Source organism: Rutidosis leptorrhynchoides, chromosome 6 (genome assembly GCF_046630445.1).
Source record: "Rutidosis leptorrhynchoides isolate AG116_Rl617_1_P2 chromosome 6, CSIRO_AGI_Rlap_v1, whole genome shotgun sequence".
Classification (NCBI taxonomy): Eukaryota; Viridiplantae; Streptophyta; class Magnoliopsida; order Asterales; family Asteraceae; genus Rutidosis; species Rutidosis leptorrhynchoides.
Window position 1 is genome coordinate 30,468,809 of NC_092338.1, and position 72,089 is coordinate 30,540,897.

Consider the following 72,089-nt stretch of genomic DNA (forward strand, 5'->3'; position numbering starts at 1 on the left):
TGATACATACGGGCTGAAAATTAGAGTTTTATCATCAGCGAATAATTTGGATAAACAATCCATTTATATGAAGAGTACGAATGAAGCTAACATAGAAGAGTGAAATGAGTAAGTGTAGATTCATCTTATCATTTGACGTAGATATGATTGATTCCCAGATTTCAAGGGATTTGAAGAAAATCTTCTTAATAAGATTTGACTCTCCGGTAATCAAGGAAATTAGGATCCGCTTTAAATGCGATCGTCCATTTTAATTATTCTGTCGGAGATTTTCTTATAAATTCACCTCCTTCGTTTCCTTACAACTCACACCTTCTGTTGATGCATTTTATGCAAGTCCCTAGACATCTACCCACGTCCATTGCAGGTACAACAGTTTACAGGCCACCATGATTGCTCATTATTATCCTGTGTTTGTATGTGGTTACAGGAACTGCAGGAACAAGATTTAGATGTTTGACTATGTTAGACTTAGTCAAACGTACGAGTGAAGCCTCACTAGTACGGCTGACAGGCTCATACGCACGGTTGATGCTGAGCTAAGTCACAATTACAACCTAAATGAGAAGACACGAGTGAGTGATCACCCGTACGGCTGATGAAGCCAACTCGTACGTGTGATGAATGAATCGTATGGGTGAGTCAACAGCAGGGGTATATAAAGTCTTATGTTCTTCATTTTAGGTTAAGCCTCTTATTTGTTACACACACTCAGATCTAGTGAGCTCCTCCGATTCTCTCTCAGTCCAAATCACCCATGTGGTGAATAATAGCTCTAGGTGTTGATCTAATCACACTTGATTTAGTTGTGGTTTGACTAAATTAATCAAAAAAAAACTTAACCTATTCACTAGAGGGTTTGATTCACTTATTCTGCCATTGTGTGAGTTAAATCTGTTGATTTCTAAGTTCCTAGTCATGTTTCATCACCTTCTATTCTTTCCCCCTCAACTCATATTTTAAAGTATTCATCAATATGCTCCATCCAGCTCTGATTCTCGATATACTTCTAACTTTCATATCGGTCATTCTTCTTTTTCATCTACCGCCGGAAGAATCTATTTACTTCTACTATACTCTTGGGTTTATAGTGTTTCTAGTTCTCCCGTGTCTTTATATTGCTATATGCATCGATATATGGTTTATAATTTCTGGTTTGTCGTTGAGCTTTATATGTTCCCTTATATTTCAAAGTCTCTGCTTCTGTCTTCTATAATCATTATCATTCACAGTTAATGCTCTCTTTTATTTGCTGCAATTTATACCCCAATTTCTATTTCGGAGTTTTGTCCTTTCGTTTCTTCTTCTTGCGATTAAGCACCGCTTGTAATGGTCCAGAATTCACAGATATGAATTTCGGAATGAATATTGTTAATGTTCTAGGAAGGAAATTGTGATGGCACAATCTTGACTTGTCAAATTACTAGAATACCTTGGAAAAGGCCGAATCATCAAGAAATATTTTCTTGATATTTTAGAGGTTAAATAGAATACAAGAGTCGTATAACATGGCACATGATGATGTTATGATCTGTGAATCATCACGTTCCATTTAGAAACTCAGCATGACTTACTGTAATATAATCACATTGATCAAGTGTCATTATATTATACTAATTCATGCTTCAGTTCTCAACACTACTTCAAAATATTCCTATTTTAAACTTGAATCTTTCAGAATTTAGAAACTAAAATAGTTTCTTTTATGATGTAATACAGATAGCGCGAAGAGGTAAATGATTTCAAATAAGAAAAATTAAGAAAATATCTTCAGAAATATGGAGGATATTTATAATGAAAGATATGATGATATTTTAGAATTTCTAATATCAGAGGATGATGAAGAATATTGTCCGCAGAGGTTTAGAGTCAGGAGCAAGGTATTCGTTAATGACTTCAGCAGGTACTGAATCATTTGGATCCTTTAAAGTCAAGGTTCAGTCTTTGTAATTTGTCCACAGCCTCCTTCCTACTTTGCTCAATCCGTTTTCCAGTTCCAAAACTTCTCTTTTTCTGCGCTTTGCCAGCACACTTCATCATTATCATCCAGCTTTTACCATTTAAAGTCGTTTATAGTTTTTGCTGCTTCATCAGCATTTTTTCCATTTTCGGAGAACCAATTCGTAGTTCGGAGTGTTTTTCAGAAACTTCACATTCAAATTAAGTCCAGAAGATAGGCGTTATATATACACATATAACTGTTGGCGCAGACATGCTGCAAGATTTCAAAATACTGATTGCTAATTCCCAATGATTTGTATGGCAATTCTCATTACAAGATGCGAATGAGTAAATGATGGGGTTTCAATGAATAATTATGATGACTTTTTGGAGAGGCTAAAGTCAAAGGGTAATGAAGTTGTTGGTACATCTGCTAATAATATGGTGGAATGTAAAAGGTTCCCTGGTAACGATGGTGTATATCTCAAGGTTATAATAAGGTTAGTCTGACTGAAAAGTCGAAGTTGACTTGCTGGAGCTGTGACAAAACTGGCTACTTTGAATAGGAGTCGCAAAGTTATTTTTGCTAATAAATGCCAAAGAATCTGACGCGGATACGTTGTTTAAACTTTTACTTTGGTTTCAAGAGTTTTTCGGGTACATAACTGTGGGTAACATGTGGTTGGATCATCATCTCGATTGCTCATCATTCGAAGTGTCTTCAGAAATTTTCGAAGGGTTTGAACACAGATTGTAATCGTTAACATACATTTGATGTTCTAACACAGTTTTGAAGTCAAAATATAGCTTGTGAAAGATGTAAGGATCTAAGAGTGATGATTTTGGTCATATCTCAAGTTAAATTTTGAGATTTCAAAATCAGAATATGTAATTAAATTTTGAATGAGTATGGTTGTTTTGATTTCTATAAAAGAATGTATATTGTTGTGAAAGTAGGGAGTATAATGGATGATTTGCTGAATCAAATTCGAAGAATGTAACATATTAATTGTGAATTTATATATCTCTCGAGTATTACCTACCCGTTAAAAAAAATTTCACAATTAATATTTTGTACAAAAGAATTTTATTACAGTCTTTATGAAAATATATATATGTATATTTTCTTCAGATGTAACATAGATTTAATGAGTTAATGTTAAATTAAACTCATTTAATTTACGGTTGAAACTAGAATTGAATAATCCCTAAAGGCTTTAAAAAGTACATAACTTTTACGCAGTATTTCTTTAATGACATTAAAATTATGAATCAATACTTCGTTATTTGTTGATGTATGGTGTTCGGTTCGTGGAATTCTTGTGAATTTCGCAAAGTACGAATGATGTTATCTGAAAAGTTTCGGGTACATTGATGATGAAAGTGTAAAATCAAATATATACTTGATTTATTATGAATTGGAATTTGTTGAATTGCGACAGAGATTGTAGTTAACGCTGGTTAAGTTGCGGCCGAAGGACGTACATTATTGCATATTTGTAATATGAATTAACCGAGTAGTTAAGATTCACACACAATAGCTTAGCACTGAAAGATTTATTTCAATATATATATATATATATATATATATATATATATATATATATATATATATATATATATATATATATATATATATATATAATATACATATAATTTCTTCAGAGGAAATGAGTTAATTCTTCATAACTCGTTGATACAATATAAACGTTATTGATTCGTAATGATGTCCACAGTGATTCTTGAACTGACGGAGTTTGTGATGTTATCGGTGTTGTTGATTCGGATGTTGACTGTACTGACGATGCTGGTAACACTGATGGTACTATTGATGTTGTTGGTAAAGCAAGTTTAGCTTGTTAATCACACACCATTTTTGTCAGGGTTTCTACTCTTCCTTCCATCATTTTGGTTCGCTTAACTGATTTATGGTTAGGGCTAGATTAGATAATCTCTAAGACTTTAGAGATTACATAATCGCCGCGGAATGTTTCTCCAATGAAGTTATGAATTAATACTTCGTCAGTTATTGTTGTTGGTACTCCTTGGTATCTATGGTGCGTATGACGTTGATGCTCGTGGGACAGATTGTGAAGTTGAGGTTTACGACGCAGTTGTGGTTGGAGGTGGTAATGGTACTGTTGGTGTTGATGATGGTGGTACTGGTTATGCTGCTGATGCTGCTGCTGGTGTTTGTAATCTCTGCACCATATTCTCCAAAGCCACTACCCGAGCGCGAAGCTCGTTGACTTCTTCTATTACACCGGGGTGATTGTCGGTTCGGACGAGCGGATAAATAAAATCTAAAATTTGATGTAATATATAATCGTGACGAGATACTCTGGAAATGAGCGAGAAAATGGTGTTTCGGACAGGTTCGCCGGTAAGTGCTTCAGGTTCTTCATCAAGAGGGCAATGTGGTGGATGGAAGGGATCACCTTCTTCTTGTCTCCAATGATTGAGGAGGCTACGAACCCATCCCCAATTCATCCAGAATAGGTGATGACTGATTGGTTGATCTATTCCGGTCACACTGCTTTCGGAGCTTGAATGGGATTCCATTTCGGAATCTGAGTGACTTGAACTGATGACGAATTCCATTTCGTACGATTGGATAAAGGATTTTTTTTTCGATATGAAATGATTTTGGCTAACGGATGGTATTCTAATTACATAGAATATATATATATATATATATATATATATATATATATATATATATATATATATATATATATATATATATATATATATATATATATATATATATATATATATATATATATATATATATATATATATATATATAGATCAAAAGATTTCGTAGATTACGGAGGACTTTGCGGGATATGTCAAGCAAAGTTTAAAGTAACAGATACGATAAGATATGATTTAGCAGATATGCTAAGATATGAATTTTTGTCTATACACTATTCATGCAATCAATACAGCAAGACGTGTCTTAGACTAAAAATGATAAGCAGGTAATTTTCTGAGGATGATAAGTAGTTAATTTTCGACACAAAATGATAAGCAAAACTTTTGACATGCAGATACGGTCGAAGTCCAGACTCACTAATGCATCCTATCGACTTATCAGTTAGACACACTAATGCAGACCTGGTTCGCTAAGACCACCACTCTGATACCAACTGAAAGGACCCGTTCATATACATTATAAACGATTCACAATAGTTGATTACATTGCGAGGTATTTGACCTCTATATGATACATTTTACAAACATTTCATTCGTTTTTAAAAGACAAACTTTCTTTACATCGAAAATTGACAGGCATGCATACCATTTCATAATATCCACTATCCAACTATAAATTGATTTAATAATAATCTTTGATGAACTCAATGACTCGAATGCAACGTTCTTCAAAATATGCTATGAAAGACTCCAAGTAATATCTTTAAAATGAGCAAATGCACAGCGGAAGATTTCTTTAACACCTGAGAATAAACATGCTTTAAAGTGTCAACCAAAAGGTTGGTGAGTTCATTAGTTTATCATAATCATTTATTTCCATCATTTTAATAGACCACAAGAATTTCATTTTCAGTTCTCATAAATATACGTCCCATGCATAGAGACAAAAATAATCATTCATATGGTGAACACCTGGTAACCGACATTAACTAGATACATATAAGAATATCCCCTATCATTCCGGGATCCTCCTTCGGACATGATATAAATTTCGAAGTACTAAAGCATCCGGTACTTTGGATGGGGTTTGTTAGGCCCAATAGATCTATCTTTAGGATTCGCGTCAATTGGGGTGTCTGTTCCCTAATTCTTAGATTACCAGACTTAATAAAAAGGGGCATATTCGATTTCGATAATTCAACCATAGAATGTAGTTTCACGTACTTGTGTCTATTTCGTAAAACATTTATAAAAGTTGCGCATGTATTCTCAGCCCAAAAATATAAAGGGTAAAAAGGCAAATGAAACTCACCATACTGTATTTCGTAGTAAAAATACATATAACGTCATTGAACAAGTGCAAGGTTGGCCTCGGATTCACGAACCTAAATTAATTATATATATTTATATGTTGGTCAATATTTGTCTAACAAATTAGGTCAAGTCATAGTGTACCACAATCCTAATGCTCGAGACTAATATGCAAAAGTCAACAAAAGTAAATTTGACTCAAAATAATTTCTAAAAATCTATACATGATTAATATATAGTTTAAATATCGTCGTTTTATATTTTTAAATATTTTAAAAGGATTTATTAGAGTAAATAATATAATTTATTTATTAATAAATAAAATTTTATATTAAATTTATATAATCAAATATACTTTTATATATATTAAGTAATAAAATTTATAGGGTTCATTTAATATCATAAAGATAATATGATAGGTATTATTAAAGTAAGTTATTACACGTAGTAAAATATGTTTGTATCACATATTTATTTGATAAAATAATATCTATAATGATAGTAAGTAAAAGTTGTATTATTTTGTAATAATAATTATTATTATAAAAATATCAATATTTATAATTACTAAGATGACATTATGATAAAACGATAATTCTAATTATGATAACTTTAATATTTACGATAATTTTTAATATTATCTTTAAAATAATAATTCTATTTAAAATAATAATAATAATGATATTTTATAGTAACAATGACATTTCTATTAAAATGATAATTTTTGTTAAAATGATAGTTTTAATACTAACGATACTTTTAATAATAATAGTAATGATAAAAATAATAAGAACGATAATTTTATCTAAATTAATATCTTATAATATTTTAATTTCATCATGATACTCTTACTCATTATTTCCTAATCGTTTCGTTTAATAGCTTTTAATCGTCTTTTATATCGTGTTCATAATAATGATAATAATAGTAATCAAAATATTTAGGTGTTACAATTATTTGTTTTAATTACACTAATATTAATAATGATAGTTACTATAATATTATTAACGATAATACTAATAATTATCTTAATGATAATATAGTAATAATAATAATAACAATAACAATAACCATTTTTAAATAATGATATATATATATATATATATATATATATATATATATATATATATTAATAATGATAATAATAATAATAATACTAATAATAATAATAATAATAATAATAATAATAATAATAATAATAATAATAATAATTGGATAATAATAATAATAATACTAATTATAACTTTAACGATAATAACGATAGTAATAAAAAAACAATTTTTAATGATAAATCCCTTTTATTGATAAAGATAATAATAATGATAATAATAAGATAAAACTGGAACGACGATAAAAACGACGATAATAATAATCATTTTTAATAAAAATATCGAAAATTCAATTGATTATAACTTCTAATCCGTTCATCGAAACCATTCGATATCTAAAGGAAAAGTTCTTAATTTTTCGCTAGCTTTCCAAGGACATGCATATCTTATACCTTATCTCAACCGCAAGTGTAACTAATTCAAGATTCAACCTAACCTGTCTAAGGGCAATATCAAAAGTACAAGCATGCATAATCCTAAATACTCGAGCACTAGTCAAGGATACAATATTAGTATGTAAAAGTTAAATTATGAGTACTCACGTATCAATATTGAGATTCAATATTGCAGGAAAGGTACGTAGACGCAACGGAAATGATAAACACTATATTGACCTCACGAGCATACCCATGAACCATACTCAATCACCTCTATAGCTATAACCCATAATTTCCTTAATCCTATCCTACTCGAAAAACAATTTCGAAATCACTCGGACAACACTCCGTCGTAATATTTTATGTATACTAATAATATCTTGAAATAATACGGAGTAAATATATATATGTAAATCGATTGAGAGAGTTTAGAGAAAAATATTTTCAAGTTTCTATGAAATAATGAAACCTATTGAATTCTATTTATAATAGATTTTTGAATTATTAAAATGAATTATTAAAGTATGAATTATTAAAGTGAATTATTAAAGTATGAATTATTAAAGTGAATTATTAAAGTATGAATTATTAAAGTGAATTATTAAAGTATAAATTATTAAAGTATGAATGTAAGACCCAAATATTTATTGTACATAATGTATTTAAGGTGTACTATGTGTGTATGGAGTGTGCACAACATGTAGGTGTTGCTTGCTCGACCGTCGAAGGAAAACTGGACGTTGTTTGAGGTACAAGGTGTGTACGTACCTTTTCAACCCCAAATAAAGTTTGTGTTGATGTTTCAAAGCCTTACCATTGGAAAGAAAATCTTATTACGTTTCCAACGATATTTGATTCATCGAAAACGGAGCTACGGTCAAAAAGTTATGGCCAAAACAAGTTTCTGAAATCTGACCTGCAGAGTGGAGCGGCGCTCCACAATGTGGCGCGGCGCGCCGAATGGGTCAGAAGCAATTTTCAGCCTTTTTAAAGGCTTTAAATGAAGGGTACTTTGGTCTTTTCACTTGGGGTCGGTTTTGGGTCATCAAAACTGATCCTTTGATCAGTTTGGATCATATTTCACTCATCAAACACTCTCATCTTCAAACCCTAGAGTGAGAGTAAGAGTTTAGAGAGAGATTGGAGGTTTTGGTGAGGAAGGAGCTCAAATCGTTCAAAGTCTCGGTTTTTAAAGTTGTTCTCCTCGTTCCTAGCTACGTTGTGGTGGTATTGGTAAGCTCAAACTCCAAATTTCATTTGTTTAATTTGATATTCAATTTAGGGTTTTGAGTTAATTTGTTGTGTAACCCACTTAGGTGATGAAATGGGTTTATGGTGACTAGTTATTCTTGTCACTTGGCGGGTTTTGGGTTGGATGACGGTTTGGCCTTGATTAGGCTTTGTGTATGAGTTTAATCACTTGGATTAGTGATTATGGAAGTATTGGAAACCATTTTAGGGTATTTGGTTGACTAATTGTGACTTTGGGTCAAATTAGGGTTTGGTGGTGATTATGACCCATTTGGTGACTTAATGAGGTTTATGAACTTAAAATGGATTAAGTTGGAATATTAAACCGAGTTAAATGTGTTTTGGTGTCAAATTGGTAGAGAATGAGATTTTGACCATTATGGGTCAAAATTAGGGTTTAAGTGTCTAAATGGGTATGACACGTGTTTGACACTTGAGTTCGGGTTTAATTGGCTTATTAGGACCATTCTCACTTGTGTTAGTGATTATTGGTTAGTTCGGGCACGGTTTGTGCTTGGAAGTGCAATTGGGTCGAAATTGCACTAAGTGTTGAATTGGGTTGGTTTGTAAATCCATCCTAATTGTATTGTTGTAATTGTGATAATGGAATAGGTATTTTCCATTGGCGAGTTGCGGATTACTTGGAAGCTTTCTTCAAGACTTCAAGGTGAGTGTTAATATCCTATATGCATATGTATGTGTAGGATGGGTGCGGGTCGGGTGAAGTGATTCTCGGCTATAGAGCTCACTTCACATATAGGTGGATTTGATGGACTTGTGCATAGGTCCAATTGGCACGGTTGTGCATTTTGGTTGACTACCTTTGGCAAAGTACACATTTTGGGTGTACGTTATCACACGTGGTTGTGAGTGGAATAATTATGCGTATGTGTATATAATGTATTTATTTGTGTCGTATGAATGTGGCATTGTCGCGTTGCTTAAGACACCACATTGTAAAGAAGTGGATGTCGCGTTGTTTAAGACACCACATGGTAAAGAAGTGGATGTCGCGTTGTTTAAGACACCACAATGTAATGGAGGGGATGTCGCGTTGTTTAAGACACCATCCATCGTATTGAATGGCATGTGGAATCGTCGCGTTGTTTAAGACGCCACATTGTAAAGGGTGAGTGAGTCGCGTTGTTTAAGACATCACCCGGGGGATTAGTGACTACGCGTTGATTAAGTAGCACTAACGGATGTTATGAACTCCAACGGACTTTCATGTACCGTTCCCTTGTGTACTTGGTTAACCATGGTTGTATGAGTTATGTATTGGCATATTTAATTATGAACTATATGCTTTTGGTATTGCTAGTTATTGTGGACTTGCGGTTATTGGTATATGCACGATATGTTGCATGATTGTCGAATTGCTAATTCGTGATTAATGTTGTGTTGTCGTGATGTAGTTAACCCTCCGGGGGTAGTTATTGGCGTTGTTCACATTGACGTTGGTGAACTTACCTTATTGATGGTATTATTAGCTTGTTGCTTAGTGATCGTATGGTATACTTAGGTTAGCTTGCCTTTAGGCTTGGACGCTCCGATATGCGGTATTTGTTTATTTATGTGGCGTGTCCATTTTATGCATACATATGTATGTAGTATATTATCATTCACTAAGCGTTAGCTTACCCTCTCGTTGTTGACTCTTTTTATAGATCGCATGTGGATTGGTGGCTCGGGTAAGCGCGAGGACTAGAAGACGTGCATAGTTGCTTTAGTGACTTACTTTTGGATCATTTAGGATTGGGTAGCGTATTCCCAATCGCCATGCTCGGCTTTGTTGTATTAAAAGTCTTTTGGTCAAATATTGTATTTCGGTACTTAAGGTGGTAAAATGGGTCATTGTGGGACCCGCTTCGTAAACTCAATTTTATTAATTAAACGTGCTAGTTTTATATATATGAATTTATGGTTAAAAGCGTTTTGGCTAAAAATGTCGGGAACTAGTCAAACATTTTCGTTAAATTGACTTCCGGGGACAGCGGGCTGTCCAGGTGGTTTGGCGCGCCGCGCACCCACCTGGCGCGCCGCGCAAATGAACTGCACCAAATTTTTTTTTTTTATGTTGTGAAATTTAACGGGAATTGTCGTGGTTTGGTTTGGGTTGTTACAAGTGGTATCAGAGCATGGTCTAAGGGATTTAGGTGACTTGAGATAGGTGCCTAGACTTAGACTTTTGTGTGTGCTTAAATTGTTGCGGGACTTGTAGGATTTCGGGTCGGAATGGGTTTAGTTAGTGCCTTGTTTATAGGTCGACTAACGTATATATTAGTAATGCGGATATTATTAATATGATTTTGTGTTGTGGTAATAATTCTCGCGTGTGTTTGTATCGCGTAGAATTTTGGTTGTGTTTGTTCTTATCATCGAGCGAGGCGGTCGTTGTACTAACGAGTCGATGCGGCGTGTGTGCGTAATAAGAACTTGCAAACCTTATTACGGGTACAAATCGTGTCTAACGAGTGATGTACGACGAGTGTTTAGCAAGATGGGACGGAGTTGTGCGTGCGATTTTATACGTTCGTGATCTAATCGTTTTGCATTTTGAGATTGACGACGCGAAACGAGATCGAGGCGAATAACGTGGAGTTTAACGCTAGAGTTGCGGCCGCCGTTGCGGAGCAAATGAGAGCGTTTCGAGAAGAAATGGATAGGAAGTATTCCAAACTTCAAAGTAGTGGCGAAATGAAGCGTTATCTTAAGAGCTTCATGAGGACTAAACCACCGATGTACGACGGGAAACCGGATCCATTGGTAAGCACAACTTGGATTTCGGATGTCGAAGGGCGTTTTCGCACGATTGATTGCCCTCCCGAGAAGAAGACGAGGCTCGCAACTAGTTTGTTGCGGGGTAGGGCAAGGGATTGGTTGGATGGTAAGATTGATCTTGTTGGTGGTGAAACGTTTATGGTCTTATCGTGGGACGAATTTAAGGAGGAATTCTTCGAGGAATTCCGGACTTCGGCCGATTTGTGGGAATTGCGTAATGAGTTGCGAAATTTGCGACAAGGATCTATGGATTTAAATACTCTCAAGACAACCTTTATGGCGAAGGCTCGTTTTTGTCCGGAGTATTTGGGAAGTGATCGTTTATTAATGGGGGATTTCTATCGGACTTTGAATGACGACTTGAAAGGAAAAAAAAAAAATTAGACGTGGTCAAGCGAAATCGTTTTCGGAATTAATCGACTTGGCTAGGGGATTCGAGTCGCATACACGATCAAAGAAGGGTGAGCCTTCAAGGGATAGAAGGGTTGTTTCTTATGGTGCTCCGAGTAAGAGGACTAAGCGTCCGAGTGTGAACACGGGTGGTACGCGGACGAGTATATCGAATTCTAGCGCGTCTAGATGTTACAATGGTGGCATGAGGGGTCACAAGTCTTGGGAATGTTCGATGCCGTTTGAGTTTGAGTTGTTAATGCCTTGTGTTGTGCATATTGTTGTTATGGGTGACGTTCCTAATGGAAATACCCTATGGTGACGTTTGATTGTCGGGCGAAGGGCGTAAGACTTGGTGCAACCAAGCATTCCTTGATATTTGAGAAATGTTTCTACCAAGCCACGGAAATGGTTTTGGTGTTCGATTGTTAAGCGCGTGTTCGCTTTTATGTTGAAGTGATGAACCATGAGGTTCGTCGGGTGGTTGGAACCCTTGAGATCGAGTGTTTGAAATCTCGATGTATGTTGGTAATGGAGTCATTATGACGCGACATTAGGTGCCTCTTTTATACCTACTAGCGTGGTGTTCGACTCCGACTAGGTTATGGTTGTGGTTGCATTGTACTTAGGGTACCGGAGTAAAACCCTTAGATACATGAGTGACTAGGTGGAATTTGACAAACTAATGAAATTGGATGATTGCGAGGGTATAGTTTGGGTATTTGTGGTACACTTTTCGTTCGAAGTGTTTAAGGATTGGTCAAGTCCTTCGTGTGCTCAAGGTTTGGAGCAAGGTATGGTAACGGGTCGTGTGAACCCAATTGTTTGTAAAGTCTACCTTTGGTAGCATTGTACGGTTGTACGAGTTGTGGATATGGAACGTAGTTCCAAGTGAGGGAGTGGCACTCCCGCACGAGGAGGTTTTAGTGTGAGATTTCGGATGATGCTTTTGTTAGATCCGGAAATTTGGTCGAGACCTAGTTTTGGTCAATTGGTGGTAGAGTACAATTTTTGGCTCATTGGTACTTATGATATTGGATTTGTAAATTACCACCGAGGTGGTAAGTTTGGTGAATCTCGTCGAGAGATAATGGACGTGTTTTGGCGAGCAAGGTGAAATCCCTCGGTTAAGGGATGTGCGTATCGGATTCTCTTCTAGAGAAATATTGTTTTGTGCCTATGTTTGATATAGGTGGTTCTTGCTCGATAGTGTAGACGGTTAGCGGTATCCGTTAGGGTTCACTATAGTGTAGCGGAGCGCGATGTTGCACTACTCGTTGTGTGAGGTATTGTTATAGTGGTGAAGCATGACTTTCGGGGTCCACTGACTTCATCATGAGGTATTGTTATATCGGTGAAGCATGACTTTCGGGTCCGCTGACTTCATCCGGTGTTGAGTGATCTATCAGTTGTTTTATACTCCTATGGTGGGATCGTGAGGACCGTATTGTGTGATTACTGATGCGATAGCCGTATTTCGCTCACATGTCGTTACGGGCGTGACAATGGTCGATTTTGTACGCCTAGGGTTTTAAGTTGTTATAGTCGATTGGACGCTAGCGGTTCTAGTCGTTCGCTTATGATGTTACGGTAGTTGCGTATTGGTTGTATTATGCGCTACAAGGGATGTTTAGTGATTGGTGTTATCCGTAAGGATTCGTTTGGTTCGGTCTTCATCGTTTCGGGTTGTTGACCTTAGGTTGAGACTTGGTTGCTTTAGCACGGTACTTGGTAATGGTACGCTAGAGGAGTGATATCTCGGTTAGAGATGGGATGAGTTTCCCGATGCGAGGGAATGAGTATGGTTTTAGTGCTCGGATTGTGGATTTGAGAAAAATCGTGGATGACGATTTAGTTGTGGAAGGCGATTCGTCGGGAAGAATTGCTTAGGAAAGTCGGATTGGGACTTATGTTGAGGACCGTGGAGTGTGGTCCGTTTGGTTAAGTGACGAGGATCACGAGGACGTGATCGATTCTAAGTGGGGGAGAGTTGTAAGACCCAAATATTTATTGTACATAATGTATTTAAGGTGTACTATGTGTGTATGGAGTGTGCACAACATGTAGGTGTTGCTTGCTCGACCGTCGAAGGAAAACTGGACGTTGTTTGAGGTACAAGGTGTGTACGTACCTTTTCAACCCCAAATAAAGTTTGTGTTGATATTTCAAAGCCTTACCATTGGAAAGAAAATCTTATTACGTTTCCAACGATATTTGATTCATCGAAAACGGAGCTACGGTCAAAAAGTTATGGCCAAAACAAGTTTCTGAAATCTGACCTGCAGAGTGGAGCGGCGCTCCACAATGTGGCGCGGCGCGCCGAATGGGTCAGAAGCAATTTTCAGCCTTTTTAAAGGCTTTAAATGAAGGGTACTTTGGTCTTTTCACTTGGGGTCGGTTTTGGGTCATCAAAACTGATCCTTTGATCAGTTTGGATCATATTTCACTCATCAAACACTCTCATCTTCAAACCCTAGAGTGAGAGTAAGAGTTTAGAGAGAGATTGGAGGTTTTGGTGAGGAAGGAGCTCAAATCGTTCAAAGTCTCGGTTTTTAAAGTTGTTCTCCTCGTTCCTAGCTACGTTGTGGTGGTATTGGTAAGCTCAAACTCCAAATTTCATTTGTTTAATTTGATATTCAATTTAGGGTTTTGAGTTAATTTGTTGTGTAACCCACTTAGGTGATGAAATGGGTTTATGGTGACTAGTTATTCTTGTCACTTGGCGGGTTTTGGGTTGGATGACGGTTTGGCCTTGATTAGGCTTTGTGTATGAGTTTAATCACTTGGATTAGTGATTATGGAAGTATTGGAAACCATTTTAGGGTATTTGGTTGACTAATTGTGACTTTGGGTCAAATTAGGGTTTGGTGGTGATTATGACCCATTTGGTGACTTAATGAGGTTTATGAACTTAAAATGGATTAAGTTGGAATATTAAACCGAGTTAAATGTGTTTTGGTGTCAAATTGGTAGAGAATGAGATTTTGACCATTATGGGTCAAAATTAGGGTTTAAGTGTCTAAATGGGTATGACACGTGTTTGACACTTGAGTTCGGGTTTAATTGGCTTATTAGGACCATTCTCACTTGTGTTAGTGATTATTGGTTAGTTCGGGCACGGTTTGTGCTTGGAAGTGCAATTGGGTCGAAATTGCACTAAGTGTTGAATTGGGTTGGTTTGTAAATCCATCCTAATTGTATTGTTGTAATTGTGATAATGGAATAGGTATTTTCCATTGGCGAGTTGCGGATTACTTGGAAGCTTTCTTCAAGACTTCAAGGTGAGTGTTAATATCCTATATGCATATGTATGTGTAGGATGGGTGCGGGTCGGGTGAAGTGATTCTCGGCTATAGAGCTCACTTCACATATAGGTGGATTTGATGGACTTGTGCATAGGTCCAATTGGCACGGTTGTGCATTTTGGTTGACTACCTTTGGCAAAGTACACATTTTGGGTGTACGTTATCACACGTGGTTGTGAGTGGAATAATTATGCGTATGTGTATATAATGTATTTATTTGTGTCGTATGAATGTGGCATTGTCGCGTTGCTTAAGACACCACATTGTAAAGAAGTGGATGTCGCGTTGTTTAAGACACCACATGGTAAAGAAGTGGATGTCGCGTTGTTTAAGACACCACAATGTAATGGAGGGGATGTCGCGTTGTTTAAGACACCATCCATCGTATTGAATGGCATGTGGAATCGTCGCGTTGTTTAAGACGCCACATTGTAAAGGGTGAGTGAGTCGCGTTGTTTAAGACATCACCCGGGGGATTAGTGACTACGCGTTGATTAAGTAGCACTAACGGATGTTATGAACTCCAACGGACTTTCATGTACCGTTCCCTTGTGTACTTGGTTAACCATGGTTGTATGAGTTATGTATTGGCATATTTAATTATGAACTATATGCTTTTGGTATTGCTAGTTATTGTGGACTTGCGGTTATTGGTATATGCACGATATGTTGCATGATTGTCGAATTGCTAATTCGTGATTAATGTTGTGTTGTCGTGATGTAGTTAACCCTCCGGGGGTAGTTATTGGCGTTGTTCACATTGACGTTGGTGAACTTACCTTATTGATGGTATTATTAGCTTGTTGCTTAGTGATCGTATGGTATACTTAGGTTAGCTTGCCTTTAGGCTTGGACGCTCCGATATGCGGTATTTGTTTATTTATGTGGCGTGTCCATTTTATGCATACATATGTATGTAGTATATTATCATTCACTAAGCGTTAGCTTACCCTCTCGTTGTTGACTCTTTTTATAGATCGCATGTGGATTGGTGGCTCGGGTAAGCGCGAGGACTAGAAGACGTGCATAGTTGCTTTAGTGACTTACTTTTGGATCATTTAGGATTGGGTAGCGTATTCCCAATCGCCATGCTCGGCTTTGTTGTATTAAAAGTCTTTTGGTCAAATATTGTATTTCGGTACTTAAGGTGGTAAAATGGGTCATTGTGGGACCCGCTTCGTAAACTCAATTTTATTAATTAAACGTGCTAGTTTTATATATATGAATTTATGGTTAAAAGCGTTTTGGCTAAAAATGTCGGGAACTAGTCAAACATTTTCGTTAAATTGACTTCCGGGGACAGCGGGCTGTCCAGGTGGTTTGGCGCGCCGCGCACCCACCTGGCGCGCCGCGCAAATGAACTGCACCAAATTTTTTTTTTTTATGTTGTGAAATTTAACGGGAATTGTCGTGGTTTGGTTTGGGTTGTTACAATGAATTATTAAAGTGAATTATTAAAGTTAAAGTAAAGTAAAAATAAAGTAAAGGTAAAGTTTAAGTATAGTAAAAGTATAAAACTATGTACGTATTATACGCGTATAAATATATATAATATTAATTTAAATCGTTATATATATTTAATAAAATAAAATATAAATATCGTTATCTTTATCATACTAGTTAAGTAATGAGTTGTCAAAAGTGGTTCTAGATATTTATAAAAGTTATATACGTTTTAATAATAAAGTTCTTTTTAAACTGAAAACGTTTTTGTACGTTTGAAACTAAATAGATCAATCGAGTCTTTATGAGATTCAATCTTCCACTATCCTTTGTCTAGTTCTCAATGATTGACAATTTGTTCTTATTTATAAATTACTTTACCATTTTCCGAATATTGTTAAAATGTAAAGATTTCTCAAATCAACGTGGGCCTTTCAACAGAGACTTGTAATCATAATTTAATATATCTGATAATTCAATCAGTTGATCTTATCTTCTAATTCCATTGATAAACATTTTGAAACAGATACAATCATATAAAGTATTTAATCTAATATTTCGTTTACGTTTCAAGTTATAATATATATACACATATACATATATAATCATATTCGTTTAATGGTTCGTGAATCGTTGGAACTTGGTCGAAGTTGAATGAATGTATGAACATAGTTTAAAATTCTTGAAATTTAACTTAACAAATATTGCTTATTGTGTCGGAAACATATAAAGATTAAAGTTTAAATTTGGTTGGAAATTTCCGGGTTGTCACAGCAAGCACCAGGTTCTGGGAGGATCCTTGGCTGATACCTATTCCTTTAAAAAATAAATTCAGGAGGCTGCTGTATTTTGAAGCTGATCAAGAAGTGTTGGTTAGGGATAGAGTCGACTGGTCTGTGCAACCGCCTACACTTTCATGGAACTGGAACAGGTTGCTTACTACTCGTGCTGGAGCTGAACTAGAGGAGCTATCTAATTTGTTGAACGCGTTTGTTAAGCCGGACAGGAATAGGGATTCATGGTCGTGGAACCTAGCATCTAACGGGAACTTCACAACGAGGGTACTTTCAAGTTTGATCGAGGAAAAAATCTCAGGTGACATCCCCAGGTCTCATGAAGAAACACTCAAAAATTATTTGGTGCCTAAAAAAGTGGAGCTATTCATATGGAGGGTTTTAAAAAGGCGGATCCCGGTTCGTACCGAACTAGACAAAAGAGGTATCGACCTAGACTCCGTTAGATGCCCTTTATGTGACGATGACGTTGAATCAATTGAACATGCGATGATTTTTTGTAGGAATTCTATGGAAGTTTGGGATAGGGTTTACAAGTGGTGGGGTTTAGGTACGGTTTCAAATCTAAGCTTGAACGAAGCTTTTCGGGGTCATTGCTCTCGGGCTCTCTCTCTCTTTCAGGTTCGTTAATTTGGCAAGCAACTGAATGGACATGTGCGTATCTTTTATGGCGTAACCGAAATCTAAAAGTTTTCTCCAATTCGTGTTGGAACACACCAACGGCATTAATGGATATTCAACTAAAGTCGTTTGAATGGATCTCAACTCGTTTAAAAATCCGTAAGATCAAATGGTTGTCTTGGCTCTCGGATCCGTCCTCCTGTCTGGCCTAACTCCGGGTTCTTCTTCTGCTCGATGGTTGCTCCCTCTGCAACTGTCAATCGCTGTTGCTGTTCTGTCCAGGAAGCTTGCTCCTGTTTCTCTCGTGCATGTTTTGTAACTATTTGGTTTTCCTAGCCTTTTATATTTGTTGATCGAGTATGTCTCTTAGGATTGTTTAGTAGCTGAGCATTGCAGCCTGGTTTATTGTGATCAGACTAGGCTAGTTTTCGTTTTTTGGGCTTGCTCCCTTTCGTGTACTGGGTTGGGCCCCCGTTATGGCCCGGTTCGTGGTTTAATTTAATTGCTTTTCGAAAAAAAAAAAATATAAAGTTATTCTTTTATGTAGCTCTTTTATTTTTAACTTTAACAGTTTTAGCTACCATGTCAAACACTTAAATATATATAGTAAGCTAACAGCTACAAACTATCAGTTATCAGTTAAAAACTAACAGTTAATTTTGCCAAATGTACCTCATGTCGAAAATTGCCGAAATATGCGATTACTTTATCTGTCCCAATTTAATTGTACCCATACAAAAAACATATAGTATTAGAAATAGCACCATTATATTGTATTTTTTATGTAACTTACAGTTTTATTACCTACTTTTTATCTATCTTACTGCCTTATATACATACACCAAAAGTATTGATAAACTTTATCTCTCTTTATTTTTATCTATTTAGTTCGTGTCAACCTGGACACTTAATTTATTACTGCTTAAAAAGTAATATTAAACAATAAATATGAAACTAATGGGATACTTGTTTATACGTAGTATTTTTTACCTCAAACTTCATGAAATATAAAATAATTTTAGTGTTTTTTACTTTTTTTTTACTCGTTTAAAAATTTCTTTATCTTTTTAACGAGGAATTAAAGTTGGTTAGAATGCTGACTGTACACAAGCATCAGAGCATGTATCTGGCTTATATATATTCCGATCTACATTTGCATCTTTCAAGCATCTCAATCCACTATTTTATTTCTATTTAATAATTATAAATTAACAGTTAAACAAATAAAAAATCATGAGCACCGATCTCAAGTCCAAATTCCTGGAAGTTTATCACACTCTCAAATCCGAACTTATTCATGATCCTTCATTCGAGTTCGACGACAACTCTCGTCAGTGGGTTGACCGTGTAAGATTCAAATTTCATTATATATTATTATTATTATTATTATTATTATTTTATATAAACTATTTTTGGCGGAGTAAACGTTAGATAATTGAAAAGAATATATAATATATTGAAATGTCGAACTTTAACATATAACTAGCTACTAGAGTATTATGAAATATGAACTATGAATAGTAAAACAAAGTTAAATGGATTTTATATTAACTCAATCTACTTCAACATTTGTGTATATTATTTAATGTATGTGTTCCTGCAAACATTGTCTGATAGAACATTAATTTTCTTAGTTTGATTTGTTTCTTGTTAAATATCGAATAGTATTTTATGGCTAAACAATGTAACTATGATTTGATTATTTTCTACAGATGCTTGACTACAATGTACCTGGAGGTAGAGCAGTTACTTCATTCCATTTCAAGAAACGCGATTTTCGTTTTAGCGAGTCTTAATTTTGCAAAACATGTGCTTATCAAGTAAAAAGGTTACAACTTGATTGTCTTTTTTTGATACAAAATGTAATGCGATGCGTGCAGGGAAGTTGAACCGAGGCCTTTCTGTTGTGGACAGTTACAAATTGCTTAAAGGAGAAGAACTAACAGATGATGAAGTTTTTCTTGCATGTGCTCTTGGTTGGTGCATTGAATGGGTATATAATTAATAAGTTAACAACATAACTACTAAATCTTCAGTTTGTTTCTAGTTAGTTTTTAGGTTTAAAAAACTGTTGTTGATATTAATGTTTTACAGCTGCAAGCATATTTTCTTGTACTTGATGATATAATGGACGAGTCTCATACGCGCAGAGGCCAACCCTGCTGGTACAAAATTCCCAAGGTTTGACTCTTTTATTAGAAAAGTATATATATTTTTCTGTTATTATGGTAATCAGTAATATGAATACTGAATTTGTTAAAAATAATATAGGTTGGTATGATTGCTGTAAACGATGGAGTTGTTCTTCGCAACCATATTCCTAGAGTTCTAAAGAAACATTTCAGACTAAAGCCATATTATGTCGATTTAGTTGACCTTTTTAATGAGGTGTGTTTTCGACGATTATTCTTATAATTAAATGTAGAGAAGATTTAAATAACTCTGCACCATCTGTTTGAGCAGGTAGAGTTCCAAACAGCTTCTGGACAGATGATAGATTTGATCACTACACTTGTTGGCGAGAAAGATCTCTCGAAATATTCTTTGTCTACGTAAGTTAAGATTACGTTTTTTTTTTCCTTATATAAACTCCACTTGATTTATTTATTTGATGCCTTTTGTTGTTTTGCAGTCATCGTCGAATTGTGCAGTACAAAACTGCTTATTACTCGTTTTATCTTCCAGTGAGTGTATTTCAATTGCTCTCTTTGCTCTGTTTTGTTATTTTAAAGATGCGTATGTTTATGGGGCTATTTACTTTTATTTTGTATTAAGTACTGAATTTGAATTAAGGGTTGTACAAAAACGGATCATTAAGTGAATAGTAAGCAGGCAGACTAACTTGAATGATTATTTAAGGTTGCGTGCGCACTACTTATGTTCGGAGAGAATCTAGATGATCATGTTCAAGTGAAAGATGTACTTGTTGAAATGGGTTCCTATTTCCAGGTCCAGGTAATGTGTTTCGTCTATTGCAAATATATATAAACTTGTTTTATTTCCATTGATTAAAATCTTTAAATCTGACTGTAGGATGATTATCTGGATTGTTTTGGTGCTCCTGAGGTGATTGGAAAGGTTAGTTCAACCAAAATTACTTATATTAGTCAATCTTTTTTGTTAATAAAAACTATAACTCATGCTCGATCGTTGCTGTTATACCAGATTGGAACAGATATTGAAGACTTCAAGTGTTCTTGGTTGGTTGTGAAAGCATTAGAACTTGCCAATGAGGAACAAAAGAAATTTCTACATGTAAGCACGAACTTTAAACGTCATCTTATATTCCCATTTTGATCCACTTATATGCACCGCTAACGCGTTATTATTCAGGAGAACTATGGGAGAAAGGACCCAGTCACTGTAGCAAAAGTGAAGGAACTTTACCACTCTCTCAACCTTCAGGTTCTTTTCTTTACCCAATTCCGAGTGCTGGTGGCAATTTCGACCCATGTACTTATGGAAACGAGTCAAATGGATAAAAAAGTCGTCCAAAATCTAGTTTAATAAAACTTTATAATTATGTTTCAGGCTTTCTGGTAACCTGGCCTGACCTGTTTCAACCTGTTCCAAAAAACTATCATATTCTATTTTGACCCGTGACCTGACATGCACATTTTGCCAGATCAAGTGTTTATATATTTGCGACAACATACAGTTTCTGGACACATGCTTCTTAGTTCTCACTCTGTTTTGTGGATGTTTTTAGGCTGCGTTTGAAGATTACGAGAACACGAGCCATGCGAAATTGATCAAATCAATTGAAGCTCACCCGAGCAAACAAGTACAAGCAGTGTTGAAATCTTTCTTGGGAAAAATATATAAGAGGCAAAAGTAGGCTTTATTGTCCCATAAGAGGACATGTGTGTATCAATTTCGAGTATATTTTTCGTTATTCTACAAGAAATTTATAATCACAATAAGACTTTCGGTCACCAAGTAACATTTCATAAAATATAATCATTGGTAACAAAATTTGGATATTACATCGTGTCAATACCGAGTTGAATAATTACAACTTTATAAGGTAACATTAAAAAAATTAAGGATTTTTTTAACGACAACCCTTAGGAATGACGTTAAGGTGCATTAATGTGTTGTACAGAGTGTTTATTGTTCACCTTTATATGGTGGTTGGTAAATAGTACTAGTCTTTTTGCACCTTAACGACAGCCCAAAGGGTTGTCGTTAGAAAAATCCAAAAATAAATGATAAGGAACAAATTATCATAGAAGTATTATAGTGCAATTTAGTTTTGGTTAGCAAGGTTTGAGAGATGATTGAAAGTGCCTGCATGGTTACCAAGAGAACTGGTTGTTGCTGTTCGATGATAGCGACAACGAAAAGATCCAACGTGTGTAGTTGGGGAACAAAGACAGTTGGGTTTTGAATCCGACGACTGTCCTCTTGGAGTTGCTAAATGTGCGATTTCTGCATAGCAACGTGATGATGCACTACCGCTATGCCCGCTCAGAGGCTTCTTGGTTTCTTCCATTTTTAGTTTTCCTGGCTCCAAACTTATATGTGGCCTTTCTTGTTTTCCCTCCATATTTTTTTTATTCTTCTTCCTGTTTGCAGTTTTGTTTCGAGTCATAAAACAAACAAACAATCAAGAAAAAAAATTAAGGGGTTTCAGGCTGCAGAATCTAGTTTTTGGATGTGGTATATTACGATTATTTAATGATCTCCCTGTAAAATATATCCTAAAGAATCAGATCATTAGTTTCTAAGTTTAATGCGATTTTCATAAGCTATTGGATTATAAATTTCATTGAATATGACGAGTTTGAAAGCGTAATAATCAAATAATCGCATTTAAACGTAAGTTTTAAAATCCTAACGAATCTGGATTATAATGACAATGAATCCATGATTCAAAGATCAATCTATGAAATAAGCAATAATCATATAATGACACAATGCATCAATGTAGCTTGATTATGCAATAAGCAATATTATGAATAGCTACAATTTTAGATGAAATAATCAGTTAAAAACTTCATGAGATGAGATTAGTGGTTAGTTACCTTTATTTAATTGTAATCAAGATAGATAGCCTGCGGTGGTGAACGTGAGAGGCACGTTAAGTATTAAAGATAAAATGACTGAAAAGAAAAAGAAGTAAAAATTGAAAGGTGATGGTCAGAAACTAATATTTACTAAATTTGGATGGTATTTTTGTGACCATTAGTTATCCATCCTGATCACAAACAAATATCATTATCCATTTCTTGATCCAATAATTTGTTTTTACCATGTAAACATGTATTCTAATCTAATTCTGGAGCATTTGGTAACGTTCCTCCTGTCAAAATTCAAAAAGTTTTTGTAAAAATGTGCACTTGTTACATTATTTTGTCCAATAAAACTTCATGTTTAGCTTCAAGAAACTTTACTGATTGGTCATAATTTGGACATTGAGAGTATGATATATATCCTTTTGAGCATTTCATGCCAAAAACAGCTTGGGTATCTATGTTTTTATAATGATTTTGATAACTAACTCAGACGCCCTAAACGTAATTGAATGTACAGCCGAGTTACCAAAAATAAGATGCAAGGTCCTAGCTTTATACTATTGTTAACGCAAAATACCCTTTCGTCAATATATTTCTGCTCATATCTTTGGTAGAAATTATGGTGTGTCATGCTTACTTGCACAAAATACAGAATTAGAAAACTAGCGCATACTTCTTAAGACTTCATTCATGTAACCGCTAACATATCTAGCTTTATCGAGAAGATCCAAATCAGTACGAAAGCATATTCGAACCTATTCAACTCTTAATAAGTTTGTTTCCATTAGCAATAGAATAAAAGAATTTTCTAAGCATACATGTAAATAGTTGTAACTAGTTGAAAACTACCTCACTGTCTTGCTAATAACCACGTTCCTAACCTTTTAGTAATAGGAGTACTATTTATGCACACAATATTTTCTTAAGCACAGCCCCCTTAGAGCTATGTTTAGAAAAATCCTAAAATAAATGGACAAATAGACAGAACAGGTATTATATGATGGAACATCATTAACAATGAAGTAACATATGATGAAACAAATGGAAAAATATATAAGCTAGATTTCAAGGTAACAGAAAGAGAAGTTGAACTGATTTTCATGATGTAATACTTTCTGTGTTCAATGCTAGTGTTAGCTGTCAGAACAGCGTGATGGACTCTATTTAGTTTGCGGGTTTAACCCATGTGGTCTCTGACGTTTTTGAATTCCCGTAATAAACTTGCTTTGATCCTTCATCCCAATATGCCTGCATAAATTAAGTTCATTACATAGTACTCGTGTTAGCAACTTGTACTTGAATACATACAAGGATGTCATACATTGTAACATGGACATGTTTTACTAATTACAACCAACCAACTAGAAAAGATTATATTACCTGCCAACCCGATGGGAGTTGTTTTGTTAGCTCAACGAGATCAGGCGGTTGGTCCGTGTCATTAATGGTCTTTGCTAGAGTTTCTTCAACTTCGGCTGATTTTTTAGCCCTCTTGCGTCTAACCCTCTCTCGCCTAAATGAAAATCCATAATATGTAAGCAAAATTGTCAAAAGTTCATATATAATTTTTGTTTTTACATAAAGTAAATACAAATGGATTTACCAATCACCGCCAAGGGGCTGAAAGTTGGCATTGTCTTTCGCTTCTCCAGATGCAATCTGCTGAGCGTGCCATTGCTGCATCATAATAAATAAGGTATCATAAGCAGCCATTTAAAATGACTAATATTATAATATATGAACACGTGTCAAATGAAACTAAAAGAAATATTGACAAAGAAATGAAAAGGGTTAACCAACCTCAATCTCCCGTTGCCGTTTCTTCTCTAAAACCTCTAGAGGATTTTCAGGTTCATCTTCCTCCTCTTCATGCAACTCCTCTTTAACAGCCTTCCACTGCATAAATCTAACCATCAATATGATCCCCATGGTGAAGAATGAATATTCAAACAATAAAATAAGCAAATTTTACCTTATCCACCAACCCAGAAACCTTCTTGTTGGACCTCAAAGTAGACACCGAGGCAGCAGTTCTTTTCTTATTGCGTGTGACTAAAAAACGAAACGAAAAAAATAAAATAAAAAATTCCGCCATCTATTAATTTAAATACTATGAGAGGGTCAAAGGGTACCTAATATTCAAATACTCCAAATCATTAATCAACAAAGTAAAGTCTACCACGATCTCATTTTTCACATTTTTATGTATAGAAAAACGTCTTACATGTAAATCGTCATCTACTCTTTTCTATGTGATATTGTACTAGAGGTGCCAAAATGAGCACATGTGGTCGGTTAAACACTATACCACAAACATTTAAGTTATGTTGCCCTATTTATATGTGACAATGGATCAGACCCAAGTAGTAAAAATTTTAGATGAGCGAATACATAATCAATCAAAAAAATGGTAGTGATTTCATCATAAATTTACCTTTGGGTTGAACTTTGGGAACTGGTTCTGTTGAAGTAACTGTAGTAGTAACGGCAGGAGCAGACACCACAGATGCATCACGATTTACAATTGAAGTTACAGGAAAAAGAGTAGACGACGAAATCGAAGAAACATCTTTCGATGATTCGCTTTGATTAGAAGCAATTGGTACGGACCCTTGTAAGGAATAATAGTTAACAGACTCAACATGGTTCATTATTGAATTGACATTAGGATATGGGTTTGGCACTGGTGCATAATAAAGAGATGGAACGGGAGCAGCTACTTGACACCCATTAGCATCTACATAATAACCGTTACTTGGGACTTGTGTGTTTGTTTGACCATAGTATTCGTAACCAGATACTGGGTATGTTAAATTATATTGTTCTCCATAAGAGTAAGATTGTGCTGTCTGCAAATCTGATGCGGGCGGTGGGAATGGGGCTTCAGGCGGCTCATCTGGTGGTGGGGGCGGTAAAGGTTCTTCGTCTGGTGGTGGAGGAGGTGGAATCCATTCATCATTAGGCGGCTGTGGATTGTCAATATCTTCTTTTGATCCTCTCGAAACATCTTCTTCATGCGGGAGAAGTTGTATCGACTGATTCGGTTGGGTTTCTGGTTCGTGTTCATCTTCAACTTCCATTTCGACGTCCATGTCAGCATCTTCTGCAGAGTGGGGGCCCACATTTGGAACAGTATCTGCTGGGGTTGCTTTTACATGGGTTTCTACAGTATCTACTTCGGGTGTGCTATCAGCAAGTATATGATGGGACCCATCAGGGGTGGAATTATCGGGGAGAGCATCATGTAAATTAAATTCTGGTTTGTCCATTTTACCAACATTTGTAGTTTGGGAATACTTTAAAACTTGATTGTTGACTGCAGCTTCCAGCTTTTTCATCTGATTTTCAGAATGCAACCAAAAAGGTAGCAACGATGACCCATAAGGTACTAGTGACTTGATATCTGCAAGTCTTATATGAAGTTCAAACTTCAACTTTGATATCTGGTCATCAAATTCTTCAGACCTAGCATTTAAATTAACAAAGAAAAAGGAGAATTAGCAAATAGCCAAATACTATTGTTATAGTAATATAACATATAAGAAATGCAAAAGAAAAATGCAATATAAGAGCAGAGAATAAATACATACCCTTTTATAGAATTTAATCTTTCTAACAGATTTTCACCAAGTTGCAGGAGAGACGAAGAATCAGAGGATGGATATTCATCTTCTCCCTGATACATGTGAACACTCATATCTTGAATACTAGAATCAGTATTGTGAGCTTCTCCATAATCATTTGCCACAACATTTGTAAACTTTTCATCGTGCACTTCAAGTTCGGTCTTCGAATCATTGTTGGCTTCAACAACCGTACCGTTTGTGGATCCATTATTAGGTTGTGTAGCTACATAACCATACATTTCAGCTTTATTTTCAGCTTCTGGAGCAGATTTAAGATCATAGACAGATTCATTTCCTTGGGTAAGAACAGCAGGAACTTCCCAAGAAGTTTCACCGGTCACAATGTTCCAGTAATAATATGAATTACTCTCATCGTGGAGCACCATTTTCCAGCCAGAGTCTACATTTCCTGTTGTCTGTGCACCAGACGACAAAGAAACCGAGGCCTGCTCCACTGCATCTGTTTGTTTGTGATTGTGCAGAGACTCGACTGTGTTATTATCCATGACACCATTTTCCTCCAACTTTGGAAAGACATCCAATGAAGAGAAGGGTTCCATGTTCTCTTGGACAGCTTCATCGGTAGTGATATTTTCCTCATTGCGGGTCCTGGTAGCCTCCTGATTCTCTACCTTTACCTGCTAATAACAAAATCGATTAGAAATAGGTAAATGGATTAATCATTTTTGAACAGGTCAGCTTGGGTTGACCTGAAACAATTTTGGTCTTATAAGTTACAATCTAGTGAGACGAATATGATATAAACTATCTAAGTTCAGTAATAACATAATTATTCAAATAACATGATTTGAGATGCTTTATGGAATAAGACAATAAAGGTACACTCTGGTGACTTCGGAAGACTCAAAAGAAAAATCGACACACAAACGACGAACATATTCGAAGACAATCTTTGATGTAGATTGCATCAACCCATTCCCTTTTATATTATATCTTGTAATTTTACCCAGTAAACCTGTTAAAAAAAACAAAACACGAATTGACCCATTTATATGTAAATGGGTTAAAATAGTCACCTCTAAAGAAGGAAACCCGATAGTTCAAGTTCGTCAAAGTAATCAAATAGCGATGGCCTAATTTTCTTTTACTAATGTCACTAACAATCGTGAAATTTCTAGCAACAATGGCCCTTTTAATTAAAAGGAATTCTTTAGTCTAGGAAGCACACCTGATCATTAAGCTCATCCAAGGAGTTATTTTCAGTATTATGGTTTATTTCTCTATCCGATTCTTTCTCCGCTTCGTCATCACTATATTGTCCAAGCAGCAACAGAGGATTTTCAGGCCTTTCACCTGAAACACAGAATGCTAACATCTCAGACCACATAGATACAAAGCATGCAAAGCCCGAATTACACCTAATTTAGGTCTAAACTAATAACGAGCTGTGAAAAGGTTCGATTAATTTTTACGATACGGAGATTTTGACAGCCACCTGAAACATTAGAAAGAAGTTAGTAACTCAGAATAACACAAAAAGGCAGAAACATACGAACCACTAACGCTGTTGAAATGTTGAAAGTCTGCCTGCAACATAACATGTCACGAATTTCAATCAAAGAAACGGTGTGGCAAAGTTGAACAGGCTCAGATGATTCCCAAAACCACAGCCACCTACCAGTCTGAAAACGATAACTTGGTAGAGCAAACATGACCTTATACAGTTAAACATCAACCAATACAATGACGGCCTCTACAAAGATCAGTCCAAGAAGAAATTTGTAGGAACCCACCTGAAGAAGATGGTGAATTGTGTGACCCAGCATCATTATTTGCTTTCCCTCCACCTCCAACTTCTTTGTTAAGGGAATCACCAAAATCTCCTATATAATTTAGTAACGACAAAATTAAACTCAACATGATCAAGATCCAAGAATCACATAACTACACATCAGCAACACCTATAAGAACTCAATCATCATAATATGCAAGCCAACAACACTAGCAAACATTAAAGGTATGCAACCCAACTACTTTGAATAAATAAGTAACCAGATCTAGATTTCATAATATACTAAACTACTGTTATGCAAATTCCATTTCTGTGTAATGATAACCGCGTTGAAATAAATGATTATCTGATAATAAATGATCTACTGATGACAAAAAACTGCCGTTCAAAAAAAAAAAAAAAAAAAAAAAAAAAAAAAAAAAAACTTGTATATTCTTATGTCCTTAGGCAAACCAAAATTTATATTCAAATCCAATAATATCAACATGTGCTTGCTATTCATCAATCAATAAACCAAACTATATATTCGAAATCTTCAATTGGCACAAACTAATCGGAAAATTAATCAAGTAAAATACAAGATCAAAAGTAAACAACGAATTATACCAGAGGGGGGTTCCGCTAAAATATCGAGTTTAACTCTTCGATTGGAACCAGTTTTGGCAGCTAACCTACGTTCCTTTCTGTTCACCATCATCAATTGAAGAATTCAACTATCCAAATTTGATGAAATTGATGAAATCTCGCTCGTTTAATTCGAGCCCTAGGGCTAATTTATTCGTACAGAGGGCGGTGTATTTTTCACTGTTTTTTTAGCGTTAGCTTTCCGTATCCGTATAATGATAAAATTTCCGTTCCGCCCTTTTATTTGGATTTACGCAATCATTACTGGGCTCTTGAATCCCCATTAGCCCAATATACTTATTGGGCTTTGTATCTTCTTGGCCTATATATATCGAACAAACTTTTTACTTCATTTTATTTGTTTCCATTTTTTCTTCCCAAAAGCTATAATATTATACATCTTTATTATGTATGTTCGCTTCTCACTGGAAGTTCCTTCATATACGAAAAATTCCTTTATTAAAGGTTGATTTGTATATTTATATATAGGTAATGGGTGATAGCCGAGTGATGATTCTGACTTTCCCTCTAAGTAGAAAGGGAAGTTAGAAGTTTGAATCCATTAAGCATCAGAAAACTCATTATGCTCATGAAGGTTCATTATGATTTATGAACGATTTTGGGAATTTTGTAAAGCATATTGTCACCTCGAGAGTAGTCACCTGAGCAGGGGCGAATTTAGAGGGGGGGCGGGAGGGCGCCCGCCCCCAGTCGATTTCGAAATTTTAGTGTAAAAATTTGGATTTTTTTCATTTTGCCCCAAACACAAAAGCCATTTGCCCCAAACCCAAAAGCCATTTGCCCCAAAACCTACATATTTTGCCTCAAAACCTTCAAATTTTGCCCACAATTCTCTAAATTTTGCCCCAAAACCTTTAAATTTTGCCCACAAACCTCAAAATTTTGCCTAAAAACCTCCAATTTTTATCCCAAAAACTCCGTATTTTGCCCAAAAAAGTTGCTACGGTTTTAAAAAAAAAATTCGCCCCGGTGAAGAAAAATCCTGCTTCCGCCTACCTGAAGGGAACCAAAAATATTTATCGCATTATTTCTTAATCAGATCCAAACAGATATATAAGAATAAAATTATGTTATGATGGACTGGGTTTGGATTGTGCGAACGTTCACTATTTGATCATATAACTCTCATACCAAATCTGATATAATTGATTATAAAGGTCAAACATTCGTAACTCAACGAACTACATATTTAATTTTATTGCGATAGGTCATGACCCCGGCCTCCCTGCCCTGCAAAATGATGTCCTTGAAAAGGCAAACTCACATGAAAATTACACGAATATTTTTAATAATATATACATTTTTGTCCACCACATAATTTCAAACGGGTCACCTCGATATCGTCAATTAATATTAATATTAATAATACTACTAAAACATATTTACAAAAACACAAATCATCCTTTTTAGGTATTTTGCTTAATTTATAATCTACCAGCACTGATCGGTCTCCCATCGACGACACCTTTGTCTCGATCCTGCAACTGTATACAATCCTCTCAATTTAAAGTTCCAATTTCGATCGTACATCGCTCTTGACTCAGGATCATATAACGTGACGTAAGCGTTATGAATTTCAACAAAGTCACGTTGATCACCACCATGCTGCTTAAGTTCACAAGTATCCGGATGGTAAACTTTAGCCAAATTCCGGTAAGCCGTTTTAATTTCTATTGGTGTTGCGTTTCTTTTAACTCGAAGAACTTCGTATAGACTCGTGGACGTATTGAGTACAGCGTGGCACGAGATAACCTTGCTTGAATTTAGTTTTGAGGTGGATTTAATTTGAGGTAACTGGAATGTTGTTCCGGTGATAGAAGTGGTTGATGTTCCGATCATATTATATGATGTGAATTTGAAATATGTAATCTCCTTTTTTTTTTTTTTTTTTGGCTATGACTTGCAACTTACAAGGGGTTGGGGACTTGGGGTTACTATATATGGATCGGAATAGGATATTATTTTATTATGGGATATATAATATAGTAAGTACTAATTATTGAGGTGGGGTCCATGAACCAGTGAAACCGAGTTTATTCGTGGGCCCATCATCCACCCATAATTTTGGGCTTATTCTTTCTAGATGGTTAAAAGATTGATTTCTCATTACTTGTTTTATTTTTTTTTGTTGAATGTGACATGAATTTTTCTCATATTCATTCTTTCGTTTTATTGAGAGTTTGTTGAAATGTTGGTAAAAGAAATTCAACCAACCAAAAGGTAATAATCAATTGAGCTCAACTGGTATAGCTATATACATATTTGGTTGAGCACTTATTACAAACACGTTGTAGGGGCAATGTTATGTGAGTTACTCAACTACAACGCATTTCAACGGGATAGATAATGAACAATAGTGATTATTGATTAGTTAATTGTCTGTTAATTTAGTTTTTTTTTTCGCTCTTTTTACTTAATTATCAATTATACTTTATTATATTTCCTACGACATTTCTGAGCCGATCTTCACAACCGTATCTATAAAAACTATCTTTCTCACAACATTACCATGTCACATAATAACTCCATAACTTGCCTCACAATGTTTCTCAAACATCACAATGATGTTAGGCATTATAATTATAAATATTAATGATTAATGATTAATGATGACAAGATTAGTAAGGCCAATTAATGAAGATTTATAGTCTCCGTTTCAATTGGATGTCTTTAGAGAGAAATAGATAGTTAAAAAATATTATTAGTACACTATAACTTTTGTTTGTTTACAATTTTACATTTAATTTTTTTCATTTTTTTTTTTTTTTGTTCGACGTAGATACATAAACAATATAAACAAACTTTACTTTCTTATATAACATTTAGTTTGCAAAATATAAAAAATGTAACCGCTAAATTGGTATTTATGATTATTCCTAGAGTCCTAGTAGACAATTTTAGACATATATCTAGACAAACTCATGAATGTCACACTAACGGGTGGTAGTCACTAGTCAGGGTTCAGCATGACTTTAAAAAGTGGTTCAATCGTGCAATAACCATGCTTAAAGGGTTCTAGAAGAATAACAGTATCTACTTATCTACCATAGTACCATATGACATATCACATCAATATTTTATATACGAGTATATTTTTTTAATATATATAAGGCGGTCCATGACAAAAGTTTTTCCACTACATAATGTCGATATAATATATTCCACGTGATTTAACTTGTTTTTCCACTACGAAATTCTGATTATAATATATAATATATTCCATGTGATTAGCTTTGAGTAATTACAGTTCATATGGTTATGGTCGTACCATTACAAAAATTTTATTTGCAATTAATGAATTATTAATTATATATTCTTTCCACGTGATCATACGGGTAGTAAAGCATAGCATAGATAATAATAATAATAATAGGTTTGCAAACAAATACAGTACTATTTAATAATGTTGATATAATTTATCTTTAGTTTTTTTATAAATAAATAGGCAATTTCTAAAACTCAACGGTGAGGAAGTTTGAACTTGTTTGTTGGAAGACTCATATTATCAGTTTATTTTTGTAGAATCTATATCAAGTTGAAGTTCCTAAATGGATGAGTTGAGTGGGTTGGGTGATTTATGAATGTGTCAAAACATGTGATCGTTTGTATGAGTCGAATCGAGGTTCCCTTGAACGATATTTGACCAATAAGCAGTGTGTCAAATAAGATTACAAGATCTATATTAGTTTACAGTTTTAGTTTCTTGAGTGATGTGTTTAGGAGGTTTTAGGCTTCAACAATTTATTCGCAAACCTACCCAATCATAAGTAAATAGGTTAAATTTGCCACTTCTGTATTTAGAATGCCAAGTTTGTCAAAATCATATTGATGTTTTCATCAGGAGCCTCGATTGGAGTACTCCGAACCAAGAGTACGCCCATACCGTCTTGCTGCCCACCTGGCATCAGCTTTTGCTATTTACTGACCGCTCTTTCTGTTGTCATGCCGGAACCTCCAACTGAATCAGTAGCTTGGGTCAAAGTGGCTGCAAAAGTCGAGAAACAGTGGGGATGGCTGCTCTTCAGGTATTTACATACGGCAGACCTGAGAGATGGCAATTTTGACCCATTCTATTAAAAATGACTCATTTCTGGCTGTATTCATCCGTTAGCGGGTTAAACAGAAACCCGATAGCTTATTATCGTCTTGAAAAGTTCTATTTCATTTCATGCAACAGAAACATATCATTTCATTTTGACGTGAACAGGAATAGTAATGACCCACCTGTTTTGCCATTTCTACTACCTCAGTGAATTATGTGTTAGAGTATGGAGACATTTCAACACTTTTTCAAATGGTATTTGGCGAAAGTCTACTCATCCGAAGTATGTGTTGAGCGTGCGTGTCCCAAATGGTATTTGGCGGTAATCGAAGGTGGTTTAATGTTCTTGGTTAATTCATTGATATGATTGGAGTTTTGTTCAAAGTCTCCAAGTGGGAGATTTGTTAGAATATGGAGACATTTATACAAAACGAGAAAAAAAAAATGTTTCAAACACTTGCACGGATTTTGCAGATTTCGGTAAGCGTGAAACAGAGAAAAACAGATCAAAAACAGAGCAAGTTGATTGTGCGCGGTGATGGTGCGCGGCGCGCTCCCTGCGCGCACTAGAGAAGTTTTGATCAGAAGGCTTGCTCGAAGTATGGGAGTGTGCACGGCGCGCACGTTTGCTGGCAGCAGCTGGCAACCTTTTTCATGTGGGATCCGATTTTGTTTGATTCTCCTTTTGCTTTAGGTGCAAAGTGGATACTTTACACCTTGAATTGAGGCTGTGATCATACTAATTCAAGGGTGTAAAGCTAGTTAGTTGGCAAACATGATAATTACTTGTCATGATGAAGATTCCTTGCTAGTTTCTTAAGTGTTCTTGTTTCTCCTATAAATTGAGCTCATTGTATCTCATTGTAATACACCACTCTCAAATATTCAGTAAATAAACGATCTCTAGTTGGTCCGTGGACTAAAGCAATCACAACGATTGCATATAACCACGTTATATCTTGTGTCGATTTACTTTTTCGCATTTATATTCTTTCGTTCATTAAGTGGGTGAGTGATCTTGAAGAATCACTTGCGTTGTTTGGGTCCTAATATCCTAACAACTGGTATCAGAGCACAAGGTTTCGTTAAGGGAACGATGGCGGAAGATGGGAAGTTTAGAATCGACCGATTTGATGGGAGAGACTTTGGCTTTTGGAAGATGCAAATTGAAGATTACTTGTATCAAAAGAAGCTACACCAACCCTTGTTAGAGACCAAGCCCGAAAGCATGAACGATGCCGATTGGACGCTTTTAGATCGTCAAGCTTTGGGTGCTATTCGTCTTTCACTTGCTAAGAACGTTGCATACAACGTTGTGAATGAGAAGACGACGTTTGCTTGCTTGAAAGCACTCTCTAACATGTATGAGAAACCTACAGCTGCAAATAAGGTATTTCTCATGCGTCAATTGTTTAATACTAAAATGAAGGAAGGTACGAGTGCAACGGATCATATCAATGAATTTAATAATATCGTTTCAAGACTTGAATCGGTAGAGATTAAGTTTGATGATGAACTAAAAGCACTTATCTTGCTTTCATCATTACCGGAAAGTTGGTCGGGTACGGTTACCGCGGTTAGTAGCTCTACGGGAACTACTAAGCTAGCGTTTGAAGGAATAAGGGACTTGATTCTTGGTGAAGATACTCGTAGGAGAAATTCGGGGGAATCGACATCCGGTTCTTTGTTAAGTACCGACAACCGGGGTAGAAAATTTGAACGCGGTGAGAAGAAGGGTAGGAAGAAGTCTAAGAAGAGGTATCCTGAAATGTCCCGTTCTTATTGATTAAAAACGTTCCATATTAATTGATTTCGTTGCGAGGTTTTGACCTCTATATGAGACGTTTTTCAAAGACTGCATTCATTTTTAAACAAACCATAACCTTTATTTCATCAATAAAGGTTTAAAAAGCTTTACGTAGATTATCAAATAATGATAATCTAATATATCCTGTTTACACACGACCATTACATAATGGTTTACAATACAAATATGTTACAACAAAATAAGTTTCTTGAATGCAGTTTTTACACAATATCATACAAGCATGGACTCCAAATCTTGTCCTTATTTAAGTATGCGACAGCGGAAGCTCTTAATAATCACCTGAGAATAAACATGCTTAAAATGTCAACAAAAATGTTGGTGAGTTATAGGTTTAACCTATATATATCAAATCGTAACAATAGACCACAAGATTTCATATTTCAATACACATCCCATACATAGAGATAAAAATCATTCATATGGTGAACACCTGGTAACCGACAATAACAAGATGCATATATAAGAATATCCCCATCATTCCGGGACACCCTTCGGATATGATATAAATTTCGAAGTACTAAAGCATCCGGTACTTTGGATGGGGTTTGTTAGGCCCAATAGATCTATCTTTAGGATTCGCGTCAATTAGGGTGTCTGTTCCCTAATTCTTAGATTACCAGACTTAATAAAAAGGGGCATATTCGATTTCGGTAATTCAACCATAGAATGTAGTTTCACGTACTTGTGTCTATTTTGTAAATCATTTATAAAACCTGCATGTATTCTCATCCCAAAAATATTAGATTTTAAAAGTGGGACTATAACTCACTTTCACAGATTTTTACTTCGTCGGGAAGTAAGACTTGGCCACTGGTTGATTCACGAACCTATAACAATATATACATATATATCAAAGTATGTTCAAAATATATTTACAACACTTTTAATATATTTTGATGTTTTAAGTTTATTAAGTCAGCTGTCCTCGTTAGTAACCTACAACTAGTTGTCCACAGTTAGATGTACAGAAATAAATCGATAAATATTATCTTGAATCAATCCACGACCCAGTGTATACGTATCTCAGTATTGATCACAACTCAAACTATATATATTTTGGAATCAACCTCAACCCTGTATAGCTAACTCCAACATTCACATATAGAGTGTCTATGGTTGTTCCGAAATATATATAGATGTGTCGACATGATAGGTCGAAACATTGTATACGTGTCTATGGTATCTCAAGATTACATAATATATAATACAAGTTGATTAAGTTATGGTTGGAATAGATTTGTTACCAATTTTCACGTAGCTAAAATGAGAAAAATTATCCAATCTTGTTTTACCCATAACTTCTTCATTTTAAATTCGTTTTGAGTGAATAAAATTGCTATGATTTCATATTGAACTCTATTTTATGAATCTAAACAGAAAAAGTATAGGTTTATTGTCGGAAAAATAAGTTACAAGTCGTTTTTGTAAAGGTAGTCATTTCAGTCGAAAGAACGACGTCTAGATGACCATTTTAGAAAACATACTTCCACTTTGAGTTTAACCATAATTTTTGGATATAGTTTCATGTTCATAATAAAAATCATTTTCTCAGAATAAAAACTTTTAAATCAAAGTTTATCATAGTTTTTAATTAACTAACCCAAAACAGCCCGCGGTGTTACTACGACGGCGTAAATCCGGTTTTACGGTGTTTTTCGTGTTTCCAGGTTTTAAATCATTAAGTTAGCATATCATATAGATATAGAACATGTGTTTAGTTGATTTTAAAAGTCAAGTTAGAAGGATTAACTTTTGTTTGCGAACAAGTTTAGAATTAACTAAACTATGTTCTAGTGATTACAAGTTTAAACCTTCGAATAAGATAGCTTTATATGTATGAATCGAATGATGTTATGAACATCATTACTACCTTAAGTTCCTTGGATGAACCTACTGGAAAAGAGAAAAATGGATCTAGCTTCAATGGATCCTTGGATGGCTCAAAGTTCTTGAAGCAAAATCATGACACGAAAACAAGTTCAAGTAAGATCATCACTTGAAATAAGATTGTTATAGTTATAGAAATTGAACCAAAGTTTGAATATGATTATTACCTTGTATTAGAATGATAACCTACTGTAAGAAACAAAGATTTCTTGAGGTTGGATGATCACCTTACAAGATTGGAAGTGAGCTAGCAAACTTGAAAGTATTCTTGATTTTATGAAACTAGAACTTTTGGAATTTATGAAGAACACTTAGAACTTGAAGATAGAACTTGAGAGAGTTCAATTAGATGAAGAAAATTGAAGAATGAAAGTGTTTGTAGGTGTTTTTGGTCGTTGGTGTATGGATTAGATATAAAGGATATGTAATTTTGTTTTCATGTAAATAAGTCATGAATGATTACTCATATTTTTGTAATCTTATGAGATATTTCATGCTAGTTGCCAAATGATGGTTCCCACATGTGTTAGGTGACTCACATGGGCTGCTAAGAGCTGATCATTGGAGTGTATATACCAATAGTACATACATCTAAAAGCTGTGTATTGTACGAGTACGAATACGGGTGCATACGAGTAGAATTGTTGATGAAACTGAACGAGAATGTAATTGTAAGCATTTTTGTTAAGTAGAAGTATTTTGATAAGTGTATTGAAGTCTTTCAAAAGTGTATAAATACATATTAAAACACTACATGTATATACATTTTAACTGAGTCGTTAAGTCATCGTTAGTCGTTACATGTAAGTGTTGTTTTGAAACCTTTAGGTTAACGATCTTGTTAAATGTTGTTAACCCAATGTTTATAATAACAAAAGAGATTTTAAATTATTATATTATCATGATATTATGATGTACGAATATCTCTTAATATGATATATATACATTAAATGTCGTTACAACGATAAACGTTACATATATGTCTCGTTTCAAAATCATTAAGTTAGTAGTCTTGTTTTTACATATGTAGTTCATTGTTAATATAATTAATGATATGTTTACTTATCATAATATCATGTTAACTATATATATAACCATATATATGTCATCATATAGTTTTTTTACAAGTTTTAACGTTCGTGAATCACCGGTCAACTTGGGTGGTCAATTGTCTATATGAAACCTATTTCAATTAATCAAGTCTTAACAAGTTTGATTGCTTAACATGTTGGAAACATTTAATCATGTAAACATCAATCTCAATTAATATATATAAACATGGAAAAGTTCGGGTCACTACAGTACCTACCCGTTAAATAAATTTCGTCCCGAAATTTTAAGCTGTTGAAGGTGTTGACGAATCTTCTGGAAATAGATGCGGGTATTTCTTCTTCATCTGATCTTCACGCTCCCAGGTGAACTCGGGTCCTCTACGAGCATTCCATCGAACCTTAACAATTGGTATCTTGTTTTGCTTAAGTCTTTTAACCTCACGATCCATTATTTCGACGGGTTCTTCGATGAATTGGAGTTTTTCGTTGATTTGGATTTCATCTAACGGAATAGTGAGATCTTCTTTAGCAAAACATTTCTTTAAATTCGAGACGTGGAAAGTGTTATGTACAGCCGCGAGTTGTTGAGGTAACTCTAGTCGGTAAGCTACTGGTCCGACACGATCAATAATCTTGAATGGTCCAATATACCTTGGATTTAATTTCCCTCGTTTACCAAATCGAACAACGCCTTTCCAAGGTGCAACTTTAAGCATGACCATCTCTCCAATTTCAAATTCTATATCTTTTCTTTTAATGTCAGCGTAGCTCTTTTGTCGACTTTTGGCGGTTTTCAACCGTTGTTGAATTTGGATGATCTTCTCAGTAGTTTCTTGTATAATCTCCGGACCCGTAATCTGTCTATCCCCCACTTCACTCCAACAAATCGGAGACCTGCACTTTCTACCATAAAGTGCTTCAAACGGCGCCATCTCAATGCTTGAATGGTAGCTGTTGTTGTAGGAAAATTCTGCTAACGGTAGATGTCGATCCCAACTGTTTCCGAAATCAATAACACATGCTCGTAGCATGTCTTCAAGCGTTTGTATCGTCCTTTCGCTCTGCCCATCAGTTTGTGGATGATAGGCAGTACTCATGTCTAGACGAGTTCCTAATGCTTGCTGTAATGTCTGCCAGAATCTTGAAATAAATCTGCCATCCCTATCAGAGATAATAGAGATTGGTATTCCATGTCTGGAGACGACTTCCTTCAAATACAGTCGTGCTAACTTCTCCATCTTGTCATCTTCTCTTATTGGTAGGAAGTGTGCTGATTTGGTGAGACGATCAACTATTACCCAAATAGTATCAAAACCACTTGCAGTCCTTGGCAATTTAGTGATGAAATCCATGGTAATGTTTTCCCATTTCCATTCCGGGATTTCGGGTTGTTGAAGTAGACCTGATGGTTTCTGATGCTCAGCTTTGACCTTAGAACACGTCAAACATTCTCCTACGTATTTAGCAACATCGGCTTTCATACCCGGCCACCAAAAATGTTTCTTGAGATCCTTGTACATCTTCCCCGTTCCAGGATGTATTGAGTATCTGGTTTTATGAGCTTCTCTAAGTACCATTTCTCTCATATCTCCAAATTTTGGTACCCAAATCCTTTCAGCCCTATACCGGGTTCCGTCTTCCCGAATATTAAGATGTTTCTCCGATCCTTTGGGTATTTCATCCTTTAAATTTCCCTCTTTTAAAACTCCTTGTTGCGCCTCCTTTATTTGAGTAGTAATGTTATTATGAATCATTATATTCATAGATTTTACTCGAATGGGTTCTCTATCCTTCCTGCTCAAGGCATCGGCTACCACATTTGCCTTCCCCGGGTGGTAACGAATCTCAAAATCGTAATCATTCAATAATTCAATCCACCTACGCTGCCTCATATTCAGTTGTTTCTGATTAAATATGTGTTGAAGACTTTTGTGGTCGGTATATATAATACTTTTGACCCCATATAAGTAGTGCCTCCAAGTCTTTAATGCAAAAACAACCACGCCTAATTCCAAATCATGCGTCGTATAATTTTGTTCGTGAATCTTCAATTGTCTAGACGCATAAGCAATCACCTTCGTTCGTTGCATTAATACACAACCGAGACCTTGCTTTGATGCGTCACAATAAATCACAAAATCATCATTCCCTTCAGGCAATGACAATATAGGTGCCGTAGTTAGCTTTTTCTTCAATAACTGAAACGCTTTCTCTTGTTCATCATTCCATTCAAATTTCTTCCCTTTATGCGTTAATGCAGTCAAGGGTTTTGCTATTCTGGAAAAGTCTTGGATGAACCTTCTGTAGTAACCAGCTAGTCCTAAAAACTGGCGTATGTGTTTCGGAGTTTTCGGGGTTTCCCACTTTTCAACAGTTTCTATCTTTGCCGGATCCACCTTAATACCTTCTTTGTTCACTATGTGACCGAGGAATTGAACTTCTTCCAACCAAAATGCACACTTTGAAAACTTTGCGTACAATTCTTCCTTCCTCAATACTTTTAACACTTTTCTCAAATGTTCACCGTGTTCTTGGTCATTCTTTGAGTAAATAAGTATGTCATCAATGAAAACAATGACAAACTTGTCAAGGTATGGTCCACACACTCGGTTCATAAGGTCCATGAACATAGCTGGTGCATTAGTTAAACCAAACGGCATGACCATAAACTCGTAATGACCGTAACGTGTTCTGAAAGCAGTCTTTGGAATATCATCTTCTTTCACCCGCATTTGATGATACCCGGAACGTAAGTCAATCTTTGAATAAACAGACGAGCCTTGTAGTTGATCAAATAAGTCGTCGATTCTCGGTAGTGGGTAGCGGTTCTTGATGGTAAGTTTGTTCAACTCTCGGTAGTCGATACACAACCTGAATGTACCATCTTTCTTCTTGACAAACAAAACAGGAGCTCCCCACGGTGATGTGCTTGGTCGAATGAAACCACGCTCTAAAAGTTCTTGTAATTGGCTTTGCAGTTCTTTCATCTCGCTGGGTGCGAGTCTGTAAGGAGCACGAGCTATTGGTGCAGCTCCTGGTACAAGATCTATTTGAAATTCAACGGATCGATGTGGGGGTAATCCCGGTAATTCTTTCGGAAATACATCGGGAAATTCTTTTGCAATGGGAACATCATTGATGTTCTTTTCTTCAGTTTGTACTTTCTCGACGTGTGCTAGAACAGCATAGCAACCTTTTCTTATTAGTTTTTGTGCCTTCAAATTACTAATAAGATGTAGCTTCGTGTTGCCCTTTTCTCCGTACACCATTAAGGGTTTTCCTTTTTCTTGTATAATGCGAATTGCATTTTTGTAACAAACGATCTCCGCTTTCACTTCTTTCAACCAGTCCATACCGATTATCACATCAAAACTCCCTAACTCTACTGGTATCAAATCAATCTTAAATGTTTCGCTAACCAGTTTAATTTCTCGATTCCGACATATATTATCTGCTGAAATTAATTTACCATTTGCTAATTCGAGTAAAAATTTACTATCCAAAGGCGTCAATGGACAACTTAATTTAGCACAAAAATCTCTACTCATATAGCTTCTATCCGCACCCGAATCAAATAAAACGTAAGCAGATTTATTGTCAATAAGAAACGTACCCGTAACAAGCTCCGGGTCTTCCTGTGCCTCTACCGCATTAATATTGAAAACTCTTCCACGGCCTTGTCCATTCGTGTTCTCCTGGTTCGGGCAATTTCTAATAATGTGGCCTGGTTTTCCACATTTATAACAAACTACATTGGCATAACTTGCTCCGACACTACTTGCTCCGCCATTACTCGTTCCGACACCATTTGTTCCTTTCGTTCTATTAACCCCTGGTCCGTAGACCTCACACTTCGCCGCGCTATGACCATTTCTTTTACACTTGTTGCAAAATTTGGTGCAGAACCCCGAGTGATTCTTTTCACACCTTTGGCATAGTTGCTTCTGATTGTTGTTGTTGTTGCGGTTATTATTGTTGTTGGGATGATTGTTGTAGTTGCTGTTGTTGTTGTTGTTGTTGTTGTTGTTGGGCCGTTTGTTGTAGTTGCGATTGATGTTGCGATTGTTGGGATAATTGTTGCGATTATTGTTGTAATTGCTGTTGTTGTTGTATTGGTGATTCTTATCACCGTTTTCCTCCCACTTTCTTTTGACTTGCTTCACATTGGCCTCTTCAGCAGTCTGTTCTTTAATTCTTTCTTCAATCTGGTTCACTAGTTTGTGAGCCATTCTACATGCCTGTTGTATGGAGGCGGGCTCGTGTGAACTTATATCTTCTTGGATTCTTTCCGGTAATCCTTTCACAAACGCGTCGATCTTCTCTTCCTCATCTTCGAATGCTCCCGGACACAATAGGCACAATTCTGTGAATCGTCTTTCGTACGTGGTAATATCAAATCCTTGGGTTCGTAACCCTCTAAGTTCTGTCTTGAGCTTATTGACCTCGGTTCTGGGACGGTACTTCTCGTTCATCAAGTGCTTGAATGCTGACCACGGTAGTGCGTACGCATCATCTTGTCCCACTTGCTCTAGATAGGTATTCCACCATGTTAACGCAGAACCTGTGAAGGTATGCGTAGCGTACTTCACTTTGTCCTCTTCAGTACACTTACTTATGGCAAACACCGATTCAACCTTCTCGGTCCACCGTTTCAATCCGATCGGTCCTTCGGTTCCATCAAATTCCAAAGGTTTGCAGGCAGTGAATTCTTTGTAGGTGCATCCTACACGATTTCCTGTACTGCTAGATCCAAGGTTATTGTTGGTATGTAGCGCAGCCTGTACTGCGGCTATGTTTGAAGCTAGAAAAGTACGGAATTCCTCTTCATTCATATTCACGGTGTGTCGAGTAGTCGGTGCCATTTCCTTCAAAATAGTTAAATGGAACAAGTTAATCATACAGAATATTAAGAGTAGTTAATAGTATTTCGTAGCATAATATGAACTCATTTATAAAAGCTTTTTCTTCATATTAGCGTTTTATAAGTTTAAATTCGGGTAGTACCTACCCGTTAAGTTCATACTTAGTAGCTAATATACAATTCAACTACTACAATTCTATATGAAAAACTGATTATAATAATATTTCGCGTTCAAACTTTTATACAATATTTTACAAACTTACAATACCGCTTATTTTACATAAAGCATGAAATATAGCACACAATAACTTTGATACAAGATAGTTGTGAAGACAATTCTAGCTAGTACACAAGTCGTTCAGCAAAGGCAATAAATACACGTAATTCATACGTCCAGAAACAAGTCATGCATTCTGGTTTTACTAGGACTACTTCCCATCCTTGGTCTTGTGCAACATAACCGTTATGGCCGTTGATAAGACAGCGTGTTGTAACGTCATCAAAGGGACGAGGGTTACGTAATGTCCAACAGTCCCGTAATAATCTAAAAACCTCATTTCTTACCCCAATTACCGACTCCGTCACTTGTGGAAACGTTTTGTTTAATAGTTGTAGCCCGATGTTCTTGTTCTCACTTTGGTGAGAAGCGAACATTACTAATCCGTAAGCATAACATGCTTCTTTATGTTGCATGTTAGCCGCTTTTTCTAAATCACGAAGTCCAATATTCGGATATATTGAGTCAAAATAATTTCTTAACCCGTTGCGTAAAATAGCATTTGGGTTCCCCGCAATATATGCGTCAAAGTAAACACATCGTAACTTATGGGTTTCCCAATGTGATATCCCCCATCTTTCAAACGAAAGTCTCTTATAAACCAAGACATTCTTGGAACGTTCTTCGAATGTCTTACAAACTGATCTCGCCTTAAATAGTTGTGCCGAAGAATTCTGGCCGACTCTAGACAAGATTTCATCAATCATGTCTCCGGGTAGGTCTCTTAAAATATTGGGTTGTCTATCCATTTTGTGTTTTTAAACTGTAAAATAGACAAGAGTTAGTTTCATAAAAAAATACTTATTAATACAAGCAATTTTTACATATATCATAAAGCATAAGAACACTATATTACATATATTACACCACACGAATACAACTATCTTATTCCGACTCGCTCGTTTCTTCTTCTTCGGTTTTGGTTCATTTTGCCAAGTTTCTAGGGATATATGATGTTCCCCTAATACGAGTCGTCGTTGTCCACATTGGTTTAGAAAAACCTGGTGGTTTAGAGGTTCCCGGGTCATTGTTACAACTTAAGGACTTCGGGGGTTGACGATACATATAAAGTTCATCGGGGTTGGAATTAGATTTCTCTATTTTTATGCCCTTTCCCTTATTATTTTCTTTTGCCTTTTTAAATTCAGTTGGGGTAATTTCTATAACATCATCGGAATTCTCGTCGGAATCCGATTCATCGGAGAATTGGTAATCCTCCCAATATTTTGCTTCCTTGGCGGAAACACCATTGACCATAATTAACTTTGGTCTATTGGTTGAGGATTTTCTTTTACTTAACCGTTTTATTATTTCCCCCACCGGTTCTATTTCTTCATCCGGTTCCGATTCTTCTTCCGGTTCCGATTCTTCTTCCGGTTCCGACTCTTCTTCCGGTTCCTCTTCGGGAACTTGTGAATCAGTCCACAAATCATTCCAATTTACATTTGACTCTTCATTATTATTAGGTGAGTCAATGGGACTTGTTCTAGAGGTAGACATCTATCACATAATATCAAACACGTTAAGAGATTAATATATCACATAATATTCATATGTTAAAAATATATAGTTTCCAACAAAAATGTTAAGCAATCATTTTTAAAGAAAACACGGTCGAAGTCCAGACTCACTAATGCATCCTAACAAACTCGATAAGACACACTAATGCAAATTTTCTGGTTCTCTAAGACCAACGCTCGGATACCAACTGAAATGTCCCGTTCTTATTGATTAAAAACGTTCCATATTAATTGATTTCGTTGCGAGGTTTTGACCTCTATATGAGACGTTTTTCAAAGACTGCATTCATTTTTAAACAAACCATAACCTTTATTTCATCAATAAAGGTTTAAAAAGCTTTACGTAGATTATCAAATAATGATAATCTAATATATCCTGTTTACACACGACCATTACATAATGGTTTACAATACAAATATGTTACAACAAAATAAGTTTCTTGAATGCAGTTTTTACACAATATCATACAAGCATGGACTCCAAATCTTGTCCTTATTTAAGTATGCGACAGCGGAAGCTCTTAATAATCACCTGAGAATAAACATGCTTAAAATGTCAACAAAAATGTTGGTGAGTTATAGTCCCACTTTTAAAATCTAATATTTTTGGGATGACAATACATGCAGGTTTTATAAATGATTTACAAAATAGACACAAGTACGTGAAACTACATTCTATGGTTGAATTATCGAAATCGAATATGCCCCTTTTTATTAAGTCTGGTAATCTAAGAATTAGGGAACAGACACCCTAATTGACGCGAATCCTAAAGATAGATCTATTGGGCCTAACAAACCCCATCCAAAGTACCGGATGCTTTAGTACTTCGAAATTTATATCATATCCGAAGGGTGTCCCGGAATGATGGGGATATTCTTATATATGCATCTTGTTATTGTCGGTTACCAGGTGTTCACCATATGAATGATTTTTATCTCTATGTATGGGATGTGTATTGAAATATGAAATCTTGTGGTCTATTGTTACGATTTGATATATATAGGTTAAACCTATAACTCACCAACATTTTTGTTGACGTTTAAAGCATGTTTATTCTCATGTGAATATTAAGAGCTTCCGCTGTTGCATACTAAAATAAGGACAAGATTTGGAGTCCATGTTTGTATGATATTGTGTAAAAACTGCATTCAAGAAACTGATTTCGATGTAACATATTTGTATTGTAAACCATTATGTAATGGTCGTGTGTAAACAGGATATTTTAGATTATCATTATTTGATAATCTACGTAAAGCTTTTTAAACCTTTATTTATGAAATAAAGGTTATGGTTTGTTTTAAAAATGAATGCAGTCTTTGAAAAACGTCTCATATAGAGGTCAAAACCTCGCAACGAAATCAATTAATATGGAACGTTTTTAATCAATAAGAACGGGACATTTCATATCCATCGAAAGATAGAAGTGAAGTTACTTGTTGGGGTTGCAATCAAAAGGTGAAAGGACCCGTTCATATACATTATAAACGATTCACAATAGTTGATTACATTGCGAGGTATTTGACCTCTATATGATACATTTTACAAACATTGCATTTGTTTTTAAAAGACAAACTTTCTTTACATCGAAAATTGACAGGCATGCATACCATTTCATAATATCCACTATCCAACTATAAATTGATTTAATAATAATCTTTGATGAACTCAATGACTCGAATGCAACGTTCTTCGAAATATGCTATGAAAGACTCCAAGTAATATCTTTAAAATGAGCAAATGCACAGCGGAAGATTTCTTTAACACCTGAGAATAAACATGCTTTAAAGTGTCAACCAAAAGGTTGGTGAGTTCATTAGTTTATCATAATCATTTATTTTCATCATTTTAATAGACCACAAGAATTTCATTTTCAGTTCTCATAAATATGCGTCCCATGCATAGAGACAAAAATAATCATTCATATGGTGAACACCTGGTAACCGACATTAACTAGATACATATAAGAATATCCCCTATCATTCCGGGATCCTCCTTCGAAAATGATATAAATTTCGAAGTACTAAAGCATCCAGTACTTTGGATGGGGTTTGTTAGGCGCAATATATCTATCTTTAGGATTCGCGTCAATTAGGGTGTCTGTTCCCTAATTCTTAGATTACCAGACTTAATAAAAAGGGGCATATTCGATTTCGATAATTCAACCATAGAATGTAGTTTCACGTACTTGTGTCTATTTCGTAAAACATTTATAAAAGTTGCGCATGTATTCTCAGCCCAAAAATATAAAGGGTAAAAAGGCAAATGAAACTCACCATACTGTATTTCGTAGTAAAAATACATATAACGTCATTGAACAAGTGCAAGGTTGGCCTCGGATTCACGAACCTAAATTAATTATATATATTTATATGTTGGTCAATATTTGTCTAACAAATTAGGTCAAGTCATAGTGTACCACAATCCTAATGCTCGAGACTAATATGCAAAAGTCAACAAAAGTAAATTTGATTCAAAATAATTTCCAAAAATCTATACATGATTAATATATAGTTTAAATATCGTCGTTTTATATTTTTAAATATTTTTAAAAGATTTATTAGAGTAAATAATATAATTTATTTATTAATAAATAAAATTTTATATTAAATTTATATAATAAAATATACTTTTATATATATTAAGCAATAAAATTTATAGGGTTCATTTAATATCATAAAGATAATATGATAGGTATTATTAAAGTAAGTTATTACACGTAGTAAAATATGTTTGTATCACATATTTATTTGATAAAATAATATCTATAATGATAGTAAGTAAAAGTTGTATTATTTTGTAATAATAATTATTATTATAAAAATATCAATATTTATAATTACTAATATGACATTATGATAAAACGATAATTCTAATTATGATAACTTTAATATTTACGATAATTTTTAATATTATCTTTAAAATAATAATTCTATTTAAAATAATAATAATAATAATATTTTATAGTAACAATGACATTTCTATTAAAATGATAATTTTTGTTAAAATGATAGTTTTAATACTAACGATACTTTTAATAATAATAGTAATGATAAAAATAATAAGAACGATAATTTTATCTAAATTAATATCTTATAATATTTTAATTTCATCATGATACTCTTACTCATTATTTCCTAATCGTTTCGTTTAATAGCTTTTAATCGTCTTTTATATCGTGTTCATAATAATGATAATAATAGTAATCAAAATATTTAGGTGTTACAATTATTTGTTTTAATTACACTAATATTAATAATGATAGTTACTATAATATTATTAACGATAATACTAATAATTATCTTAATGATAATATAGTAATAATAATAATAACAATAACAATAACTATTTTTAAATAATGATATATATATATATATTAATAATGATGATAATAATAATAATACTAATAATAATAATAATAATAATAATAATAATAATAATAATAATAATAATAATAATTGGATAATAATAATAATAATACTAATTATAACTTTAACGATAATAACGATAGTAATAAAAAAAACAATTTTTAATGATAAATCCCTTTTATTGATAAAGATAATAATAATGATAATAATAAGATAAAACTAGAACGACGATAAAAACGACGATAATAATAATCATTTTTAATAAAAATATCGAAAATTCAATTGATTATAACTTCTAATCCGTTCATCGAAACCATTCGATATCTAAAGGAAAAGTTCTTAATTTTTCGCTAGCTTTCCAAGGACATGCGTATCTTATACCTTATCTCAACCGCAAGTGTAACTAATTCAAGATTCAACCTAACCTGTCTAAGGGCAATATCAAAAGTACAAGCATGCATAATCCTAAATACTCGAGCACTAGTCAGGGATACACTATTAGTATGTAAAAGTTAAATTATGAGTACTCACGTATCAATATTGAGATTTAATATTGCAGGAAAGGTACGTAGACGTAACGGAAATGATAAACACTATATTGACCTCGCGAGCATACCCATGAACCATACTCAATCACCTCCATAGCTATAACCCATAATTTCCTTAATCCTATCCTACTCGAAAAACAATTTCGAAATCACTCGGACAACACTCCGTCGTAATATTTTATGTATACTAATAATATCTTGAAATAATACGAAGTAAATATATATATGTAAATCGATTGAGAGAGTTTAGAGAAAAATATTTTCAAGTTTCTATGAAATAATGAAACCTATTGAATTCTATTTATAATAGATTTTTGAATTATTAAAGTGAATTATTAAAGTATGAATTATTAAAGTGAATTATTAAAGTATGAATTATTAAAGTGAATTATTAAAGTATAAATTATTAAAGTATGAATTATTAAAGTGAATTATTAAAGTTAAAGTAAAGTAAAAATAAAGTAAAGGTAAAGTTTAAGTATAGTAAAAGTATAAAACTATGTACGTATTATACGCATATAAATATATATAATATTAATTTAAATCGTTATATATATTTAATAAAATAAAATATAAATATCGTTATCTTTATCATACTAGTTAAGTAATGAGTTGTCAAAAGTGGTTCTAGATATTTATAAAAGTTATATACGTTTTAATAATAAAGTTTTTTTTAAACTGAAAACGTTTTTGTACGTTTGAAACTAAATAGATCAATCGAGTCTTTATGAGATTCAATCTTCCACTATCCTTTGTCTAGTTCTCAATGATTGACAATTTGTTCTTATTTATAAATTACTTTACCATTTTCCGAATATTGTTAAAATGGAAAGATTTCTCAAATCAACGTGGGCCTTTCAACAGAGACTTGTAATCATAATTTAATATATCTGATAATTCAATCATTTGATCTTATCTTCTAATTCCATTGATAAACATTTTGAAACAGATACAATCATATAAAGTATTTAATCTAATATTTTATTTACGTTTCAAGTTATAATATATATACACATATACATATATAATCATATTCGTTTAATGGTTCGTGAATCGTTGGAACTTGGTCGAGGTTTAATGAATGTATGAACATAGTTTAAAATTCTTGAAATTTAACTTAACAAATATTGCTTATTGTATCGGAAACATATAAAGATTAAAGTTTAAATTTGGTTGGAAATTTCCGGTTTGTCACAAAAGGGGCATTTTCAAAGGAATTGCAAAAATGGTTCCACGAAAGGTGTAAACTTGGCCGAAGGGGAAAGTGATGATGCACTTTTGTGTAGTGTTGAAAATTCTATGGAGTCTTGGATTTTGGATTCGGGAGCTTCGTTTCATGCTACTCATATCAAAAGCATGATGAAGAATTTTCGTTCATACCAAGGCAATGTGAGATTGGCGGACAACAAGCAACTCAATATAGAGGGCATTGGAGATGTTGTTTTGAAGACTACTCTTGGTTCTAATTAGACTTTGAAGAACGTAAGGTACATTCCTAAATTGAAAAGGAAACTTATTTCGGTTGGTCAATTAGATGATGAAGGTAACGCGGTTAGTTTTGAAAACCGCCAATGGAAGGTGGTTAAGGGTAGTAGTATTGTGGCTCGTGGGCATAAAAGGGGAACACTTTATATGGTTGAAGTGTTTGATGAAGACACGGTGGTTGCTACGGTTAATGTTTAGTCCGAATCAACTCTATGGCACCGAAGACTCGGGCATATAAGTGAGAAGGGTATGAAGATGCTTGTTTCGAGTGGGAGGATTCCGGATTTGAAGAAAGTAGAACTTGGGTTTTGCGAACCATGTGTTTATGGGAAGCAAAAGAAGGTGACTTTTGGGAAATCGGGGAATGCACCTAAGTTAGAGAAATTGGAGCTCGTTCATACGGATGTGTTTGGTCCAACCAATGTAGAATCACATGGAGGTTCTCGCTATTATGTCACCTTCATTGACGACTCCACTCGAAAGGTATGGGTTTATTTTCTTAAAGCTAAATCCGATGTATTTAATACTTTTGTGAAGTGGAAAGCTATGGTAGAAAATGAGACTAACTTGAAGGTTAAGTGCTTGAAGTCGGATAATGGAGGAGAATATGGTAGTCTCGAGTTTAAGGACCATTGTGCAAAGCTCGGTATTAGAATGTTGAAAACGGTACCGGAGACACCGCAACACAATGGGGTCGCCGAACGTATGAATCGTACGTTAAATGAAAGGGCTAAGAGTATGAGACTACATGCCGGTTTGCCTAAAATGTTTTGGGCGGATGCGGTCAATACGGCGGCTTATTTGATAAATAGGGGACCCTCAACACCGTTAGGTTTCCGAATTCCCGAGGAAGAATGGCAAGGCAAGAAGGTGAGTTATGGTCACCTTAGGATCTTTGGGTGTAATGCATATGTGAAGACCAAAGATGCGGATAAATACAAGCTTGAAGCTAAGTCAAAGAAGTGTATTTTCGTAGGCTACGGGTCGGATGAAATGGGCTATCGTTGTTGGGACAAATAAACTAGAAAAGTAATTCGTTCGCGAGATGTTACTTTTGATGAAGATTCGGTCTATGGTAAACCGGAAACGGGGAGTCCTAAACCGAGTCAAGTTACTTTTGACGATGTTTCTATTGATGATCTTGCAGGTTCTAGTGGGAGTTTGGGAAACAATGAATTGCCAAATAACGGTGAGGCGTAGGAAAATGCTAATGATGGGGATGATTCGGAAAGCGGTGATGATTCCGAACATAGTGCGAGCTCTAGTGATGAGGAGGACACAAATGAAACCGGTCCAACCATTCCGGTTACTCCTACACCAAGACGCTCGACTAGAGTGCCCAAACCTAATCTTAGGTATTCTCCATCAGCAAACTACTTGCTCTATACCGAGAATGGTGAACCCGAAAGTTACTTTGAGGCAAGGAAAGCAAAAGAATTAATACAATGGGAGCTTGCCATGAAAAAAGAGATGGGTCACTTGAGAAGAATAAAACTTGGTCACTAGTGAAGTTACCTCATGATAAAAGGGCGTTGCAAAACAAATGGGTGTATCGAATCAAGAATGAGTCGGATGGCAAGAAAAGGTACAAGGCTCGTTTGGTAGTCAAAGGCTTTCAACAAAAGGAAGGGGTTGACTACAAAGAGATATTTTCACCGGTAGTTAAAATGACTACTATCCGTTTGGTACTTTCTATAGTCGCATCCAACGACTTACATCTTGAGCAACTAGATGTAAAAACTGCATTCTTACATGGTGATCTTGTTGAAGAGATCTACATGAGGCAACCCGAGGGCTTTGAGGTAAACGGTAAAGAGAAGTGGATTTGTAAGCTAAATAAAAGTTTGTATGGATTGAAGCAAGCACCTCGGCAATGGTACTTGAAGTTTGACGAGTTTATGAAGAAGATTGGTTTCTTAAGATGTGAAGCGGATCACTGTTGCTACTTGAAGAAATTCAAGTCTTCTTACATAATCTTATTGTTGTATGTTGATGACATGTTGCTTGCAGGTTCAAACATGTCCGAAATTAACAAGTTGAAGGGATTACTTTCCCGAGAATTCGAGATGAAAGATCTTGGCGGTGCTAGGCAAATACTTGGTATGAGTATTGTGCGCGATCGTGTAAAGGGTACTCTATACTTGTCTCAATCCAAATATATTGAGAAAGTAGTAGAGAGGTTCAACATGGAAGATTCAAAGGCTCGTTCTATGCCTTTGGGAAGCACCTTAAAGTTATCGAAAAGTCAATCACCAAAAACGGAAAGAGACAAGAAGGATATGGAAAAGGTTCCATATGCATCGGCCGTGGGTAGTATTATGTATGCCATGGTTTGTACAAGACCCGATATTGCTCAAGCAGTGGGAGTTGTAAGTCGTTATATGTCTAATCCTGGGAAAGAGCATTGGGAAGCGGTCAAATGGTTGCTTCGTTATTTGAAAGGTACTTCTAATATGGGATTGTGTTTCTCCAAAAACAATCTCATACTTAGAGGTTATGCGGATGCTAATTTGGGTGGATGTGATGATTCGGGGAAAAGCACTACGGGTTATGTTTTCACAATGGGGAAGACGGCGATTAGTTGGTTATCTCGATTGCAAAAGAGTGTTGCTTTGTCAACCACCGAAGCCGAATACATGGCTATTGCGGAAGCTTCTAAAGAGCTAGTGTGGTTGAAGAACTTCTTAGGCGAGTTGGGTAAAAGACAAGACTATTGCGTCTTGTATTGTGATAATCAAAGTGCGGTTCATCTTGGGAAGAATCCGGTGTTTCATAGTCGAACGAAACACATCAAGATAAGATATCATTTTATTCGACAACATATAAATGATGGCACTTTATTCTTGGAGAAAATCCTTGGTACGAAGAATCCTGCCGATATGTTTACTAAGGTGGTTACAACGGAGAAATTGAGGTTTTGCATTACCTCAATTGGTCTTCTCATGAATTGATGAGAGAAGACCCCAACTAGAGATGTGAATGGTGTTACAAGTTTAACAAGTAGTATTGAAGACCTTTTATCGAAAGTCTACTCATCCGAAGTATGTGTTGAGCGTGCGTGTCCCAAATGGTATTTGGCGGTAATCGAAGGTGGTTTAATGTTCTTGGTTAATTCATTGATATGATTGGAGTTTTGTTCAAAGTCTCCAAGTGGGAGATTTGTTAGAATATGGAGACATTTATACAAAACGAGAAAAAAAAAATGTTTCAAACACTTGCACGGATTTTGCAGATTTCGGTAAGCGTGAAACAGAGAAAAACAGATCAAAAACAGAGCAAGTTGATTGTGAGCGGTGATGGTGCGCGGCGCGCTCCCTGCGCGCACCAGAGAAGTTTTGATCAGAAGGCTTGCTCGAAGTTTGGGAGTGTGCACGGCGCGCACGTTTAAGTGTGCACGGCGCGCACGTTTGCTGGCAGCAGCTGGCAACCTTTTTTCATGTGGGATCCGATTTTGTTTGATTCTCCTTTTGCTTTAGGTGCAAAGTGGATACTTTACACCTTGAATTGAGGCTGTGATCATGCTAATTCAAGGGTGTAAAGCTAGTTAGTTGGCAAACATGATAATTACTTGTCATGATGAAGATTCCTTGCTAGTTTCTTAAGTGTTCTTGTTTCTCCTATAAATGGAGCTCATTGTATCTCATTGTAATACACCACTCTCAAATATTCAGTAAATAAACGATCTCTAGTTGGTCCGTGGACTAAAGCAATCACAACGATTGCATATAACCACGTTATATCTTGTGTCGATTTACTTTTTCGCATTTATATTCTTTCGTTCATTAAGTGGGTGAGTGATCTTGAAGAATCACTTGCGTTGTTTGGGTCCTAATATCCTAACATTATGTTGAGTAATTTTAGATATTATTGCAGGTAACCCCTGGGCATATCAACTCTTTTATCTTATGTACCAGTTTCAATTGGTACCGCACGCCAAGCTGGCGCCTTGACCCTTTTGACTTTTATAGCTATAAAAACACGTTAGATCGGGTCAAAATGACCCCGTTGGCTACATATTAAAAACACAATTTCATCCCTGCCATGAAGTATCCACTCATGGGAGATGATCGCAACGGGTGGTTTAGTCCCCTCGGGTGATCCCAATCGCTGTTCAAAAAAAATAAAGAGGGTACACAACATAAGTGACATCCGTTAATACAAGAAAAAAAACAGATGAAACCATTTGAAAATTGGGGCGTTCATACAAGAACACTTTAAAAATCCTAAATTCAATCATCTTACTAGTAAATCTTTGCCAAACCGAATGCAAGAAATTGTTTGATACAGTTCCACATAAAAAATTACACCATCAACATAGCCAAGTACTAGCACATAGCATGAGAATAATAACATGACTAACGGCCACGCCCACGTCCACGGCCCCGCCCTCGTCCCCTTCCACGGCCCACAGCTCGCCCTGCATCAGAGGTGAAAAGATAAACCATTAATAAACAAGATAGAACACAAGTGCAACTGTTATAGCTATAGGTGCCAACTCCAACCCATTATGGAAATTTTAAGTTTCATTTGATCTCTAACGGGACTATAAACGATTTTACAAGAGATGAAAACTACAATCAAGACTTTCCACCTCCAGTTGTAGCATGTATAAGATATAAACTTCAAAAAAAAAAAAAAAAAAAAAACTACCTGCAGTTGGCTTCTTGGGCTTGACTCTAGGTGTCTCTTCCACTAGCAAGGTCTCCAGATTCAAGCTGTCGGGAAGTATATAGTAACGAATATTATTGCCTCTTATGCTCAAATGATCAAGGGTTACAGGATTTTTCCCTTTCAGTGTCAACTTCACCGTCTTCAAGTGCGTATTCATGCTGATATCAACACCTGCACGATACAAAAGCAAACAGGTCAGAGTAACTTCACGGATAAACTTGCTTTACATATAGACATTGATAAAATAAGAAATCAACACCCATTTGGATCATGTTAGTCGAGGAAGAATTACAAAACTCTAAAAGGGTTGAACAAGCACCCCATATGATGTCTCGTAAAGCTACAGGTTTAGAAAATCTATAACACAAATGTCAGACATGAGACAATTATCTACCCTTTTCTATTAAAATCAATCCGCAGAAAACATCAATAATACATAATCGAAACTATGTCCCTGTTTAAAGGACAATATGTCGGTCCTAAATTTCGGAATAGGAAACTAAAGAAAAACAGCAGATCTCCCTTCTGCTTAGGATTAGAGGGTCTCCTACTGAATAACTAAAACTATTACTTTCCTTGTACAATTCTTCAATTTCTTCATGACAGATTTTTTATTCCCTATACGGGTAAGAAAGGAAAACAGTAACATGTTTGAAGTCGTTGTTGATAAACTTTTTTTTTTGAAGGGTTGCAACTTACAACAATATACCTCCAGGCGATATTTTATAAACTAATTGAACGACAGAAACTGTTGTAGACGCAATCCAATACAAAGCATTTCAGATTATTCAAAAGAATGATTTGAGAACCTATTGATTATTAAAGCTGTGGATCATTCGGACCTTTCAGTTCATACACACCTAATCAGACCAAGTACGCAACCTTACCAAAATATAACCATATAGCCTATAGGTAAAGTTTAAGTGTACACACAAACACATAAAAATAAAAAATTAAGATTATAAGCAGAACAACCACGGAGTTTTCTAGACGACGATTTTATTTAAATGGAACTGAGATTAATAAACATTTAAAGAAAGGTGGTCAAGTCTAAAAGTTTGGCTAGCAATACATTTCCTTCCAAAGTCATCCCTTACAAAATCAATGATTCGTTAACTACAGTCTACAACGCAAAGATTTACTTTTGCATCTGCGTAAGAAGATGGACTGTTTGCAACGAAAAACCGAACCCCAAATATTCAGATAGTCATCAACTCAATCTACATAATATTGAGCCCAGTGTAGAGATGGCTTTATTTACTACTAAATTAAGTGCCTCGCTAATGAAATGAAATAAAAAGCTTAAATGTGCTTTAAACTACCACAAATCACAATTCACAACGCAAACAGTACCTTTACATAAGGTGCATTATAGGGTTTTGCAAAATCCTAAACCCTAATTACTCAATAGCTGAATAATTCAATTGAAGCTAATACAATTGAAAACAGTATAAGAGTTACCTGTGATGGTTCCATGTACAACTGTTCCGTTTTTGAGCTCTATCGAGACTGTTTCGTTGTTCAACTTCATCAAAAACCTAATTATAATATTATTTACACAAAAATAGGTGTAACCGTCATCAGGATGATTTCAACTTTACAATACAAAATTAAGGAAACTAGCAATATAAAACTAATAATCGATTATTGTTAAGTAAAACGCACACCTGACGAGCTTCATTGTTGGAATCGCAAAAAGAGATTAAGCTTAAGCTTAGTAGCTAGGGTTCCAAAAAATGTCCAGTTCTTTTTGTGGAGCGGGAGATCTAAAACACAGTTTTGTCCATTCGAAAGAGCTAATGGGCCTATATTTTCCGCACTACTTGATGGGCTAAAGATTGGGCTTTTTTGGGGCTGATCAATACATAAGAAGCAAGTTTTGAGACTTTAATCTATATCTATATACTTACTTATATAAAAAAGAGATTTTTTTATCCTAATTGTCAACACTACCATATTAATAGGGAATGAGGACAAGTGAAATTTACACTTATCAAAACCTCAAATTTTGTGATTATAATTAAGCTATAATTAACAAGTTCATTAATAACAAACTTAACTCAAAATAAGATTAATAGATTTTTTTATCCTAATTGTCAACACTACCATATTAATAGGGAATGAGGACAAGTGGAATTTACACTTGTTAAAACCTCAAATTTTGTGATTATAATTAAGCTATAATTAACAAGTTCATTAATAACAAGCTTTACTCAAAATAAGATTAATAAAATCAATCGTTAAAATATATATTAATTATGAGAACGTGTATATCCTATTAGTTTTGAAAAAAAAAACTTATCACTTCCCTAAAAAATAGTTTAAATTGTCCACCTTCATTTTTTGGTAGAATAGTTGCAGCAACAAAATTTTTATACAAACTGCAAGCTTACTCATTAATATAATCGACACATTTGAATACAATTTTTTGTAAGCTCCTTAGTCATTTGAAAGGTACTCTGTATTAGATTGCACTTTTTTAAGAAGCACAAAGATGAATAATATATTACATGTACTTTGTCAAAGTAAGTATGTATAATAATCAATAACATGTATTTTTTTTTCAAAAAGATCAATAACATGTATTTTACCTCTGTTCTTTTGGAATTAGTGAGAAGATTGTATATATTTACTCTCAATAGCATCTGATATTAATGTATACATTTAGTAATTGCGTATACATACATATATAGATGACTTTTAGAAACTATAATGTTTGCTTAGTAATTTATAGTCTTTCACTACTGCAGCTCCTTTTATATAAGGAATTTAAAACGACTTTTGAGTAGCCGTGCAACGCACGGGCTCAAAACCTAGTTACAGTATAAAATTGAAGTTCAATTAAGAATCGAGTAATTATTATTAATTTTTTATTTAAACTTAGGAAATTTGCTAACGCTGTAAACCATGCTATACTTGCGAGGGGACGGGAAAACATATTCAGATAGCGGAGATTCACATAGAAGTATTGTGCTATTTACCAGTGAGTAGTATTGTTGGATGAATCTTTTGGTGAAAAATGTTTATTTTAGATAATGAAAGCATTCCACTACTACCAACTCGAAAAATACGATCTCTGAGATATATGATTTATGCCGAAAAGGTACGAAGTTGGACTAATTTGGAAACATTGGTCAATTTACTTTATACCTGAGATTACATCGATCTTTAAATAACATATATTCTCTACAATTAATCAGCATTTGATAGATTATTCAATTCTGAGCAATCTTAATTATTGGTAAGGGTGTCCACTTGTATGTAACACAATTTATTCGTATTATGGAAGGACAAAAATATCACTGGTACTTTTTACAGGTTTTTGGGTTTTAGTATATGTTCAAATGTTTTTGTGTTTTATGTTTTAGTATAGATATAGAGGTTATTGTTTGAAGAGTCACGTTCTCCTTTATTTCCATTATGTACCGCCAAGTATATGGCCGCTAGTGCTTTAACTGAGATGCTTCGATTAAGCTTATTATTTTTACAAAAAAATTTCTTATGATTTAATTGTCTACATGCCTACATGATGATCATATCTATAAACTCATAAACAGTTAAAGCTTGTATATATATACACCATATGTAAAGTCAAGCATCTAAATCTAAATTCTGGAGTAAAATACAATGTAAAAGAGAAGATTTAGATCTATGGAACAAGCTTACTACATTTTATCTTATCAATCCAAGAAACTAAAGACGATTTCGTATTCCGAAACCCTAAAAAACCATATTCCTTACTCTTGTTCATAATATCCAACATACATTCATTACTTAGAACAACATCCACAAACCACCATCCTCCAACCTCCTCCAATTTAGTCTGTAAAAGTTCATTTTCAGTCACGATTGCATCCCAAACGGGCCCTTTATCTTTCATCATCTCATTCAAACTCTTCCTATCTTCATCTTCTTGTAGCCCACCGTTTTCGACATCAAATTGCTCAGCCAACACTTTCCAAAAATGCTTCCATTTGAATACATCACCATTACTGACATTAAACGCTTCATTTTTCGCGTACTCATCCACAGCCGCCCATATATGATGCTCAGCAATGAGGTCAGCATCCGAAGCGTCATGATAACTATTCCATGACGCTTTTGTTCCTGGAAACTTTAACGGCTCGCCTTCATATTTACAGATTGCAGCATAAACACATAAACTTCCTAATATATTCATCATACTATACGGTGAAAACCCAAATATCAAACCCGGTCTATGGACTGACCATGTTAATCCTTCCTTTTGTGTTACCTCTTTAAACAAAATATCTTCAAGTGTGTAATAGAAATTTAGAGTATTAAGCCTAGGAAGATCTTCATAAAAAGGACCATCATGAAATGTATGATCAACTTTACCCCATTGTTCAAATGGGCCGATATAATGCTTACGACCCGTTTGTAAGCATATATGTTGTAAATTCGGGGCGTTTGGTATTACTGCATTTAAAACATTTTTCAACATTTTCCCATTGACTTCGCAATTTTCTTCTTCGGTTGAGCAGTTAGCCCATGTGACGTAAAATACATGGGTCAGGTCTGGTAAATTCGAGAGCTTTGATTGTGTTTGTTCTGGATCAGTGATGTCACATTGGATGTATTCTAATGGATAATCAGCGTGCCATGGTGGTCGAGGGTGGCGGGCCACACCGTACACTTTCCAGGGTCCACCAGGGGTGTCGTGAAGCGGTAGGATTTCGGCAAGGCTATTGCCTACAATGCCTGTGACGCCAATGACCAAAGCGAACCTTTGGTACTTTGCGTTGTTGTCTTCGAGTTTTTTCTGGATATTATCACAAAATCGTTACAATTTAAATGCGAAAAATGAAAGATAGATATAGAGAAATGGCGTACCCTTGCAGCACCGACGAATCCTGATCGCCACCAGCTCATGGTTTATGTTGCGATTACAGCGTTACGAATGAATGATTTGCAGAAAGAGGGAATGAATGTTGTAATGAGAACTTGTTAAGGGGAGATTATGAAATATTGTCTCCTATAAACGTGGTCAACAGCCATACACATGTCTGTTAACTATGTAAAAATACATTCATTCATATCTTATCTTAATCTTTTTAATACTATATAAGAAGAACTCTTTTCTCAACTCCTATTCCAGCTTCTGCCACGTGTCAGATTGTAAGTCTCTGAACATATAATATGTCTGGTCACCCATTTGATCCTGGTTTTAATCTCATCTTGTTTGAAGTTTTCCTTAGCCACACTTCACTTCTTGCCAGCAGCTGCTTCCACTGTAAGTTGTATCAAGCATACCAATTGACACCTCCTGCTTACCGCCTATGTTTGGGGTTACTGATTTTGGTTAAATGTTAGCTTAAAGTTGTTTTACTTTTGTATGTGTCTTTTGATCACTAAAACATATAAGCTTCCAATTTCATTGCATTCGTTTAAAAAAACAAAGAGTCCTTGCATTCGTTTACTATGTTTGGGGTTACTGATTTTGGTTAAATGTTAGCTTAAAGTTGTTTTACTTTTGTATGTGTCTTTTGATCACTAAAACATATAAGCTTCCAATTTCATTGCTGTAATTGAATTGACTATTGTACTTGTCAATCCAGGTTGAATAGCTGATTTTGATGTTGACTTAATGCGATATTGTTGGTCAGGGTTTGAACTTTGAAGTGAGTTTTGGCAATTTCATCAATTTATATATATAGATATTGTTGAATAAATCAAATTACGCTATCGATTAGTATGTTGTAGATTGCATATACGATTTTGAAGTGAGTTATGGTAATTTCATCATTAAGTAGATAGTTACATAAATCAACTTATGCTAATGATTAGTATTGTGTTGTAGATTGCATATACAATGGTTTCGAATGCGTAATGATAACAAAATTATTGACTTCGTAAAGTTAAAACAAATTCATATCAGGCAACACTAATGGATTATCTGAAAAGGTTGACCCAATTTTGTTATGCTTATGTTGATATACTGAAGAAGACTTCTTTCCTAAAGCCTGTGTGTTATCACGTCCAATACATGTGTACAAGTTCATGTCATATAGTGAAGATACTTTTATTTAATCTGCAAAGCCTCTTTTTCTGGCTTATTCATGTTTGATGTCTGAAGATATGAGCAGGTATCGTGTTCTTCAATTTCATTTAATCAAGTATCAGTTTTGTCAAAATCACACTTATTCACCTATTGAAAGTTAATTGACAATCGCTCTATTACAATATATGTTTGCATTGTGCAATACTAACTAAAGTACATACTTTATTAATTTTATGATTAGGTAGCTGTGAGTAAGTTGTTTATGAAATATTGATAGGTAGTATTATATTCATTTTGTGACGTTTTTAAAGCTAAAGTGGTTGTGTAAGAGTATATCCTATAACTGGAACTCTGTATATTTGGTTAGTGAATGATTGTGTCTTAGGGATGGATTCATGGATGTTACGGATGTTAATGATGATGAATGGTGGTGGTGCGTTGAAAATTTTTTGGAACTTGTTTCGCTTGCTAGGAAAGTTTCAAGTTTAACCGGAGAAACAAAGTTCGGCTTATTAGTAGTTCTTGCCAGTTTTGACTACCTTTTAATGGTTCAATATGAATATAGTTTTGTCTGCAAACGCAAATGTTGCAAGAAACTTAAGCAACATATATCTGTCAATTATCAAATATCTGTAGTAGCCTCGATCTCTGTAGTTATTGTCACTGATGTAGAGCCTCCATTTTTCGAAGCCGCTTATGAAGTTTAAAAACACTGTTTTAGATGATATTAGATAGTTTAAATGTAAAAGAATCTATGGAGTTTGGTTTAATAGCAACTATTAGTTCACCTGACTAATTGAAGCTTTATTTCATGGGCCGTGCATTATGCACGGCCAAGAACACACTAGTATATATATATATATATATATATATCAATGAATGACACTTGTGTTAAGGAATTTTAATTAACTTTAATTAATCTCCATACGCAAACAACGAGCAACATCTGTAGCAATCAACGACGCTCATATACAAGTGCTTTGCCACTTTTTTTCAAGTACGAAACTCAACGAGACAACAAGACACTCATGAACAGAATCTAAAAACAACTTGGTACCATCATTACTGAGTTACAACAACCAAAATGTGTTACTGAGACATAAGCACAAGTTTTATTTTCAAAGCTATTTACTTTGTACAAACAAAATAAATGACACAAAGATATCATAACATATCATGAGTAATTAAGGCTGTTTGGTTAGAGGCCTGATAGCTGAGCCGCTTGTGATCTTAACCGTTCACTACACGATGGCAACACATGATGATTCACTTGTATACTTCTTATTCGTTGGACTCATCTTCATCGTCCTCAGCATCTTCAATTCCGACCCATTTTTCAAAGGCGAAAAGGAACTCTTTGAAGTTAACCATTCCGTTTTTGTCCCAATCCATTTCTTCTGCAAACACACAACCGAAAAATTAAGCAAATTTTACAAGTATACCAATACTCAATTGTTAAAACTTTAACATAATCCTATCCTACTGACCCACTTTAACGGGTACTGTAAATACTCATTTTGACACGTCATTAACCACAATCCGTGGCCATGATGCCCACCTCAGAGCCAAAATTGCAACAAAAGAGGGGGACATACCGAATCTTTTCATGGCTATGCGCCCAGAGGACCTTTCACCAGAAGTAGTCTCATTTATTGCACCAATCATTTCGTCCCTGCTAACATAACCATCTTTGTTTTTGTCCAAGAACACAAATGAGTCAACCAATGTTTCAAAAGTTGCTTCTATATCTGGCATCCCCGTTCGCGCACACTATCAATGTCAAAAATATAATAAGATGAAAAGTTGAGTTGTAAGGTTTTCCCTGTTCGGGTTACCCGGGAAGGGCGAGTAATCCGACCCAATACTCTAGTGTATGCAGCCCATCAGGAATACTCCCTAGCTTTTTCCAACCCTTCCCTGGTCACCCCAAAATTCGAACCTGAGACCTCTCAGGGGCCCAACCGCTGGGCTACCTTGGGATGGTTTATAATAAGATGAAAGAAAACTCAATAATTGTAAGTGGCAATTTCTACCCATTTACTTACAACGGGGCAATTCAGGTTATGTTAAAACGGAAGCGGGTCAGTGGCGAATCAAGGATGAAAACCTAATGGGGTCTTAATTTTTTTTTTCTTTCTAAAGTTAATCATATTTGAAGGAAATTTTAGTGGGTGGTTATTTACCTCTAAAAACCTTAAATTTTAAAAATATATGAGGTCCCATAGTTAAATTTAGTGGTGTCCAATACAATTTCAAGAATACATCATATAAAATTTTTTCAAAGTAATGGGGTGCTTTGACCCCACACCAATACATGTAGAGTCGCCCCTGAAGCGGGTTACCTGAGTCCAAAACCCATAAAACATCCTAAATCAATTTACTCGAGTTTAATTAATAGCAAAACTACATAACCTTTGTAATCATAGTTGGCATAATGATTATCTACAAATAATGAAAATTTGGAAGAAAAAAAATGCTTTGACCACATTTTACGGGGTTAGTAATAAATACCGATTTGGTAGAAGCGGAGTCTTTCTTCAAAAGATAAACGAGACATAGAAGCACAATGAACTCCTTGAAGCCTATTCCCATGTCATCGTTTATATCACATTCCTTAAAAATGTCATTGATTTCCTCATCTGTAAAATCTATCTCCAGCTTACGAAAGCAATTATTCAACTCTTTTGGATCGATTGAACCACTTCTATCTTCATCTACACTCACAAATATGCACAAAAATTTCAACAAATAGTCTCCCAATAGTAATGGTTAATGAAATAAATATACACTATCTACACCGGACAGAGACTAGGAATATGAAATGAAAATATAATCACCGTTTGGGATACCATTTAACAAAATGATTATATGCTGCTTACCAAATTGTTCAAATATAGCCTTGCACTTTCTTAGTCCCGTGTCAATTTTCGGGAACTTTAAGATAATGGTATTGAACGATTTCATTGATGTTCCCTTGGATTCTCTACGCCGCATTGTCTCCAAGATTTTAGCTTCGAGTTTGGTTGTAGGTACTGATGTCACAGGTGACTGATCGCTCTTGGTCAGCTTACCACCCATAGTAGTAGTATTACAAAAAGACCTGTACACGTATGAAAAATTTACTAATTGTGATCACTGTTAACAATACAAAATCAACAGCAAACACTTCACATATATAACGCAATTCATCCCATTTTGTAGTCATACAAGTTATTCTCTTCGAATGAATATCATATGGATATGTATATGTTTAGTTGAAAAAGACTACCACTTTAGCTTTTACAAATACCAATACTCAAGAGTTTCGGCGGAATTCGATTATAGTTCTTGCTTTTTACTAATTCAGGCTAGAAATGACCAAATTTAAAGCACAAGCAGCCGATTAAATTATCATATGTTTCCGTACTAATCATTTTGAAATCACACAACAATATACCCTTTTACTATATCTGAATCATTCTCTACTTCTATATATTAATAAGTGAACCACATTTCGGGTAGGCCGACAACCAAAACCCGAGCCAGAAAATTGACTCAGACGGCTGGTTCTTACTTGCATGAGATGGGTTTTCAGGTCAACCCAAATCACTAACAACCCTTGCAAAAAGATCAAAACTTGATAAGATCTTAAAGGTTTACTAAGTGCAAATATAATTACCGAATCGGTCATTAAACTCTCAACTGAAACTACATCAGTATTCAATTAGCTATCTAATTAACTGAATGCAAATCCAAACACTGAAACACACCCATATGTGAGATCTACTTAGATTAAGATTCTCATACAATCAAGACAGAAACAACTCAACAAGTGAGTATTAATTAATTAATTAATTAATAATTATTTATATAAACTAACAATAAAATAGCAAGTTCTTTAAATTAAAAGGTATGCAGTACTCACCAAGAAGAAAGAATAAAATCCAATCGAGATTTGTTGTTGCTGATGATGAGTTTGGAATTGAACTCAACCGACCCTGAATAAAAAATATGATATTTTCAATATAGAAACAACACCCGGATATTAAAGTAAAAGATTGATTTTTAAGTTTGTGTTCAAGATAGAAATTGAAAATGAATTCGGGGTAAGGTAAGGTCGTGGAGTGTGAGTGCTGAGTATATAATGAAAAAATGTCAACTTTTGCTGTTTTTTTATTAGGATTAAATGAAATGAAATGAAATATCGTATGTTGGATTTTACTCCGTATTTATTTACTTGAATGAATATATTATTGGGTGAGATTTAGGAGAATCGAATATTCGCAGTTCACTGTCGCTAGGTGGCTGCTATTAAGTTTGAATTAATTAACTAATTATCTATTAAAATTAATTAACTAATTAACTATTGTTATAAATCTCACCCAATTAACTAATTAACTATTAAAATTATATATATATATATATATATATATATATATATATATATATATATATATATATATATATATATATATATATATATATAACTTGACTCCCACCTCATTATAAATGAGTATTTGTGTTTAAGTTTTGCCTCTTAATAATCAATGTAAAAAAATGACCCTTTCCACCATAATAGACATTAATTTAATAATATAAGAATAAAAATAATATAAGAAAAGGTGTTAACTGTATTATTTTAATTTAGAAAAGGTTCTAATTAAAATTTTAATTTAATTGTACGGCCCAAAAATTCAAAGGGCTCCTTCCTCTCCAACCCTGTACAACCGCCATCAACACCAACACCTCTCAAATTCTTCTGCATGTGCAATTAACCAGAGCAGATCCACCGAATAGCTTGGCACCCGAAGGGGTTGGGTGCATCGTCACCCGGCCAAGTCACCCCTTTGGTCACCCCTTTGATTGGTCCCCCGATTGGTCACCCCGTTGATTCCAAATTGGTTCATAGCCGTCGGTCATCCCTCCATAGCCGGTGTCAATTTTGTCAGGTAACAGATTGATTTCATGGATGTCTTAATTGTTAATTAATTGTTGTGTGTTATATTTCAGTAGACTTATAACTACCTTTAGTGGCCTGGTTCAATATATTCAAATTGAAAGAACCAACAAAAGAGAGATGTGTCGTAGAAGATATAGGAGAGAAAGAGGTTGAAGAGAGGTGTGATGTATTTAATGTATATGTGTGTTTTTGTAACTTACATTATGCACATATATATAGTACAAATTTTACTATCCATATTTGACTAATTACCATCCATATTTAACTACTAAATTTACAACACTCCCCCTTGGATGGTAATTTTTTTAAAGAGCAATTAATACTGTCTCGTTAAAACCTTGCTAAAGAAAACCCAGTGGGATAAAACTTTAGCTAAGGGAAAAAGAGTGCAACATAGAGTTGACTCCCCCTCAAGTAGACAACGTTGAGTCGTCACATCTTTTGAACTTGCCTCATGCCAATATTGTGAACGTATGTTTTGAAAACAACGATTGACAGTGCTTTGGTATAAAGATCAGCAGAGTTGTTGATTGAACGTATCTCATTTTAATCTGGTTGTCTTTTACGAGATCTTGAGTATATGAGAAGAATCTGAGGTTTTCATCTGAAACTGTATCATCTAAATCTTTTATGTACAAGTTTTACCCATGTGATTTGTCTACAGTCTCCTTCATGGTTTGCTCAAACTGTTGTTTCAATTCCTATTCCCTTTCAGTCTTTTTCTGAGCCTTACCAATATACCATTCTTTTTCATCAAACTTATGACCGTTAAGACCGTTTATAGCTTTAGCGCCTCGTCAGCATTTATGTTTTGTTCTGTCATTTTTGATACTCTTCTTTCATTTGTACTATGTAAGCTGTATTATCTTCATAGATAGTTGTTGGGCTTTTATAGCGTTCTAGTCCACAAGAATCAATAATGATTTGTATCATTTATCTTAACTAAAATCATTCCCGAGTAGCTTCATGTAATGCAATCACTTCGGCATGATTTGATGATGTTGCAACAAGTGTTTGTTTTGAGAACGTCATGATATTGCGGTGCCTCCATTTAGGAATACATATCCAGTTTGAGATTTAGCTTTATGTAGATCAGATAAATAATCTGCATCTGTATAACCAAACAAATCTTGTTTCGAGTTGTTAGAATAAATAATTATAAATCAGTAGTTCCCCGAAGGTATCAAACTATTTGTTTGATTCGATTCCAATGTCTTTTGGTAGGGGCTGAGCTGAACCTTGTCAACAAATTAACTGCAAAAGAAATGTCAGATCTTGTATAATCTGTAAGATACATAAGAGCCCCAATTGCACTAAAATATGGAACTTCTGAACCAAGAAGATCTTCATGATCTTCTAGAGGATGAAATGGATTAGTATCAATATTAAGATCTAACAACCATATGAGTACTTAATGGTTTTTGTCTTGTCCATATTAAAATATTTTAAAATCTTTTCGGTATAAGTTGTTTGATGTATAAGTAAGTCATTAGTTATATGCTCAATATGTAAATCAACGTAATACTTGATTTTTTTTTAATTTTAAAATCTTTCTTTAGAAGTTGAATGGCTTCATAGATTTCTTTATTTAAGATAATTGATATAAACTGCTATGATCACATATCCGAACATTGTTTTTATAAAACACACGTGCAAATAAGTTTATATGTATACCCTTTTCTTATCAAGTAGTAATTTAATCGATTATACCACATACGTCCCGATTGTATAAACCCATTTAGAAATCTTTGTGATTTAATGGAATATATTCCCTTGGGTTTTGCATTAGATGCTTATGATACCTTAACCCTTCAGGTATATTCATATATATATCACTATTAAGTGATCCATACAGATAAGTAGTAACAACATCCATGAGATGCATTTAAATAACTACCAGGTTGATTAAGTATCTAATAAGTAATTGTATTCATTATAGGAGGATACGTTTTTCTCCTAATTCATTTCTGATCTTTGTGGGAAATCTTGAGTTACAAGTCTAGTTTTGCCTTGTAACTTCATTTGCACATTTCTTTTCGGATAAAAATTCATTTGTATCCCATTGTTTCACATCTTTAAAAGTGATAATGATTGATCCAAAAACTTTTCTTTTATTGAGCGATTCTAATTCAGCTCGTATTGCTCCTTTCCGTTGAGTTCAATCACGTCTATTTTGATATTCAATGACAGATTTTAGTTCCAGATCATCATCTTTATTCATGATGTCATTGTAACATTATATGAAAATATCTCATCAAGATTTTTCATTTCATTTCAGTTTCACAATATTGCATAATTTATTGCAATTTATGTATTTACATTTATCAATATCCTCTGCAGAAGGAGTATTGATTTGTGGTTCTTCTTGAACACTTTCTTTTACCTCATTATCAGCTGATTTTCTTTTTCGAGGATTTTTATCTTTGGAACCAATTGGTCTCCCACGTTTCTGCCGTAGCAAAGACTCATGAGTGATATTATTGCCAGCTTTTGTAATTTCAATTCTAGCTGAAGCATTTACTGCTGGTATATATGATTTAGTCACTTATTTTTTGTATCTTTAAATGCATAAAGTAATTAATTTGCAAGTTCTTGCATATGCATTATATTTGAACTTTCTTTTCGCATTCTTTTGTGCGATGATCAATATTCCTTAATTGATGTTCACACCATGAAACATCATTTTATTTATATTTCATTTCTACCCCTAATATAGGGAACAATGTTTTATTAAAGTGACAATCGACAAAACTTGCTGTAAAAACATCACCCGTCATGGGTTCAATATATCTTATGATTGAAGATGTTTCATATCTAACATATATTTCAATCCTTCTTTGAGGAACCATTTGTTGTGGTTGTTCAATTAAAAATACACTGCACAACCAAATGTTCTAAGATGAAAAATATTTGGTTTCCACCAAAATTAAGTTGGTAATGGAGAATATTTATAACTTGCACTTGATTTAATGCGAATTAATGTCACATCATGTAAATTTACATGTCCCCATATAAATATTGAGAGTTTTGTACTCATTTCTAATTGTCTAGTTATTAGCTGTAAGCGTTTATCTATTGATTCAGCTAAACCAATTTTGTGTATGCACATGAGCAACTGGATGTTCAACAACAATACTTGTAGACATATAATAATCATTAAAAGCTTGAGATGTTAACTCACCAGCATTATCAAGTCTCATCCTTTTAATGGTGTAATCAGAATAATGTGTTCTTAATTTAATAATTTGTGCAAGAAACTTTGCAAATGCCATATTACGGCTTGATAACACACAAACATGAGACCATGCGTTAGATGCGTCTATTAGAAAAATGGTCCACATGATGGATGAATTGGTCCATATATATACCCTTGAATTCTTTCAAGAAACATTGGTGATTATTTCTCAATGTGCTTTTCATTAATCGTCATATGTGCTTTTCATTAATCACCATATGTGTTTTTCGTTAATCACTATATGCGCTTTTCATTAATCACTATATGTGCTTTTCATTAATCACCATATGTGATTTTCATTAATCACCATATGTGCTTTTCATCATATATCATTTTCACCATATGCGCTTTTAATTATATGTGCTGCGCTTTTCGTCATATGCACTTTTCATTATATGCGCTTTTAATTATATGCGCTGCGCTTTTCATCATATGCGCTTTTTATCATATGCGCTTTTAATCATATGCGCTGCGCTTTTCATCATATGCGCTTTTTATCATATGCGCTTTTAATCCTATGCGCTGCGCTTTTCATCATATGCGTTTTTTATCATATGCGCTTTTAATCATATGCGCTGCGCTTTTCATCACATGCGCTTTTTATCATATGCACTTTTAATCCTATGCGCTGCGCTTTTCATCATATGCGCTTTTTATCATATGCGCTTTTCGGTGCTACATAGATATTTCTCATTTTCGATTATCATTTACTGATAATCATATCCATTATGATATATATCAGAGAAACTTAACAAATTTCTCTTTGATTTGGGAGAAAACAAGACATTGTTTACCAAAAAATTCGTACCATTTGGTAATATGAAATTTTGCCTTTTTCGTTCCTTATATCAAGTTTGCAAGAGCTGATATAGTATTTATAATTCCTTCATTTGATTTAAATCAATGAAATATTTCTTAGATTTGATCATAGTGTGTATGTTACTACTATCTGTAATACATAGGTCTTTACCATTTAATTGATGTTGTATTTCAGCAGGATTCATACTAAAACTTCAAATAAGATAAGCAAATAATGAGTTATATTTCAGCAAGATAATCAAATTATATTACCTGCAAACAAGTTATAATCTGAAGTACATAAAAGATAACACTTAATAAAACATATGCGTTATGGTCTAAAACCATTTATTTATGAGTGATACATAAAAAAAACTAGGCATCTTAGAAAATTCAAACCATTCAAGTCTCAAGGTAGCTCAGGGTTAATTTAATCAAGATTTGTCAACAGATTCACTCTCGTTTTCTTTTCTTTTTGGGACTTATTTGTAGAGCTAAACAAGATGTTCATGTATTCAAGAAATACTAGACTGATGATCCACGTTACCAGATCATTAATAAGAATCTCCGGAATTCTTATAAGAGCGTCTACTAATATCTTTAATTTTATTCTTTCATGGATCAATTTTTTTTTTTTTGATAATTAATATCGTATCTATCTTTGAGTATTTTCCATAATACACTTGGATTTTCGATCATATAATATGTAGATTCTAAGGACTCGTCAATATGTTTGCTAAGAAAAATACTTACTATTGCTTTCTCTTGTTCGGAATAATTGTTATTTTCATTCAGGGTTTCTAAAATACCGTTTGATTCGAGATGTTTTTCTACATTCATAACCCATGTTAAGTAGTTGTTCACACTTGTTCTAAATGAGCAAATTTAAGCCTTTTCAAATTCGACATTTTCTATTATCAAAAAGATGAATAACATAAATCATAATCATAATCAACTTCTATTCATAGACAAATAATAAAATGAAATTAGAATCATTTTAAATTCATAAGTAGCAAATAACAGAATAATGGTATGATTACAAATAATAAAACCACAAGGGCAGGATAGAATATAGGTTCGCCCGGTGGTATATTAGCAACAATGATGATAGTTAATATGACCAATACAATAGGAAAAATCATCCTTGTGTGAATCATTTTTACAAAAAACTTTTTGAGAGTAGTAATCTGAAAAATGAAGATTGATTTGTAAAAATGTGAAAACGGAGATGTTTATTTTATATTTGAAAAATATAGTTGTTGTAACGTCGTCAGTTGACGTTAACAACCGTTATGTATATATGACTGTTGTAACGTCGTTAGTTGACGTTAACGAATAAAGTCACTTTATCAAAACGCGTATGAGTAATATAAAGGACAAGATTTTTTTCTTCTTCTAATTTTAACTTTTAAGATTTACTTTTAATAAAAATACAAACTACTTTTTCTTATTTTAACTTTTAAGATTTACTTTTAATAAAAATACAAACTACTTTTTCTTATTTTAACTTTTAAGATTTACTTTTAATAAAAATACAAACTATTTTTTCTTATTTTAACTTTTAAGATTTACTTTTAAGAATAAACATTAGTATGCATGAAATAAATAATAATTAATTGCATAAGTAATCATAAATGTTAGATAACATATAAAGACCCCATCGTATTCGTATTGATCGGAATTAATCTCGACCCATGGTACCGTGTTGTCAAATGACGTGTTGCGTACATAAAGTACCGTGTTGTCAAATGACGTGTTGCGTACAATCATGAGGTCTTATTAACATAAATATAAATGTTAGTGAAGTTAATAAGAGTTAGATTACAGAAAATATAATTCAGGCGGTATAACCGACCATATATAACTTAAATAACATAAATATAAATGTTAGTGAAGTTAATAAAAGTTAGATAATTTCTTACCGTGATTAGTAATGTGTGCTTGCTTAGATAAACCTTGATTATACGGAGCACTTCGTGCTGATAACGTGTTATATTTCAGTAGGCTTATAACTACCTTTAGTGGCCTGGTTCAATATATTCAAATTGAAAGAACCAACAAAAGAGAGATGTGTCGTAGAAGATATAGGAGAGAAAGAGGTTGAAGAGAGGTGTGATGTATTTAATGTATATGTGTGTTTTTGTAACTTACATTATGCACATATATATAGTACAAATTTTACTATCCATATTTGACTAATTACCATCCATATTTAACTACTAAATTTACAACATTGTGTTTAATTTCCAATTAATAGAGATAATTGACATTAATTTGTGATATACCAGTTAATATAATTAGTATCTAGAATTCGATTGGTCACCCCTTTCATCTTCTCTCAGAATGGCTGTATGGTAGACCCTTATAAATTGCTGCTCTCACCCATTGTATAATGCATTACTACCAAAAACACATATAACAATTACAATGGCACTTGCAATTCAAAACCACTCAATCTAACCTAACGAAAGAAGTTATTCACACCTTAATGAACTGCAGGTGGGTCAGGAGGCGGAGGTTAGAATCATGATATGC

At 34.5% G+C, this 72,089-nt stretch overlaps 6 protein-coding genes across 6 annotated transcripts; 1 reads left to right on the forward strand and 5 right to left on the reverse strand.

The window, feature by feature from the left end:
• The first annotated feature begins 19,214 nt into the window (after positions 1 to 19,214).
• On the forward strand, positions 19,215 to 21,819 carry LOC139852125 (farnesyl diphosphate synthase 2-like). Its single transcript, XM_071841350.1, has 12 exons — positions 19,215 to 19,328; positions 19,694 to 19,718; positions 19,862 to 19,974; positions 20,076 to 20,162; positions 20,253 to 20,369; positions 20,445 to 20,533; positions 20,614 to 20,665; positions 20,841 to 20,936; positions 21,015 to 21,059; positions 21,147 to 21,236; positions 21,315 to 21,386; positions 21,691 to 21,819. The coding sequence occupies exons 1-12, from the start codon at positions 19,215 to 19,217 to the stop codon at positions 21,817 to 21,819; spliced, it is 1,029 nt and encodes a 342-aa protein (XP_071697451.1).
• A 2,169-nt stretch (positions 21,820 to 23,988) lies between these two features.
• LOC139853522 (uncharacterized) lies at positions 23,989 to 29,198 on the reverse strand. The gene is made up of 10 exons (XM_071842913.1): positions 28,985 to 29,198; positions 28,380 to 28,469; positions 27,815 to 27,939; positions 26,590 to 27,266; positions 25,434 to 26,464; positions 24,972 to 25,051; positions 24,800 to 24,895; positions 24,603 to 24,676; positions 24,380 to 24,512; positions 23,989 to 24,247 (listed from the first exon to the last, which is right to left on the reverse strand). Exons 1-10 carry the CDS (start codon positions 29,073 to 29,075, stop codon positions 24,164 to 24,166), a joined length of 2,481 nt encoding a protein of 826 aa, XP_071699014.1. The 5' UTR covers positions 29,076 to 29,198; the 3' UTR covers positions 23,989 to 24,163.
• Positions 29,199 to 30,454: 1,256 nt separating this feature from the next.
• LOC139853523 (chaperone protein dnaJ 11, chloroplastic-like) lies at positions 30,455 to 30,862 on the reverse strand. The gene has a single exon (XM_071842914.1). It carries the CDS (start codon positions 30,860 to 30,862, stop codon positions 30,455 to 30,457), a length of 408 nt encoding a protein of 135 aa, XP_071699015.1.
• Positions 30,863 to 54,077: 23,215 nt separating this feature from the next.
• On the reverse strand, positions 54,078 to 56,311 carry LOC139855456 (small nuclear ribonucleoprotein SmD1a-like). The gene is made up of 4 exons (XM_071844682.1): positions 56,228 to 56,311; positions 56,022 to 56,098; positions 54,540 to 54,731; positions 54,078 to 54,306 (listed from the first exon to the last, which is right to left on the reverse strand). Exons 1-4 carry the CDS (start codon positions 56,239 to 56,241, stop codon positions 54,245 to 54,247), a joined length of 345 nt encoding a protein of 114 aa, XP_071700783.1. The 5' UTR covers positions 56,242 to 56,311; the 3' UTR covers positions 54,078 to 54,244.
• Positions 56,312 to 58,209: 1,898 nt separating this feature from the next.
• Positions 58,210 to 59,552, reverse strand: LOC139851783 ((S)-8-oxocitronellyl enol synthase ISY1-like). The gene is made up of 2 exons (XM_071840949.1): positions 59,415 to 59,552; positions 58,210 to 59,343 (listed from the first exon to the last, which is right to left on the reverse strand). Exons 1-2 carry the CDS (start codon positions 59,451 to 59,453, stop codon positions 58,210 to 58,212), a joined length of 1,173 nt encoding a protein of 390 aa, XP_071697050.1. The 5' UTR covers positions 59,454 to 59,552.
• A 2,064-nt stretch (positions 59,553 to 61,616) lies between these two features.
• Positions 61,617 to 64,730, reverse strand: LOC139852366 (probable calcium-binding protein CML21). Its single transcript, XM_071841651.1, has 5 exons — positions 64,487 to 64,730; positions 63,462 to 63,682; positions 63,094 to 63,296; positions 62,178 to 62,352; positions 61,617 to 61,979 (listed from the first exon to the last, which is right to left on the reverse strand). The coding sequence occupies exons 2-5, from the start codon at positions 63,658 to 63,660 to the stop codon at positions 61,864 to 61,866; spliced, it is 693 nt and encodes a 230-aa protein (XP_071697752.1). The 5' UTR covers positions 63,661 to 63,682; positions 64,487 to 64,730; the 3' UTR covers positions 61,617 to 61,863.
• Positions 64,731 to 72,089: the final 7,359 nt, after the last annotated feature.

What these genes read in the sequence shown, in the direction of transcription:
- LOC139852125 (XM_071841350.1), top strand. Translation starts at nt 19,215, where the DNA reads ATGAGCACCGATCTCAAGTCCAAATTCCTGGAAGTTTATCACACTCTC. An exon ending in TTGGTTGGTGCATTGAATGG is followed by an intron (nt 19,975 to 20,075) that starts GTATATAATTAA and finishes AATGTTTTACAG; the next exon opens with CTGCAAGCATATTTTCTTGT. An exon ending in ACCACTCTCTCAACCTTCAG is followed by an intron (nt 21,387 to 21,690) that starts GTTCTTTTCTTT and finishes GGATGTTTTTAG; the next exon opens with GCTGCGTTTGAAGATTACGA.
- LOC139853522 (XM_071842913.1), bottom strand. Translation starts at nt 29,075, where the DNA reads ATGATGGTGAACAGAAAGGAACGTAGGTTAGCTGCCAAAACTGGTTCC. An exon ending in CAATTCACCATCTTCTTCAG is followed by an intron (nt 27,940 to 28,379) that starts GTGGGTTCCTAC and finishes TCTGTGTTTCAG; the next exon opens with GTGAAAGGCCTGAAAATCCT. An exon ending in AACTCCCATCGGGTTGGCAG is followed by an intron (nt 24,248 to 24,379) that starts GTAATATAATCT and finishes TAATTTATGCAG; the next exon opens with GCATATTGGGATGAAGGATC.
- LOC139853523 (XM_071842914.1), bottom strand. Translation starts at nt 30,862, where the DNA reads ATGATCGGAACATCAACCACTTCTATCACCGGAACAACATTCCAGTTA.
- LOC139855456 (XM_071844682.1), bottom strand. An exon ending in TGTACATGGAACCATCACAG is followed by an intron (nt 54,732 to 56,021) that starts GTAACTCTTATA and finishes TGTATCGTGCAG; the next exon opens with GTGTTGATATCAGCATGAAT. An exon ending in GCCCAAGAAGCCAACTGCAG is followed by an intron (nt 54,307 to 54,539) that starts GTAGTTTTTTTT and finishes CCTCTGATGCAG; the next exon opens with GGCGAGCTGTGGGCCGTGGA.
- LOC139851783 (XM_071840949.1), bottom strand. Translation starts at nt 59,453, where the DNA reads ATGAGCTGGTGGCGATCAGGATTCGTCGGTGCTGCAAGG. An exon ending in GATTCGTCGGTGCTGCAAGG is followed by an intron (nt 59,344 to 59,414) that starts GTACGCCATTTC and finishes GATAATATCCAG; the next exon opens with AAAAAACTCGAAGACAACAA.
- LOC139852366 (XM_071841651.1), bottom strand. Translation starts at nt 63,660, where the DNA reads ATGGGTGGTAAGCTGACCAAGAGCGATCAGTCACCTGTGACATCAGTA. An exon ending in GGCTATATTTGAACAATTTG is followed by an intron (nt 63,297 to 63,461) that starts GTAAGCAGCATA and finishes TTGTGAGTGTAG; the next exon opens with ATGAAGATAGAAGTGGTTCA. An exon ending in CATAGCCATGAAAAGATTCG is followed by an intron (nt 61,980 to 62,177) that starts GTATGTCCCCCT and finishes GTGTGTTTGCAG; the next exon opens with AAGAAATGGATTGGGACAAA.